This window comes from Trichosurus vulpecula, chromosome 6 (genome assembly GCF_011100635.1).
Source record: "Trichosurus vulpecula isolate mTriVul1 chromosome 6, mTriVul1.pri, whole genome shotgun sequence".
Taxonomy (NCBI): Eukaryota; Metazoa; Chordata; class Mammalia; order Diprotodontia; family Phalangeridae; genus Trichosurus; species Trichosurus vulpecula.
The window spans coordinates 266,774,125-266,846,213 of record NC_050578.1 but is presented as its reverse complement, the minus strand read 5'-3'; the positions used below and the strand labels follow the sequence as shown (position 1 = coordinate 266,846,213).

The window sequence follows — 72,089 nt, the reverse complement described above, 5'->3', positions numbered from 1 at the left end:
GCCAAACTCAGATGGGAAATGTTTCTTTTTAAACGGAACACAATGAGGAAATAAGCCAAGAGGATCCCACCCTAGATGGAGACTAGGAATGTCCTCCCAGCCTTTCCCCAGATGTACAAGGGAAACCAGGAGGATCCCATCCTAGATAGAGACTATGATTGTCCTCCCAGCCTTTCCCTAGATGTACAAGCTTTCATCCGTTAATCACACAAAGTCACCTTCCCTCTGAGTGGCTTGTGGCAATTACCAGCATCAGCCATACCTGTGGGGTCCATGAATCTAATATTATAGCCTTATTCATGGTAAAATATATGGTTCAGGGGTATGATTTGGTAATTATCTTCCCCTGAATAGACAACTGTTACAGTGTTGTTCTTCCCATGGGCTATGACTTCTGCAGCCTTTAGAATATCATCTGGCTTCCGTTTTACCCATACCTTAGCTCCCAACTTTATTCTATCAATGGAGCAAGCCACTTTTGCCCCTCTAGTAGTTATTTTTGGAGGAGGGTCAGTTTTCACAAAGGGTATTTTTTCACAGGGGATAATAATCATTTGAACTATCCTATCATTCCTACCAAATTGTACAGGTTTTTCACCCAAATTCTGGAGTGTCACAACAATTTCTTTTTGATAATTCGAATCTATCACTCCAGCCAATACATGTACTCCTTGAGCTGCTAATCCTGGTTTAGGTAATATCCATCCAAAATGATTCTTGGGGATTCTCATACATACTCCAGTAGGGGTATTTCTTATCTCTTTCCTATTCAACCTAAAATTCTCTATACAATGTAAATCATATCCTGCCGAACCAGGTGTTCCCGGACATGGTAGGGGGACATCTTCCCTCACAGTCCAAAATTCAATATTTTGGATTTCACGTGTTTGCTGTTCTCTAATCTGCAAATTTGGGGTCATCATTCTGGCTATAGGTGTACTCCCCCCCTAAGGGCCTATTATTCAAATTACGTAAGGCAATAGACAAATTATCCTTCCAATGTCGATATGAATTATTAGAGCTTAATTTTCTCAGCTGTTCTTTCAACAATCCATTCATTCTTTCAATCAGCCCAGATGCTTGTGGGTAATGTGGAATATGATATATCCATTCTATATTATTCAACACACAATATCTTTTCACTTCTTTGCCCTTGAAATGTGACCCATTGTCACTTTGAATATGCATTGGGGTTCCATAGTATAAACTTACAATATCTAGGGTTTTACAGGTGTTTTTCTGAGTTGTGTCCTTATGAGGACCAGCCACTAGTACACCTGAATAGGTGTCAACACACATACATACATATTTACATCCTTTTTCCTGGGGTAATGGGCCGATATAATCTATCTGCCAAATTTGGGCTGGAACTTTTCCCCTCGCTATTTCTCCAGTTACTATCCTAGGAAGAGTTCGTTCTTTTTCTGATTGACATATACAACACCCCTCTGTTATTTGTTTTAACAACGCATGAGAAATACTGATACCTCGATCCTGTGCCCATCGGTGGGTGGCCTGGACCCGTAAATGGCCGGTGATCTGGTGGACCCATCTTGCTAAGGCTGGGTCATCAGTTGGAGTTGGAGTAGGGACAATACATTCAGTGGCAATCTTTGCTAGTCGATCCGCGTGTGCATTGTACTCACATTCTGGTGTGGTCAGGGTCGCGTGAGCATCAACATGAAAAACTGACAAATCCGTAACCAAGACATGTCCCATATATTTTCCCATAACTCTTTCCCCCAAACTTGTTTGCCATGAATCTCCCAATTCTGATTCCTCCATATAGGCATCCAAGTAGCTAATCCATTAGCTACCACCCATGAGTCAGTAAATATATGACACTGTCCTCCCTTCTCCATTCTGATGGCCTGATGTACTGCCATCAGTTCAGCATATTGGCTACTTCCCCCTATCCCAGAACTTTCCAAAGTTCACCTAGTACAGGGGTTATAGGCTACTGCTTTCCAATGTCTCTTCTGTCCTAAATATTTTGCTGTCCCGTCAGTAAACCAAGCATGTTTCTTCTGTTCTACATTTACTCCATCATACCCATTATTCCATTTCACTAAGGATGGCACCATCTGTTGCTTAGATTCAAGGGGTTTTTCATTTCTCTCAGTGCCAATGTTCACCACCGATTCACATAAAGCAGAAACTCCACTTTTGCCTGCTCTGGACCTATTCTGAATATACCACTTCCATTTGATTATGCTTGCCTCTTGTGCATGTCCAATTCTGTGAGAAGCTGGGGTACTCATTACCCAAGTCATAATTGGAATTCCAGGCCTTAATATCACTTCATGACCCAGAGTTAGTTGCTCAGCTTCTACTAAAGCCCAATATGCAGGTAACAGCTGCTTCTCAAAAGGTGTATACTGTGCTCCAGATGAGGGCAGTTTCCTTGACCAAAAGCCTAAAGTTACATTTCGGCTCTGTTGTTTTTGCCACAGACTCCAATTTGCATAGTCATCTTGTACAGTCACTTGTAACTCCACTGGCCCATTTTGCATAGGCCATAAGTCCAGAGCTAATTGTATAGCAGCCTTTGCTTCCTCAAAAGCTCTACTTTGTTCAAGTCCCCAATCAAATTCATATTTCTTTCTGGTGACTTTATACAAGGGTTTTAAAATCTGTTCCAAATGTGGGATGTGGTGTCTCCAATAACCAAATAGCCCTATGAACATTTGGGCCTCTTTCTTATTAGTAGGGGTGCGAAAATCCTGAATTTTTTGTCAAGCTTGTGGGAGAATTTCTTGCAGTGCTCTATTCTACTGTATCCCCAAGAATTTTACAGTTTGATCTGGCCCTTGAACCTTTGCGGTGTTGATTTCCCATCCTTTGCTTTTCATATGGTCAATTAATAATGCTAAACTCTCCTCCACTTCTTTTATATTCTTTCCCTGTATCATGATTTCATCTATGTAATGTGTAAGCTGTACACCAGGTAGCTTTAATTCATCCAAATGCTCAGCTACAATCCTGTGGCAAATAGTTGGGCTATGAATATATCCTTGTGGCAGGCGTGTAAACGTATACTGTCGGCCTTGCCAAGTAAAAGCACACTGGTTCCATTGCTTGGGGTCTATTGGGATCGTAAAGAAGGCATTGTCCAAATCAATAACTGCATACCACATCCCTTCATATTTTTGTATTCTCTCTATTAAAGTAACCATGTCTGGAACAGCAGCGTACAAGGGAGGAGTCACTTTGTTCAGCTGTCTATAATCTACTGTCATCCTCCATGTCCCATCTGACTTTCGGACTGGCCAGACAGGGTTGTTCCATTGAGTAGTTGTAGGGACTGACACTCCTGCCTCAACACATTCTCTTATAGTGTTGGCAATTTCATCTTGCCCACCTGGCACACGATATTGCCTCAAAGTAATTACTTCAGAAGGTTTGGGCAAAGAGATTGGATCCATCTTGATTTTCCCCACTAAGACTGCATTAATGCCTATTTTCCTCACAGCAAATTGATATTTCCCTTCATATAAATTTAAGGTCATACCCTTCAAAATGTCTATTCTAATGATGTATTCAGGAATAGGCACAATAACCACACTATATTCTTTCTTGGGCAACTGTCCAATTTTCATCATCAATTTAACTTGTCTGGCTGATATTTCAGTCCCTCCTAGTCCTGTGATGGTAATAGGAGTTCCATGGCTGAATTTGTCTAGATTCCCATAGATAAGGGTGGCCTCGGCACCAGTGTCTATTAATGCCCTAGTTACTGTACTTGACCCATTTTTCCAATATATGGTCAAGTTAATGTGAGGTCTGCAATCCAGCTTGCGTATTTCCTTAATTTGGGCTGGGGCTCGGCCTGTTTCCTAGTATTCCCTAGCATGTGATTCACTTGGTTATGAAGGTTCAACGTCTGTAGCATTTGCAGGAGCAGTTCTTATTTCCCTATCTCTCCTGTTATCGAGTCCTTTATCTTGGTACATTCTGTACAATTCATTGGTTGGAATGCCATCTATCATTTCAAAACCTACCCCTGCTCTCAATAGAGCAGTGAACATTACTTTTCTTGTCACTCCATTTTGGCGCCAAGTTTGCTGGCTATTCACCCTTCTCTCTCGAGGAGATCTACCCCTTCCCCAGTCTCCTAAGTCATGTAACTGTAAAATCTTACTTCAAAGGATATGAACAGGCAGTTTTCAGAGGAAGAAATTAAAGCTATGTACAGGCATATGGAAAAATGCTCTGGATCACTGCTGATTAGAGAAATGCAAATCAAAACAACTCTTAGATACCACATCTCTCCTGTCAGATTGGCTAAAATAACAAATCAGGAGAATGATAAATGCTGGAAAGGATGTGGGGAAATTGGAACATTGTTGCATTGCTGGTGGAGTTGTGAGCTGATCCAGCCATTTTGGAGGGTGGTTTGGAACTATGCCCAAAGGGCTATAGAAATGTTCATACCCTTTGACCCAGCAATACCACTTCTAGGGTTGTATCCCAAAGAAATCATGCAAGCGGGAAAAGGACCCACATGTACAAGAATATTTATAGCGGCTCTCTTTGAGAATTGGAAATCAAAGGGATGCCCATCAATTGGGGAATGGCTGAACAAACTGTGGTACATGAAGGTAATGGAATACTATTGTGCCATAAGAAATGGGGATGATGCAGACTTCATAACAACCTGGAAAAACCTACACGACATAATGCTGAGTGAGCAGAGCAGAGCCAGGAGAACGTTGTGCACAGCCACAGATATATGGATTCCGTGAGAACCAACCCTGACAAACTGCGCTTTTCTCAGCAACCTAAGGGGCAAGGACAACTCCAGGGGACTCACGATGGAGAATGCTATCTTCATCCAGACAAAGAACTGCGAAGTTTGAATACAGACTGAGGCACACTACATGCTCGCCTTTTCTGCTTCTCTTTTGTTTTTGTTTTTGGGGTTTTTTTTTTTTGGTTCTGTTTCTTCTTTCTCATTATTCATTCCATTGGTCAAAATTCTTCTCCACGACTTGACTAGTGCATAAGTTAATTCAATGCGAAGTTATACATGACAGTTATATGAGACTTCATGCCGTCTTGGGGAGGGAGGGGGGAGGGAGGGGGGAAAAACTGGAACTCAAAACTATGTAGAACCGTGCGTGGTAAACTAAAAATAAATAAAGAAATTTATAAAAAAAAAATCTTACTTATCACCTCTGTAAGATAGCTCCCTACTTCCCCAAGTAACAGATTCAAAATTAGTTGTTAATAAGCAGGGGGAGCTGTCCTAATTATTAAATTCCAATGAGGGATTCCTATGGGATCACTGTAATATTTGTCTGCAGTTCCTGTCATGATAGCAGTCTTCATTACCTCCTCCTTTAGTCTCGTGATACAATATTTAAGTGAATACTAGGGTCTGTACTTAGTGGGCCACATAGAATTATTAGTATATCTCTTATTGTATCCCGCAGCAGCTAATGCCAACATAGTAGTCCTGCTAGCATCATCTCCTCGCTGATGATGTTCCCTAAAACCTTGCTGAACTAGAGGATCATGGCTGATACCTATGAATCTCATACAGTCCCTCTTATCTACTAATATTCCACCGGCCCCTTGATCACTGAGTCTTACCATCCAAGATATTAATGGTTCTCCTACTCTTTGGCTGAATCTACTCAAAATATCTGTGACCTCTTGTGGTGAGAAATCTTCCTGAATTTCCCTCGTAACTAAATTGCCACCTCGGGTTTCTGTCCTCCTCCTCTCTACGGGACGAACGCTTGTCTGAGTATTTAACTATCTCCCATTCTCTGTGCGAGGGATGTCCTGAACCCTAGTAGCGTTTTCTGTCTCAGCCCCTAACATTGTCTCATTTTCCCCCAACTCGCTTCCCCTGCCACCATGGCAAGGACAAAGCAGGCAGTCAGGCTTGGTCTGGGCTGAGTTGGGATGCACTCTTGGCTTATTTGGCCTCCTGTTGCTCCTAGCCACATTAATAGAAAAGTTCTCATCTGGGTCAGTGGGTTCTTGAGCAGCAATGTGTTCTCCAGCTATCTGAGATTCCCCTTCTTGCTGTGGGGTAGGAGTGACCCCATCTCTTTCACTTAATCTCAATCTTTCATATACTAGCCAGTAGGCTGATAACACTATGAAGCTTTGCCTAGATAGTGATGCCCCTGACTGAATCCCAACCTCTTGTAAACACCTTTCCAAATCCTTAGGATCTCCTCTCTGTAGCCTTGGTTCCCAGTTTTCACAGGGTTGGGCTTTTTTAGCCAATTCCTTTGCTAGGGAGGAATAAAATGGATCCTCCCACACTGGGATATTCATCTCTTCCTCTGAAGTTCTGCTTCTGAATAGAGATTTTGTACCCAGCGATCCCATCCACCTCGTCACCAAATATATTAGGAAGGCAGAATTTATGATTTCAAAGAGAATCTCATATGTGCCTGAAAGGTTCGGAACTGCAGGATATAAGGAATTCTCTAGGCAGAAGGCAGGAGAACTAAAGCATGTATTTACACTCCACAGTAACAGGCCCACAAACCAGCATCCCCATTTTGATATTTGGATCAAAAGCCTCCAGGCCCAATAAGTCTGCCTCACAAGGGTAACCAGGAGGCCACAGAGAAGCAAGATGGTATAAGGCAAAATCGTATACATGTTTCCCCTCTACAGTAAGAAGATTACCCACTGGCCTCCAGTCCTCGCTCAGCACTCCTCACTCCATGTGGGTCAGCTCTGCTACCAGCAGCTCAGCTTCGGCTGCAGGTGTCTCTGGCTCCAACCAGGAAAGGAAAAGGGATCTTCAAGCTGTCCTCTCCCCGCTAATAGAGTTTTTAACATCATCAAGCGCCGCCCGAGTGACCAGGGCCGATTGGTTCTTGACTTGGCCCCTCCCCCTAGCATAGACCAGGTTAACACACCTCCCCTCAGCCAGTCCCATGACTCATCACACAGGAAGTTCTCTGATTCCTGGCATGGTCGCTGGGCTTCCTGCCCCAGTGTCCAGGGAAGCTCAGTGAGGTAAGCTGAGTCATTCAAAGAAAACAAAGGCCATTCTGGTTACAACCACCTTTCTTTGCATTTTTTTTCATTAATTCCCTTGATATTCTTGACTTTTTATTCATCCAGGCGAATTTTGTTATTTTTTCTAGATCTATAAAATATTTTTGTTAGTTTGATTGGCATGGCACTAAGTAAATTAATTTAGGTACAATCTAACTCTTCTTGCATGGTTTTGTTAATGATAACTAAAAATGTTGATGGTTTATGTGGGTTTATTTTATATCCCACTACTTTACCAAAATTGCTAAATAGTTCAACTAACTTTTTAGTTCTATCTTCAGAATTTTCCAAATATATTATTATATTGACTGCAAAAAGAGATAGTTTCTTACCTCATTTACTACTCTGTTGCCTTTAATTTCTTTTGCTTTTCTTATTGCTATTGCCACCATTTTGAAAACAATATTGAATAATTTTGATGACACATAGTATAGTTTCTCTTTCTGAATTAAATTGATTTTAGCTTTAACTTTGTCTGAGAGCATGATTGCTTCCCCTGCTTTTTTTGCATCAGCTGAAGCATAATAAATTCTACTGCAGTCATTTATTTTAACTTTCTGTGTACCTCTCAATTTTTATTATATTTCTTGTAGACAACAGATTGTTGAATTCAGATTTTTCATCCATTCTGCTATCCATTTCCATTTTATGGATAAATTCATCCCATTCATATTCATTGTTATAACTTGTAGTGTATTTCCATTCAGCCTACTTTCCTCATTATTCTTCTTCTACTTACTCTATCCCTTTTCACAGGTCTAATTTATTTTTAGCTACTACCTTGCTCTCCTATTTGTTAACTACTCACCCATCTGAGTCCCTCCCTTATCCTCTACCTCACCCTTCTATTTCTTAAACTAAACACCCTCCTTTATCCTATTCTCTGGCACTCTTATTTTTTTATAGATTTAGAAGCCTTTAATACCTTTCTAGATGTACATATTGTTCCCTTTTTAACCCATTTCTGATGAGAGTAAGTATCTAGCCTTACCAGCACTCTACCCCCACTTATTTCTTCTGTATCAGGTCTTCCTTTTACACCTCATTTGTATGAGGTAATTGCTCCTTTTCACCTCTCCCTACCCAATTTCATCTTTTAGAATCACCTCATCACACTGAGCTCAGCCCCACCTTTCCTTCAAAATACTCAAGTAATGATGACAGTCTTAAGACTACTGATAACATTTTCACATCTAAGAAGTAAACAGTTTGACTTTCTACTAGACGTTTTAGAAAAACAATGAGAATGGTAATACAGTGATGATTACCATCCCCACTCAAGTCACTTAAAATAGCTTACCTAGATTCACATGAAAAGAAAATGGCAGACTCATAAAGGCTGATGTGTTAAACATCTCATAACTTTGTGGTAAAGGAATTTGATTAAAGTTCCTGTAAAAAGATTAACAGATTAAATCTTTAGAAATATCTTTAACTAAGATTTTAACTATAAAAACATCCAGTTTCTCCAAATTTCTAAAAATGATATATCATAGAGTCAGATACTAGAAGCTAGTGAGGGAAAATGTTTTTCAAATTTAAGATCAAAAGAGAAAAGTTATTAGTTACGATCCATGAATAATAAAGTCTATGTCAGCCTAGAAGAGGATATACTTTAAAGATCATAGTAGAGAAGAACAATACTTGAATACTTTTGTGTGAGGTAAATAAAATGTGAAGACGTCACAGGGAATATATGTATAAATATATATCTATATCTATACTAAGAAATGTTTAAAAATCAAAAAATAGGGAAGTAGGGAAGTGGAAAAATTCTGAGGCCATGAGAGTCTGACAGCTCACCCTCTGGGAAAGTTTACTCTGAAACTTTTTGTTCTTTATTCTGGTTCTGGTTTAAAGATTTGCTCAGTAAGAATAGGGTCACTGTGACCTGCTTTCCTTTACTGTAAAAGTACTGTAGAAGAATGGATATGGTCTCCCCCTCCCCTTATCCTATTCTCCTTCTTTAGATTTATAGATGTCACCTCATTTGTGATCATTAACTAAGGGAATGGTAATTGGAGTTTCTGTACCTCGATTCCCCAGTTCTTTGTCTAGATTTTGCACTCAGATTGTAAGCCCACCTCCCAGACAATGGTGAGAAGGGTCAGAGGTAGGGAGGGAATTCTCATGTTAGGTATAATTATTGGTGCTTTGCTCCTTATAAAGCACTTCCCTTGCTAGATCTGTTCTAGCAGAGGATGCCCTATTCTCGAGAACTGAATAAAATTTATTTCTGTTCCCACCCTGAGATGGCTCCTTATTATAAATTAACTTTTTAATTGATGAGGGTCTCCTTTGTTAAAAAGAGATGTCTAATGAAGACATTGTCTTCTCTATATCTTCCTAAATGCACTACTGACTTCCTTATTCCTCAGACTATAGACCAGAGGATTCAACATGGGAATGACCATGGTATAGAAAACTGAAGCCATTTTGTCTGTGTCCATGGAATGGCTGGAGCTGGGCTGTAAGTACATAAAGATTATTGTCCCATAGAATATGGACACAGCTGTGAGATGGGAAGCACAGGTAGAGAAGGCTTTCTGGCGGCCCTCAGCTGAGCACATCCTCAAAATGGCAATGAAAATTAAAAAATAGGATTTCAAGATGAAAAAAAGGGCAAAGAATACATTGAATCCTACAGCAAAGAAAACAACCACTTCATTGATGTATGAGACAGAGCAGGAGAGAACCAAAAGAGGTGGAACATCACAGAAAAAGTGATGGATCATGTTGGACTTACAAAGGGAAAGGCTGAAGATGTTTCCTGTGTGAATGGAGGCAAAAAGGAAACCACAGACATGGGAACTAATGGCCAGACATGCACACACACTGGACGTCATATTACTGGTATAATGTAGGGGCTTACACACAGCAGCCTGGCGATCATAAGCCATAGCAGCCAGGAGATAATTTTCAACTGTGACAAAGTATGCAAAGAAAAACATTTGTGCAGCACACCCATTATAGGAAATGGTTTTTTCCCCTGGAAGGAATCCAGCCATCACTTTAGGAGTAATGGCTGAAGAGTAGCCCAAATCTGCCAGAGAGAGGTTACTTAGGAAAAAGTACATAGGTGTGTGGAGGCGAGAGTCCCACAGTATTAGAACTACCAATCCCAGGTTCCCTACCAGGGTGATGAGGTAGATGATGGTGAATATTATGAAGAGAGGGACCTGAAGGTCAGGGGAATCTGTTAATCCCAAAAGGATGAAATCCTTCAACTCAGAACAATTCTCCATAAATGTCCTGTAGGGATTGGAATGATTCATCTTTGATGACTGAAACAAAATGAGAAAAATATATCAAGACATTTATCATTTTGTGGGTTATAGAATTGTATTTTATATAATTTTAAATTGCAAATTATTGTTAAGTAAAAATTGTGGGGTACTGGTGTATGATAAATTAGCATAATACTAACATTGCAATTATAATTTTCAGGACACATTGTAATAAGTCCCCTTATACTAATTAAGATTATTAATTAATAAGTCCTCAATCACCAAAACTCCCATGACTTCCATCTTTTCTGTGAATCAGCCACATATATTATGGCCACACTGATGTAGCCTAGAGGTACTGGCAACCCCAAAATGCAAGAGTGCAGGGCATGGGTCTGCTTTTTTTCCATTCAAGCAGTGAGTTTATTATGACAACAGTTGGTGTGGGCAAGATTCCTCATGAGTCTGCCCTCTTTGTGAGGCCAATACAATCTGGACAGATTTTTAAGAATCTGAACAATTGATGAGGGAAGATTGATATTTTATACAGAAAGCCTGTGGGAAGATCTTGATGGGATTAAGGAGTGGCAAGTAGCCTGGGGTGGGGCTAGATGCAGACAATGGAAGGAATAAAGTGATGAACCCCAGTGAAAGGGCAGTTAAAATGATCATTGACTGGGATGGGCCAGGTGCCTCAGGTGAATGCCAGAGATCTGGGTTCCGGGGCTTTGTGGTCCAGGGCCCAAAGACATCTTGTTAGGGGTCCATCATTAGTGCCCCATCAATACTATTGAATTGATCATCTCTCCAACCCCATGATGCACCACTCTGAAATTCCTTTTGAATACTACTACTACTATCTTTCCATTACACATCCTGCCTTAACTTTCATCTCTCTAGATGTACTCTTTACCATAAATACCAGTTTCTACATCCCCACCATGTTTCCAATTTTATTTCCCCTACTTTGCCCTCATTGTGTCCCCTTCAGAGGATTGAACATTGATGATTGACTGTTTCAGCGAGAGTCCCTCAGCTACCTTAGAATTCCTTGGTCCATTGCCTTTCATTAAACATTCCAATTTAGATTATGCTCATTATGTACCTTTAATCGTCCTCCAAACATGGAACAGGACAAGATCCATAAATATGATGAGTGAGTTCTCTATAGAAACATGTTATTCTCTTGTCGTTTGCAACCTCTCTTGTCCAAAGGAACCCAGTTAATCTTCATCCATGAACTCTCTGTCCTACTTTCCTGTACCACTTTCTTCCCTTTGCATAAGCAAAGAGAGATGTCATCACTCTTGGTTTCCCTCATTTCCTTACTCAACCCTCCAAATCCCTCTCCATTATTCCCTGTTCCCTCCTGCTTTGTCCCTGTATTTGAGGAAGAGGTGGATTGTCTCACTGCCAAGTTAATCTCTCTATGTGTGGTCTTCTTCTCATCCCATTCTATCACCTGCTTAAATATGAATGGATAGGATTTAGATAGCACTATTAGTTTAGGAAAGTGATTAATTAATATTTGATCTTCACAACAAACCAAGAATGTTGGTGATATGGCCATTTTACAAATGAAGAAATAGAAGCAGACATAGATAAGAGATCTGACAAGGGTCACATAGTACCTGTAGCCTAATTTGAACTCAAGTCTTGCTGACTCCAGGTTCCATACTATGTCCACCTGGAAGCCTTCGAGAATCCAACCCTCTGTCATTGTTTATTTTCTTCCTCTTATTCAATTTCTCAATCTCTATTATTTACAATAGCACCTAGATTCTGCCATATTTTAAAAAAAGAATTATAATTTTAAAAATGCATCTTTTGCACAATGCAATTTGATATTCCTAAAGCACAAATGTAATTTCTCTAATACTCAGTTGTATTCAGTGAAGCACTACCATGTCTATTACAAAATATGAATCTCTTGGTCTAACATTTAAAATCCTTCACAAACTCTCTCCATCCTATCTTGATAGATTGATTTCACATCATTCCCCATCCCATGTGTTCCACATACCAGGGAGATGGATCTACATTCATTTCTCCTTTGTACAACTTGTCCTTCATAGCTCTAAAGGTCCATCTCTTTCATACTTCCTCTTAGAATCCCAGGCTCCCCAAAACAAGAAGTGCAACTACCAGTTTCAATAGTCAGATCATTTCCTGTTCCTCTCATTGTTTGCATTCCCTTGCTATATATTTTCTATTCATTTCTCTATGTAAAAATTGTTTTCTACTTGTAGACTATAAGATCACTGACAGTGGGAAATATTTGTGCTTGATTGCCTGTATGTGTTTGTGGTGAGAGAAAAGTATAATACCTGCTACAGAGTCCACACTAAATACATGCCTGTTGAATTAATTTCAAGGATAAAATTGAACACATGAAAACTATTGGATAGGAAAACATGACAACCAATAATAAGGATCAAAAATTTCTACTTAATTCTTAATGAATCTTAATAGATTGACTCACTTAAAACTGCCAGTGATTGTATAGGTCATCTAGTCCAATTCCTTCATTTATAAGTGACTTGCCCAAAGCCTACATGGCTGTCCCTGGATTTGAACCATGGTACTATGGTTGCAAATTTTTCCTCATTAAGGAAGTCTGGCCTGGGGGAAAGACTAGAGACCTCTGAGTTTGCAGAGTTGGGTTCCAGTCCTGATACTTTGACTAACTTACTCTGGAAATTTAGACAAGTCACGTCCCCAACGTGGGCCTTAATTATATCACTTTCAGGCTGAGGGAACAAAGCCTCATGGCCTTTTTAAAAATAAAAAATATACAGTGGAATCTAGGCAGTTACAACTCTTTAAATTGTGAAAAATGTGAGAGGAGGATTTCTACCACTAAAACAAAAACATCACCTCTTTCAATACCTTGGGGAAAATTTTCTTTTTTATAATTGAGAGTTCACAGTTCTTTAGGAAGTGCTTTGAAATACTTGGTTGAACAAATAATAAGTATAAGAAAAAATAACAATTGGGGGCATGGAGAGACTATTCGATTTAGGGTGAGAAGACCTGGCTTTGAATTTCAGTTCTGCTCTTTATTGCGTGTGTCACATCAGCCTACTCTCCTTCTATTTCAGAGTGTCAGTTTCCTCATCTACACACCTGGATGATGCATTAGGTCTTTACTCATTCAATCTTAAGATGTAGGGAGGCAAAGAAGTGACAGAGAGGATACAGTGAAGGATGTGCAATCTCAATGAAGTCAGTTCAAACTCTAAGAAACTTGTGACACTGTCTACGAAACTATATGACACTGGACAAGTCACTTAACTTCTCTCAGCCTCAAGTTTCCTCACCTCTATACCTACATCACTGGGCTGTTGTGAGGATCAAATGAGACATTAAAAGTATAGTGCTCTTTGAACTTGGAATTTCTCAATAAATGCTAGCTACCATTAGCATCGATTCAAATATAAAAATATGAAACATTACGAAAATGGAAGTTTCAAATATGTGATTTTGAACCCTCTAGCTATTCATACCTTGAAGACAAGGATACTATTTTTCATTCATGCAACACTCATATTGTAGAATTGAGTAGAACCTGTCACTAGTATTCCAACAGCTGGGACCTACCTGAGTCCTTCAGGATCGTGATAAGTCTCCAAGAGGGAGGACTTATTGAGTACCTTCACCTAAGGTTATCTTCTATGAGATGCTTAATCCAAAGAGAAGAAAAGAGGATTCATAGAAACTGTTCCTGGCATCTGGTGCTAAAATCTTAGTGTTTTCTAAGTCATGGTCTATTGTCCTCAGCCCCTTTTGCTCCTTGGATCATGCTGAAAATAAGGTTACTAGATTAACTAAAGCAATGTTTCTGATCTTATTAATGAATGAAGGATGACAACTACCAAAGTCAGGCTTGTCCAATGGACATGGGTCCAAATTGAGACATCAAAGGTTTTCTGTGGCTTTTGGTCACAAACTCACAGTAGGGTTTTACAAGAATGTGCATGTTGGTGCTCTTAAGGGACAAAGGCTCCACTGAGGACACCCAGAGCTATTTAGCATGCCCCTCTGAAAAGCACATAATGGCATACCCAGATCTGTGGGGACCCAATCACAATTACTAAGGGAAGTCATGAGTATATTCAGATGTTGTTGTCAGGAATTTTCCATGGTGCACAGAGAACAAGGCTGCCCTCAGGAGGCACTAGAAATAAGGACCATGAGCTCATTAGGCATCAACCTGATGGAGCCACCACATGAACAACAAGAAAATAGGCAAGGGGTGAGACAAGCCCCTTAGAGGCCAGGCCCAGTGTCTTTAACAGTTCAACTTCCATTCATTTGCCTCTTTGAAGAAAAATGTCTGATGGAGAAGGATAATATCACTCCAGATTTAGGGGTTAAATAGGTAATGAAAATGATGTAAGAAATAAAAGAAAACCAGTGAATCCTTTTAAAAATACATAGAAAATAAGAGAAAGAATTTCAAAAGGCAGCATCAACAAACACTACAATTTTACTATTGACAAAGATAATAAACATTTTAAAACTGTACATAATGAAAATCAACAGCTTCATTGGTGATGTTCTTTTATTCCTGTGCATTAAAATGATCCTATCTATTATGGCTTATTCACTTCATAATAAAAAACATAATTTAAAAAGAGGAAGCATCTGCCTGCATATATTCCAAGTAGCCTTCAGCCTTCAGTGATTTTTCACTCATTAATGACTCTTCCTGACCCCATTTGGAGTTTTCTTTTTGCAAAAATACTGCAGTGATTTGCTATTTCCTTCTCCAGGCGATTTTACAAATGAAGAAATTGAGTCAAATGTTAAGTGACTTGCCTGGGATTTAAGAGCCAGTAAGGGTCTGAGGTCACATTTGAACTCAGTTCTTTACAACTCCACTCCTAGCACTCTAGCCTCTGCTCCATCTATTGTCATGTTCCAAGTAGCCAGTTCCCCAATATGCTAGTTATATGCCAGGTGGAAGCTGGTGACATAGCACACCTTCCTCTCTCCCAGCCACTGCATTCCTTTACTAGTTTCCCTAATCCAACCAACCAAGCCTCAGAGATGGCAACCGCCCCTGTGGGAAAGAAACAATCTGCACGTTCTCTAATCATGCCTTGAAATGATAGGTCAATCAGTTCTAAGGCCAATGAATCCTAATTCTTGCAACTCAGGATGGAATTTGATGAGATGAAGGGCCATCCAAATATTTTTCATTCAACCCTTTCTTCCAACCCCTCTGGTTTCTACAGATATTCCATAAAAGCAACATTAAAACATTCAGTTTCAGAATCAGATACTCTCAAACATAGAAGGGACCTCAAAGTGCATCGACTGTGGCCCATAGTACACCAAGAATTCTTTTTCCTATGTAGTGGAGATAATGGAGATAGAATCAGTCACCAGTCATGCGTCTAATGGTTGAGGAGAATATTAATAGTATTTCCTGCAGCATTAAACGATTATCATCCCCAAGTCACTTAATAGAACAAAGTTCTATTAAAGTCATATAAAGAGCAAGTGAAATGGGCACATGGACAATTGCTAGGACTTGACATCCTTCCCCGTTCTGCTCTGAAAGTTGACCTAAAGTGTCCTCAGGAGGATGAATTGAAAGTTTCTTAACTTCGGCGGGGAACGCCCTTAAAGGGGCCGAAGTCGCCACCGCGCCCTCAGCCACCGCCGCCGCCCGCCAGCGCCTCGGTTCCCCTATCTTCTCCCTCCCCAGGCTCCGGAGGGAGGGACTTCTCACGTCCAAGGCCTAACACTGAGGAGAAACCGAGGCACAAGGTGGTGAAGAGCCGGATGCTTCCCCGTGCATCCCCTGGGTGCTTGGCGACCGTCGGGAGGCGGCGCCTGGAGCCCGAAGTCCCGGCCACCCGGCCCGGGGCCCGCGGGGAGGGAGCCGGCGATAGCAGGGCCCCGTGGCCCGCGGGGACTGAAGGGTGACCTGCACTGGCGTGGGGCTCGGCAAACTCTGATTCGTGCTGTCCGTGGCCTTGGGAGCCTTTCTGCTGCTGCCCCTCCCCCGCCTCCAGACTCCCTGGTGGGTCCGGGCCCACCAGCCACCCCGGCCGCCCCCCACCCGCGAGCAGCCAGCCAGCGCCCCGCGGCCCCGGGAAGGGGCGTGGCCCAGCCCCTGCAAGATGTGCTCCAGCGGCTCCTGGGGGCGCCCGCCGCTCATCCCCGGACGCCCGAGAGGCTGGAGCTCAGGGATATCTTCATCGCCGTGAAGACCACCACCAAGTACCTAAAGTCCCGGCTGGAGCTGCTCTTCCGCACCTCGATCTCCCGGGCGCAGCAGCAGACCTTCATCTTCACGGATGGTGAAGACCCAGAGTCACGCCTTTGAGCAGGAGATTATGTCATCAGCACCGATTGTTCTGCCATGCACACGCGCCAGGCACTCTGCTGGAAGATGTCTGTGGAGTACGACAAGTTCATCGAGTCAGGAAGGAAATGGTTCTCCATGTAGATGATGACAATTATGTGAACTCCAAAAGGCTCCTACAGCTGCTCTCTGGTTTCTCCCCAAGTCAGGATGTCTATGTGGGGCGAACTAGTCTGGACCACCCTATTGAGGAGGCTGACAGAGCCCAGGTAAGTGGAACCTCATCTACAATCCAGTTCTGGTTTGCCACAGGAGGAGCTGGCTTCTGCAACAACAGAGGTCTTGACCTCAAAAGGAGTCCTTGGGCCAGCCTGGGCAACTTCATCAGCACTGCCGAGAAGGTCAGACTTCCTGATGACGGCACCATTGGCAATATCATCGAAGAGCTGCTGCAGGTGAAACTCTTGCATATCACCCTCTTCCACTCCCACCTGGAGAACTTGCAGAGGCTGTCGGCTGACACCCTGCTCAGACAGATGACCCTGACCTACGGGGACCCAGAGAATCTGACGAACGTGGTGAGTGTGGGTGGTGCCTTCAGCCTGCAGCTGGACCCCACGAGGTTTAAATCCATCCATTGCCTTCTCTACCCTGACACTACCTGGTGTCCCCTGAAGAAGTCACTGTAACACCTAACCCAGGAAGTTTTTGGTTTTGGAAGCAAACCTGTCCTCGGACATGACTGATCCCATCTATGGGGAGCAGAGAAAATGGACTTGCTGGCTGCTGCCAAGGAGAACCCCCCTGTGCCTTCATCCAACACTAGCAACTCTGTGGAACCTGTTGAAGCCTTTCTGTCCTGCTTCTCCCATGTTCACAGGCTTCCTCAGGGTCACTTATCTGATCTGGAGAAACAAGCGTTAGCTAGAGGTGTCTCTCCACATAGCCAAATTTTGGAGTGTGCTCAGTGCTCACCCAGGGGCTCTGTGGAGAGAGCCGGGGAAGGAAAATATGAGGTCCCTGCCCTGGGAGAGATCACAGCCCAGATTATCACACAGAGGAGGAAAGGCAGATGTGGTCTATCAGAGCCGAGGGGCCCACGCACCGGTAGCCCCCTTCTACAGCTTGGTAGAAATACAGGGCGGGGCCGCAGTTTACTGAATCTCCATACAGAGCTCTGAGCCGTTCCTCCTAGGGGCCTTGGAGCAGTCTTAACTGACCAGAGCCTTTGATCAGCCACCCTTTCAGGTGGACCTTTGAGCCACTGGCCCTTGAGGGGCCTGAAGACTGGATGAGCTACAGGCCAGGATTTCATTTTTTTTTTCAAGGGCAGCCTAGTACCATTCAGGGTTGGTCTATCCCTGAAGCAGGTGCAGGTTTGAGGAGAGTCTGGTGATGACAAGCGAGTAGCAGTTCCCCTTCTCAATAGCTACCTCTGAGTCCCTCTCTAAGGTTATTGGGGACACGGATGAGGACCAGATACTGTCCTTAATTTTCTGGCTACCTCAGATTTCTTCCCAGACCTAAGGGAAGGAAAGGGTGTGTCATCATCACCTCTTCCTGCCCCCCCAGCTAATTCAGCCAGTATTGAGGGTCCCTAGACACCCACAGCCAGAGAGCCCATCAACCTAACCAGTTCGCTTCTTCAGCCAAATAAATAATACTTAAAGTTTAAAAAAAAAGACGAATTGAAATTTTCTGAACTTCACAAAGTCTCATGCCCTTGAGGACTTGAGTTACACCAAAAGGTTCAAGTTCTTCAAATTTCTATTCACTGTAAATCAGCACTGGAAATGCAGATTCAGTCACAAGAAAGTTTCAAGGCTATAATGCTTCTGAGGTCAGGAAGGAAAGGAAGGATTCGGCTCCTGTGTTCTATGGAGGAGTCTATGGGCCTTAGAAAATTTGTGCACTAGGAAAGTGTAAATGCAGAGAAAGCAATTACCTTAGTTGTGTTCCTTAATTAAAAGGATAAGCCTATTGATGACTTTGCCCCCTGGAAATTATAATGAAAGCTATACTGACATCTTTATTCCTCAGGCTACAGATGAGATGGCTCAAAAACATGTCGATCATGTTGTGGAACCCTGACACCACTTTCTCTTTAGCCATGCAATGACTAGGCCAAGGGTATAAATACAGAAGGATTCCTGTCCCACAGAATATGAGCATTGCTGTGAGGTAGCAAACACAGATGAAGAAATACCGCTGGTAGCTTTCAGCAGGACAGATTCTCATGATGATTTGGAAAATGGATAAGAATAGTAAGATGACAAAATGAGGTGAGGGGAGATATCGCATTATACATGATGTAAAACCATTTAAGTGGGGTATGTGTCAGACTAGGAGAGACTTGCAAGTGGAGGAAAGTCACAGAAAAAGCGATTGATCACATTGGAACTACAGAAGTCAAAAGTGAAGAAATTGTCTCTGTAAATGGAGGAATTCAGAAGGCCACAAATACAGGAACGAATAGACTAGCATCTGTGGTAGATGCTATGGAAGTGCTATAATGGAAAGTCTTATATAAAGCTACATTTAGATCATAGGCCAAGAGAAAATTTTAGGTAGCAAAAATAATCCACAAAAAAACAACAACTTTGCTATGAATCTATTGTAGTAGATGAGCATGAAAAACCCAATCATTATTCGTGCACTAATGGCTGAAGAGTAGCTAAAATCTGCAAAAAATGTTAATGTGTAAAAAAATACATAGTCGTTTGGTGGCACAAGTCCCAGGACATAATGACTGGCACTGGAACTGAGGTGAATCAACAGACATTAGCTAATCAAGACAACCTTTGGTGTTTAAGCTCTTTCTGGACCTAATGATATTGGAAAAAGAGCAGGAGATGCTGACTTTCTCTGGTTGGGAATGGTCCTTGACTCTTCCTCTTCACACCCTGACCCTGCATCAAGCTAAGAAAGGGAAGCTCTGCTCTGTTCTTCTACCCATTTCTTGCTTCGTACTAGGGGACTTCAATGTACAAATTGATGCTCTTTCAACTACCCTAAATCTCACACTTATCAACTTACTCCTCTCCCGTGACCAATTCCTGTATTTTACTTCATTTTCACACAAAAAATAGAACTGCCCTTGATCTTGTCACCACCCACAAATGCTCCACTTCCACATTCAAGGCCACTGAAGTCATTCCACTTCTCTTTTTATATTGCAATTTCAAACTTTGTTCTTTATCCACACCATGGGAATCCCTTAATACCTTAGCTGGCTTCTAGGGCATCAGCTCTCCACCACAGATAATCTCATCTTTTCCCCATAATGACCCCTTGGTAAACCAGTTCAACTCTAAACTATCCACCTCTCTGGAGTCCTTTGATCATTTGTATCTAAGATCTTGTTCTGCTAGTCTCCATTTTGGATCACCATTTCCTACAATAAGTGGATTTGTCATTGTTGTTGAGTTAGTTTTCAGTTGTGTCTGACTTTTCATTGACCCTTTTGGGGGCTTTCTTGACAAAGGCACTGGAGAAGTTTGCTATGTCCTCTGTCAGCTCATTTTACAGATGTGTTAGCTGAGGCAAACAAGGTTAAATACCAAGGTCACCCAGCTACTATGTGCCTAAATTCATATTTGAACTCAAGTCTTCCTCACTCAAGGACCAGAGCTCTACCAACTGTGCCACCTAGAAGCCTATAAATGGATATATGAACTTAATATTAAAAAATCAGCCATTAAAAAATTTAGAAGACAAGCAGATCATATAGTCCCAAAGCTATGTGTAGGAGGTGTATTCTTAAACAAATATTAGAAAGGAAGTGATTAGAGAGGATAACACAGATATCTTTTATTACATGACGCTGAAAAACTTTTCCACATACAAAATTAATGCACCTATGATAAGAAGGCAACCAGTTGAATAGGGCGGGGGGATCTTTGTATCAAATTACTCTGATAAGAGATGGATATCCAAGATTAATTATTTATATGTCTGTGTGTGTAATAACATATATGTATATATAGGTATATGTATATGTATATATGAATGTGTGTGTGTGCATGTGTAAAATGGCCATTTCCCAAAATAAGAAAAATATAAATCAAAACAACCCTGAAGCTTCACTTCACACCAAATTGGGAAAGGTAATCAACAAAATGTCAATAGTCAATGTTGGAGGGGCTGTGAGTTGATAGGCACATTAATAAACTGTTGATAAGTGAAATAATTTTGGAAAAGGATTTGGACTTAGGCAAATAATATGATTAAAAGTCTCATACAATTTCACACAGAGGAAGCCATTGATTAGGAGAAAATAATCATGCACACCAAAATATTTACAACAGTCTTTAGAACATAACAAAGAATTGGAAGCAAAACAGATGTCCATCAACTGGGAATGGCTAAAAGAATTGTGGTATGTGAATGCAATTGAATATTGCTATGGTAATAAAAATGGTTTATCTGATAAATACAGAGGTTAAAATACAGGGGGAGAAATTATGAAGAGGTAAATTTAGGCTGAATGTTAGGAAGGGGAATATTTCTAAGCCGTTAGCACTGGACAGAGTGAAATGAGTATCCTCAAGAGGCAGTGGCTTTCCCTCCTTTAAACGTAGGTTGGATACCTTGTTGAGAATGTTAAGAGTAGAGGTATCTTTTGGGTTATGAGTTAGATTATAAGGCCAAGTTCTTTTGTACCTTGATTCTAATTCTAAATTATATGAATTTATTTATTTTAAAAAAACTTAGAAGAAAAAATAACGAAAAGAAATAAAACAAATGCTAGGAGTTTTTTTAATCAGGCCAATCAAAGTGAATAAAACGTGGGATTCCATTATTAAAAATTGTTTAGATTTTATTACATAATGGCAGAGTCCTGGACTGCATTTAAGGCAGTTAATCAGTGAATAAAAATTTATTAAGTTTTTATTATGTGTCGGTAACTATGAAAGAAGCTTTCTGTAACTGTCTGTGGTACTATGTGTAATTAAATTCTCAGTTCTCCCACATAACTCTCTAAGAATGTACGTTAAGCAGAGTTTATCAGTTGGCATCAGTAGAGGGAGTTGCCACAGGAGGTCTAACCACCACCTCTTTCCATTTCACACTGTCCTTCAAATGCAAAAATTTAGGGAGAATAGTAGGTGATATTTGTTCTGTTTTTAATATTTTATTCATTTTGAACTTAAATACAAAAAGAGGAAAAAACTAGTATTTCCACATACACAGCAGAACATGAAGGAAAGATTCAATATAAAACTATGGATCTTCATTTCAGATTGATTAATTAAATAAAAACTATGTAAAAAATAGTACACATTGTTTTCAATGCTACCCTGCTTTCCTGTGCTTCCTTCAAAGTTTTCTTTTGTTCTCTGCCATACAGTTTTTATTTGTAAGTATTCATTTATACTACATTCTATTTATATTTTTCCCTCTCCCCCATCCTAGAGAAGGTTATAATTAAGAACATACATAATGTATGTATATGCACATATATGTATATGTATATACACCAATATATGTATGTACATATGTGTGTATGTACATGTATATACAGAGACATACTTGCATATACATATATATGTGTAAAACCATACTATACATCTATTTATCAGTTCTTTCTCTGGAGGTGGATAGCATCTTCCTTCATAAATTCTTTGTAGTTGGTTTGAGTATTTATATAATTCAACATGAATTAAGTTGTTCTTCAGAATGAAGTTTTCTTCAGATAATATTTCTGTTACTATGTGCAATATTCTCTTGGTACTGCTCGTTTCACTTTTCATTATTTCATGTAAGTCTTTCCATGTTTTTTTAAAAAATCAACCAGCTCATCATTTATTGTAGAACAGTAGTATTCCATCACAATTGTAAACCACAACTTGTTTAGCCATTCCCAAATTGAAGGGCATCTATCATTTTAGCCAGTCTGATAGGTGTAAGATAACATCTGTTATTTTAATTTGCATTTCTGTAATCAATAATACTTTATAGCATTCTTTCATATGACTACACACATAATTTTATTTCTTTATTGAAAGAATATTTCAAATTGAAAGTTTTTTTGTTGAAAAACAGCCTGTTCATAACCTGTGACCATTTATTAATTGTAGAATGACTCATATGATTATAAATTTGACAAAATTTTTATATATTAAAGAAATGAGGCCTTTGTCTGAAAGACATTCTATGAAGAATTTCCATAATTTTTTGCTTTCCTTCTAATCTTGGCTACATTATTTTAACTACACAAAACCTGATTAATATAATCAAAATTATCCATTTTAAACCTCAAAATGCTATCTCTTGTTTATTCATAATTTGTTCTCCTATACATAAGTCTGATAGGTAATATGTTCCATTTCCTTCTAATTTTTTATGATATCTCCCTATATACATAGGTCATATATCCGTTTTAAACTCATCTTGGTAAATGGCTTAAGATATTGGTCTATGCCCAGTTTCTGTCACACTGCTTTTCAGCTTTCTCAAAATTTTTTTACTAAATAATGAATTCTTATGTCCAAAACTTAAATCTTTACATTCGTCAAACATGAGGTTAATATAATCTTTCATTTCGGTGCATTTTTTGTCTATGCTCTTCTGCCTTTCTGTTTCTTAACTAGGACAAGATAGTTTTGATATTTACTACCATATAATATATTTTAAGACCTGGTACTGCTAAACCACCTTCCTTTGCATTTTTTTCATTAGTGACTTTGAAATATTGACTATGTGTTATATTTTATAACATTTAATAATTCACATGGGATGGCATCGAATAAATAGGTAGATAAGGTAAAATTGTCATTTTAATTATATCAGTTTTGTCTACATGTAAAAAGTGATATTCTTCCAATGACTTAAATCTGCATTTATTTGTATAAAAAGTAACTTTTATGATCTGTTCATGTAGTTCCAGCATCTGTTTTGGCATATACACTCTCAGGTGTGATACACTGTCTAAAGTTATTTTAAATGGGGTATCTATGTTCTCTTGCAAGATTTTTGTGGTCATTTCTAAAAATATTGATGATTTATTTGGGTTTATTTTATATTCTACTATTTTGATAAAATTGTTAATTTGTTCAAATACCTCTTAATTGCATCTTCAGAATTTTCCAACTATATCATCATATTGTCTGCATACCTCATTTCACACTCTGATTACTTTAATTTCTTTTTTCTCTTATTACTATTGCTAGCATTTCTAAAACAATATTGAACAATATTAGTGACACATAGTCTAGTTTCTTTGTTTACCTTTTGATATTAAATCTATTTTATCTTTGCCTATGTCTGAGATGATGTTTGCTACCCCTGCTTTTTTATTTTTTTTACATCAGCTGAAGCATAATAAATTCTTCTCCAGGCCTTTATTTTAACTCTTTGTGTATCTCTCATTTTTATTGTGTTTCTTTTAAGCAATATATTGAGGAATTCAAACTTTTAATCAATTCTGCTATGTTTCCATTTTATGGGAAAATTTATCCCATTTACATTCACAGTTATTACTTACTTGGGTATTTCCTTAATCCTACATTTCCTCCCTCTCCTTCTAGCCCTACTTAACCTATCCCTCCTCACAGGTCTAACTTGTTTTTAACCACTACCTTGCTCTCCAATTTGTTAATCTACTCACCCATCTAAGAGTCCCTCTCTTATCCTCTCTCCCCCACTCACTACTTTAATTGCCCTTCCCCCCAAATGTCTGTAACTTATCCTCTCCCCTACCCTTCTAATTCTTAATCTATGCACTCTTCTAGAAGTCTCTCCCTTATTCTATTCCCTCACTCTCATTTCCTTAGAGATTTAGAAGACTTTTATACCCTTCTAAATCTAAATGTTGTTGCCCCTTTAACCCATTTCTGATGAGAGTAAGCTAGCACTACCAGCACTCCAACCCACTTGCTTCCTCTGTATCAATTCTTCCTTTCACACCTCATTTGTATGAGATGATTGCTTCTTTTGTCCTCTTCCTACCCAATTTTTTAAAATCACCCCACTGTACTTAGCTCAGCCCCAATCTTTCTTTCAAAATACCCAAGTAAATAATGACAATCTTAAGACTACTGATAACATTTTCAATTCTAAGAAGTAAACAGTTTGACTTTCTACTAGACTTTTCAGCGAAACATGGCAAGTGGTAATAAAGTGATGATAACCATTCCCTGCCCCCACCCAAGTCACTTAACAATAGCTTGCCCAGATTCACAGGAAAAGAAAGTGGCTGATGTGTTCAACACATCATAACTTTCGGTGGTAAGGGAAGTTGATTAAAATTCTTGTGAAAAGACGAACAGATATTAAATCTTCAAACTATATTCAATTGTTTTTAAATATAAAAATATCCAGTTTCTCCAAATTTCTAAAAATTATGGATCACAGAGTCAGATACTGGAAGCAGTGAGGGAAGATATTTTCCAAATTCGAGATCAAAAGAGAAAAGTTATTACCTATGATCCATGGATAATAAAGGCTGTGTCAGCCCAGGAGTGCATGTACTTTGAATATCATAGTGTAGAAGAAAACTGCTTGAATACTTTTCTTTCTAGTTAAAAAAGTTTCCTAATGAAGACTTTGCCTTGCTCACAACTTTCCTAAATGAACTACTGACTTCCTTATTCCTCAGACTGTAGACCAGAGGATTCAACATGGGGATGACCATGGTGTAGAACACCGAAGCCATTTTGTCTGTGTCCATGGAATGGCTGGAGCTGGGTTGTAAGTACATGAAAATTATTGTCCCATAGAAGATGGACACAGCTGTGAGATGGGAAGCACAAGTAGAGAAGGCTTTCTGGCGGCCCTCAGCTGAGTGCATTCTCCAAATGGCAATGAAAATTAAAAAATAAGATTTCAAGATGAAAAAAAGGGCAAAGAATACATTGAATCCTACAGCAAAGAAAACAACCACTTCATTGACATATGAGACAGAGTAGGAGAGAACCAAAAGAGGTGGAACATCACAGAAAAAGTGATGGATCATGTTGGACTTGCAAAGGGAAAGGCTAAAGATGTTTCCTGTGTGAATGGAGGCAAAAAGGAAACCACAGATATGGGAACTAATAGCTAGCTGAGCACACACACTGGATGTCATGGTGGTGGTATAATGGAGGGGCTTGCACACAGCAGCCTGGCGATCATAGGCCATAGCAGCCAGAAGATAACTTTCAGCAGTGGCAAAGTAGACAAAGAAAAACATTTGTGCAGCACATCCATTGTAGGAGATGGTTTTGTCCCCTGGGAGGAATCCAGCCATTGCTTTAGGAGTAATGGCTGAAGAGTAACCCAAATCCACTAGAGAGAGATTACTGAGGAAAAAATACATAGGTGTATGGAGACAAGAGTCCCACAATATCAGAAATACCAGGCCCAGGTTCCCTACCAGAGCAATGAGGTAAATGATAGTGAATATTATGAAGAGAGGCACCTGAAGTTCAGGGGAATCTGTTAATCCCACAAGGATGAACTCCTTCACCACTGAACAATTCTCCATAAATATCTTGTAGGGATTTGGATGATTCACCTGGAACAAGGGAAATACAAAAACAGAATAAATCATGGCATTTATCATTCTCTTTTATAAGTTTTAGAATCATATTTTGTATAAAATGAAAATATAAAATTTTGTTACATAAAAAACAGAATAAATCATGGTATTTATCATTCTTTTGTGAAGGTTATAGAATCATATTTTATATAAACTGAAAATATGAAATATTGTTAAATAAAAAATTGTAGGGTTTTCATGTATGATAAATCAACATCATACTACTGTTGCAATTATGATTTCTGAGCACATATCATAAGTCCTCTTGTACTCATTTAGATCATTACTGAACAGGTTCTCAACTTCCACAATTCCCTTGACCTTCATCTTTACTCTGCATCAGTTGCATATATTGTGGCCATACTATTAAACTGATCATCCCTCCAACTCCATGACCCAGAACTCTGAAATCCTCTTGAGCATATCTTACTATCTTTCCATTACATATTCTGCCTTACCTTTCATGTCTCTAGATTTACTCCTTACCATAAACACCTGGTTCTACATCCCTACCATGTTTCCAATTTTATTTCTCCAATTGTGGCCTTACTCTTCTGCCTTCATAGGATCGAACTGATGATTGACTGCTTTGGTGATAGTCCCTCAACTACCCTAGAATTCCTTGCTCTGTTACCTTTCACCAGATTTTCCAATTTAGAATTGTGCTCACTATGTACCTTTAATAGTGACACAAAGAGAGGACAGAACATATATATGCTGATTGGGTTCTCTATATGTTATTCTCTTGTCACTTGAATCATCCCTGGTCCAAAGGAACCCAGTTATTCCCCCATTAACTAGCCCACTTTCTTATACCACTTTCTTCCCTTTGCATCAGCAAAGACAGATGACATCACTCTTGGTTTCTCTCATTTACATACTCAACCCTCCAAATCTCTCTTCATTTTTCCCTTTTACCTTCTGTTTTGTCACATATCTCAGAGAACAAGGTGGATCTTCTCACTGCCAATGTCAATCTCTCTATGTATGATCTTCTCCTCTCATCCTTTCTCCTCCAAAAATACTAACAGATAGGATTTAGATACCACTATTACTTTACAAAAGTGAGTTATTAATATTATGTCATTTGATCTTCACAACAAACCAGCAACGTAGGTGATGTACCCATTTTATAAAGAAGGAAGCAGAAGCAGACAGAGATACGAGACTTGGCAAGGGTCACCTTCTAAGTTCCTGAGGTTCAATTTAAACCTAAGTTTATCTAATTCCAGGTTCTATACTATATTCACCTGGAAGCTTCCAGGAATCCAACTCCTCCATCATTGTTTTAGTTTTTATTTATTTATTTGTTTGTTTGTTTGTTTATTCTTATGTAATTTCTTACTCCCTGTTATTTACAATAACGCCTAGATTTTGCCATCTTAAAAATCTTTATTTTAGAAATACATCTTCCAAACAGTTGCAATTTGCTAATCCTAAAGCAGAGATGTACTTTATCTCTCCAATGCTTAGTAGTATTCAGTGGGTCACTACTATTTCTAGTATAAAATATGAATGCCTCTTTTTCACATTTAAAATATTTCACAATCGCTCTCCATCCTATCTTCCTACATTGATTTCTCATCATTCCCCATCTCATGTGTCTCACATGCCAGGCAGATGGATAAACTTTCATTTCTTCATCCTTCCTCTCCCATCCCCCAGCAATGGGCCTTTGTACAGCCTGTCCTCTATGATTCTGAAGCTCTATTACTTCGACACTTTCTCTTAGAATCTCTAGCTCACTGAAATGTGCAGCTTGACTGCCACCTCCAATACTCAGAAGCTTCCCTGTTTCTCCCATTGACTGTGCCCCCCCCATTTAAACAGTATATGTTTCCTTGGTGCATATTTTCAATTGATTTTTCTATGTAAAAAATGTTTTCTACATGTAGACTACAAGATCACTGAAGATGTAAAATATTTGTATTTGATTGCCTGTATGTGTGTGTGGTGGGGAATGGGTGAATTTGAACTACTCTTTCTGACTCCAGGTTCCATACTATATTAACCTGGAAGCCTCCAAGAAACCAAGCCTCCATCATTGTTTTAGTTTATTTTCTTCCTCTTATACAATTTCTCGTTCCCTAATATTTACACTAATGCCTAGATTCTGACATCTTTTCTCAGAGAAAAGGCAATATCTAGTACAGACTCCACATTAAATATATGATTGCTGAACTGAATTAATTTCATGAGTAAAATTGAACATGTGAAATCTATTAGTTAGGAAAACACAACAAACAATAATAAAGATTAAAAATTTCTACATAAAGTCTTAATGGATTCATTCATCTAGTCCAGTGCCTTCATTTATAAGTGACTTGCCCAAAGCCTACAAGACTGACCAAGGATTTGAACCATAGTAGTCTAGTTCAGAATTCTTCCCTCATTAAATAATCCTGGTGTGGGGGACAGACTAGAGAACTCTGAGTTTATGGAGTTGGGTTCTGGTCCTGCTCCTTCCACTAATTACTCTGTAGCTTTAGGCAAATCACCTCCCCAACCTGGGGTTCAATTACATGACCTGCAGTCTAAGGGAATAAGGTCATGTAATTTTTTTGTATCCAAACTGTACAATGCAATCTAGGCAATTACAACTCTTTAAATCATGGAGAAACAAGAGAGGAGGATATTTACTACTAAAACAAAAATACCATCTCTTGCAATAACTGGAAGGAATTTTTAGAAATTCAGAGTTCACAGTTCTTTATGAAGTGCTTTGAAACACTTGGGTGAACAAATAATAAGTATGCAAAAGAATGACAATTGGTGGCATGACAAGTTTATTTGATTTGGGGTGAGAAGACCTGGAATTGAATTCCATTTCTGCTATTTATTACGTGCATCAACTCATGCATGACCCCTACCATTTCAGAGTCTGTTTCCTCAGCTATAAAACTGGATGATCTTAACATCTAGGAGGCAGAGAAGTGGCCAAGATGATAGAAGGATAATGGAAACTGGATGAAGTGCATTCAAACTCAGTCTAAGAAACTTGTCACCTTTATGACCCTAGACAAGTCACTTAACACCTCTCAGCCACAAGTTTCCTCATCTCTATACCTACAAAACAGGGATGTTGTGAGGATCAAATGAGATATTAAAACTATAGTGCTCTGTGAACCTTGACATTGCCATTAAATGCAAGTGACCATTAACATCACCTTAAATATAAAAACATGGAACATTATGAAAATGGCAGTTTCAAACATGTGATTTTGAATTCTCTACCTCCTCATACCTTGAAGACAAGGATACTATTTTTCATTCATGTATGACTCATATTGTAGAACTGAGTAGATCCTATCAGTAGTATTCTAATAGCTGAGACTTACCTGGGTCCTTTAGGGTGGTGACAAGACTCCAAGAGGGACGAACTAAAGCAATGTTTCCAATCTTATGAATAAATGAAGGATGACAACAACCAAAGTCAGGCTTGTCTAAGGGACATTGGCCCAAACTGAGACATAAAAGATTTCCTGTGGCTTTTGGTCACAAACTTGCAGTAGGGTTTTACAAGAACGTGCATGTTGGTGCTCTTAAGGGACCAAAGTTCCACTGAGGACATTCAGAGCTACTTAGTGTGCACCTCTGAAAAGCACATAATGGCATACTCAGGTCTGTGGGGACCCAATCACAATTATTAAGGGAAGTCATGGGTGTATTCAGATGTTGTTGTCAGTACTTCTCCATGATGCGCAGAGAACATAGCTGCTCTCAGAAGACAAGAAATCAGGACCATGAGCTCACTAGGCATAGACCTGAAGGAGCCCCCACATGGACAACAGGAAAATAGGCGGGGGATGAGAGAAGTCCTTTAGGCCCCAGAAACAATGCCTTCAAATAGTACAGCTTCCATTCATTTGCCTCTTTGAAGAAAAAATATCTAATTGGGGAAGATTGATGTATCCAGAAATTTACGGATTAGGTAAGAAAAAAAGAAAAGAAATAAAAAGAACAAGTTAATCATTTTAAAAATTCACAGAAAACAACAGAAGGAATTTCAAAAGGGGACACAGACAAGCAGTACAATTTTACTATTGATTAAATATAATAATGTCTTAAAATTGTACATGATGAAAATTAACAGCTTCATTGGGATTTTCTTCTATTATTTGTGTATCAAAATGACCATTTCTGTTAATGTTTACCGGGTTCATAACAAAAAAAAGTAAATTAAAAGAATGAGGAAAAATCTGTCCATGTATATTCCAAATAGCCAGTCCCCAAATAAGCTAGTTAGGTGCCAGGTGGAAGATGAGGACACAACACAGCTTCCTTTCTTCACTCTACTCCACTTTTTAGTATTTTCCCTAATCCAATCACCCAGGCCTCAGAGAGAGTCACTGCCCTTGTTGGAAACAGTCTCCAAGTTCTCTCATTATGCCCTAAAGTGATAGGTCAGTCAATTCTAAGGCCAATGACTCTGAATTCTAGTAGCACTTCTTGGATTTTGATCAGATGAAGGCCATTCAAGTTTTCTTGATTCTACCCTCTGCCTTCAACCTGCCTGGCTTCTATAGATCTTTCATAAGAACTAAGTTCAAACATTCACATTTGTGATAAGGAGCAGAACCAGAATTTGGACCCACATTATCTCACCCCCAATTAAATGTTCCAAAGCACAATACAGTCTGAATTTTTAAACTCGTTTAAACTCTTTCCCCTAATTGTTTAAGGTTTGCTATCTTGTTTTATTTGCTAGAAATCCTATCAAATTGTTTTATGATATAATTAGTTTAAAATGCATAGGTCATATAACATTAAATATAGAAAATTATATTCAATTCTACTTCATAATTTTATAAGTGAGTCACTGATGTCGAGAGGGAACGGAATCTCAAACATCAATGTGTAGAACCAGGACAATAACCGTGGTTTCCTAACTCTCAGATCAATGATACTTTCACCATGCCAAAATAGACTTAAACAGTATTGGAATCAGAGTACCTTGTTATTTGATTATAATCCTAATTTTACAAATGAGGAAACTAATTCTGAGATATATTGACTAACTTCTAGTTAAATAGCAAGTGAATGGCTGGGGCAAAGTTTGAACTCATTTTTCTTGACTTTACCTCTTTTGCTCTATTCACTCCACTGGTAGAGAATAGATTGTATGGTTGAATTGGGAAGAAGCCCTTGACCTTGGGTTTCCAAGAATCAGTTTCCCCTGGCTTATGTTAAATTTTCAATGTGAGCACTTACACCTTGAAATCTATCAAGTACTACAAATCAGGGCTTGATTATTGTATTATTGAGGTCAGTCTAGGCAAGGGGAAAACATACCTTTTCTTCTGAAATAAGGGCAAAGGAGGATAAAACAGGGAATAAAGGTTTGGGGAAAAGGAAGCCCAAAAGGCATAATATCCAGATATGCTCAAATGGAGGGCAAGAAATGGCATAACAGATCTTAGGAGACAGAAACATTTTTAAATGGTCTCTCTTGAAATGTGTGGTAGAGTTAATTATGGAAGAAAAAAAGATTGCTTTGGCACAGTGAGGGGTCAAATGAGACAACAATCTAAGATAGATTTCTAGTGAGTTCTGTCGGTGTGGTTATTTGAGTTGCTTAATAGCACATTAATAGAGCCAGAAAAGGTTGAATATAGATGTAACCCGGGGTTCAAGTGACTTGAGAAAGGACAAAGGGGGTATGTGATTCTAGGGTAGCTCAAGGATAAAGCTGGATCAGCCAACTGTAGGGTCAGATCTATGAAGGGAAAGGAGATAGGCTACAGTAGGAGAAAACAGGAAGGATTGTAGAAATCAGTGTTCATAATAAGGAATATATCTAGACTGAGAAACAATGAGGTAGAATGTGTGATGGAAAGATTGAAGGCTGTGGCCATAAAGGAATTTTAAGAGTTTTGGCAGATGGAATAAGAACACTTTAGAGTGATAGTCTAATGAAGGATGTGTCTATCACCATATGTAGCTAGAGGCATCTAAGGGATGCAGTGGATAGGGTGCCAGGCTTGGAGTCACTCGTCTTCCTGAGTTCAAATCTGGCCTCAGACACTCTCTAGCTAGGTTAGCCTGGGCAAGTCACTTAATCCTGTTTGCCTCAGTTCCTCATCCATCAAATGACCTGGAGAAGGAAATGGCAAACTACTCCAATATCTTTGCCAAGAAAACCCCAAATGGGGTCACAAAGAGTTGGACACAACTGAAATGACTGAAAAATAACATATGTGGCTAAGGTGCTGTTGAAAATGTTCTCCATGCTGCTGTGGCCTATGAGTGCCCCCTATAAACCCCTCCATTATAACACCACCATCACATTCAATGTTGTTCCCATATCTATGGTTTTCTTAGTTCCTCCATTCACACAAGAAACACCTGCAGCCTTCCCTTCTGAAGTTCCAATGTGATCCATCACTTCTTTCTTTGGTGTTTTACCACCCCCACACACACTCTCCTGTTCTTATACATACAACAATGAATTGTTTATTATCTTCCTTTGAAGAATTTGGTGTCTTTTGAGCCACAAGATGTGCAAAAAGAACAGTCAGGGGATAGGACAACCATTTAGAGCCCAGACAATGTGGTTTCCCACAATGCAACTTGATTTCTTAGACCTGTATGAAAAGAAAAGTGTGTCTGCATACTTTCCATGTAATAATCAACCAAAAACTGCTAGGCATATGCAAGGCGGAGCATGACAGAGCAGCACAGCTTCCTTCTATAAGCCCATTATATGTCTCAAGGTAGTTTCCCTACTGCTGAGCCACTCAGACTTCAGAGAGACCATCTTCCTCTGTTGTTAGCACTCTTGAGAAGGGCTGGGATGATGTGCAGGGATTATTATCCATTCCCACCTGCATTTCTCAAACTGATTGGCTTCTCTAAATTTCTCAGTCCACATTGAATTTCATAACTAGAGTTTCCCAATGTTTGAAATGGCCTCAGAGGCTATTTGTTCTAGCCCATACTTGAACAAGAATTCCATCTTCAATGTTCACAGCAATTCAGCATATGCATGACGTTCTTCAATGAGGGGAAAACCAGTTCCTCCTGAAGTAGCCTGGTCCACACTGGGACTGATCTATCTAATGTTTCCTTGCCAAGTAGCTTAAATCACTCTCCAGAATGGGGTATCCATGGATGACCCTAGTTAGAGGTGTCACCTGATGCCTCACTTTGGGAAAAGATATTTTTGTGGCTCCTTTCCCATGTTGCTTCTAATACCCTATTCATGCAAACTTTGTGTATTTTGAGTTAGAATATAAGGGCTTTCACTTAAATATATCAAATTAAAGGAACAACAGCCTTCAACATCAGAAGGCACATCTTATTCTTTTGCAAAGCCACAGTTAGTCTCAATAATGAATCTGAAAAGGCATCTAGAACAGCTGTTCTCAAAGTATAACCTGGAAATTCATGGGGCTACCTGACACCCTTTCGAGGGGTTTTTAATAGTAGAATCATTTTCACTAGAATACTATGAAATTCAAATTTATAGTATGGAAAATGTCAGTAGGTATGTCACATAAACAAAAGCTATTGGAGGGTACTCAATAATTTTGAGGAGTGTAAAGGAGCCTTGAGACCAAAAGGTTTGAGAATCACTGATCTAGATTATCCCTTCTATCACTAACAGCCCAAAATTAAAGGACCTGTAAAGATTATGTACCTGCGGATATGACTTAATATGTAATTTCTGTCAAATCCCATCTACTGGCGGTTTAATCTGGGAGTCACATGGAGCAAGTGCACAGAACAATAGACAACATCTACAAAATGTGGCAGTTCCCACAGAGACATGTTGTTGTTTCTCCTTCATTCTCAAAGAGGACCATGACATCAGGGACGTGATGCCATGACATAAAAATAAATTGAATTTAAGTGAGGGAGAGCTGTGCAAGGTCACCAGCCTCTCTTTCTTCTGTGGAGCCATCTGGGTCCAGTGGCAAGATAATGGATCAGGACAGCTGGAGATGGCCCTGCATGCAGCGGGAGACCTTGGCCTTTTTAAGCTAAGGTCTTTATTTTAGTATTTTTTTTATTTTTTTTTATTTTATTTTTTTTATTTAATATATTTAGTTTTCAGCATTGATTTTCACAAGATTTGAATTACGAATTTTCTCCCCATTTCTACCCTCTCACCCACTCCCAGAAGGCGTATATTCTGGTTGCCCCGTTCCCCAGTCAGCCTTCCCTTCTGTCATTCCACTCCCCACCCATCCCCCTTTCCTTTCTTCTCTTGTAGGGCCAGATAAATTTCTATGCCCCATTGCCTGAGTATCTTATTTCCCAGTTGCATGCAAAAATATTTTTTTTGTTTTTGAATGTCTGTTTTTAAAACTTTGAGTTCCAAATTCTCTCCCCTCTTCCCTCCCGGCCCGCTCTCCCTAAGAAGGCAAGCAATTCAACATAGGCCACATGCGTATCATTATGTAAAACCCTTCCACAATACTCATGTTGTGAAAGATTGACTGTTTTGCTCCTTCCTGACTTATCCCCCTTTATTGAAATTGCTCCCTTCACCCTGTCTGCCCTCCCTTCTATCATGCCCCCCTTTTTTATCTTCTTCCTCCTTCTTTCCTGTGGGGTAAGATACCCAATTGAGTGTGTATGGTATTCCCTTCTCAGGTCAAATCCGATGAGAACAAGATTTACTCTTTCCCCCTCACCTGCCCCCTCTTCCCTTCCTACAGAACCACTTTTTCTTGCCACTTTTATGTGAAATAATATACCCCATTCTGTCTCTCCCTTCCTCCCTCTCTCAATATATTCCTCTCTTATCCCTTAATTTGATTTTGTTATTTTAGATATTATCCCTTCATATTCAACTCACCCTGTGCCCTCTCCCTCTCTCTCTCTCTCTCTCTCTCTCTCTCTCTCTGTATGTATATATATATATATACATATATATATATACACATATACATATATACAAATACATATATACATATACATATGTATACATACACCCACACATATGCATACATAGACACACACATATGTATATATATACACCCATATATATATGCATATTCCTTTCAGCTACTATGATACTGAGGTCTCATGAATCATACACATCCTCCTTCTGTGTAGGAATGTAAACAAAACAGTTCAACTTTAGTAAGTCCCTTATGATTTCTCTTTCTTGTTTACCTTTTCATGCTTCTCTTGATTCTTGCGTTTGAAAGACAAATTTTCTATTCAGCTCTGGTCTTTTCACTGAGAAAGCTTGAAAGTCCTCTATTTTGTTGAAAATTCATATTTTGCCTTGCTGGGTAGGTGATTCTTGGTTTTAATCCTAGCTCCATTGACCTCTGGAGTATCGTATTCCAAGTTCTTTGGTCCCTTAATGTGGAAGCTGCTAGATCCTGTGTAATCCTGATTGTTATTCCACAATACTCAAATAGTTTCTTTCTGGTTGCTTGCAGTATTTTCTCCTTGATCTGGGAGCTCTGGAATTTGGTGACAATATTCCTAGGAGTTTTCTTTTTCAGATCTTTTTGAGGAGGCAATCTGTGGATTCTTACAATATCTATTTTACCCTCTGGCTCTACAACCCTACATCGAAAGCCTCCAAGAAAAATAAGAACTGGTCTCAGGCCATGGAAGGGCTCAAAAAGGATTTGGAAAAGCAAGTTAGAGAAGTAGAGGAAAAAGTGGGATGAGAAATGAGAATTATATGAGAAAACCATGAAAAACAAGTCAATGACTTGCTAAAGGAGACCCAAAAAATACTGAAAAAATATTGAAGAAAACAACACCTTAAAAAATAAACTAACTGTAATGGCAAAAAAGCACCAAAAAGGCAACGAGGAGAAGAATGACTTGAAAGGCAGAATTAGCCAAATGGAAAAGGAGGTCCAAAAGACCACTGAAGAAAATACTACCTTAAAAATTGGATTGGAGTAAGTGGAGGCTAGTGACTTCATGAGAAATCAAGATATTATAAAACAGAACCAAAGGAATGAAAAAGTGGAAGACAATGTGAAATATCTCATTGGGAAAACCACTGACCTGGAAAATAGATCCAGGAGAGATAATTTAAAAATTATAAGCCAAGGTCTTTAACCGGTCCCAGTTTGACTGAGGCAACACCAAATCAGTGATTAAGGCTAGGTAAGAAATGGGGCACAAAATGGCTTCTTTTACCTGGTCAAAAAAATCTATCTGGGAGGGGAAGAGCCTTAAGGTTTGTGGTCAAAACTGAAATAATTGCTATTTACATTGACTTTGAGCCAATAAGCGCCCAAAAAAACGTCCACATAGGGCTGGACCTGGGACCTGGTTTTGGCCAATCAATGAGAACCAGAGTGATTTGGGTTTAAGGCATGGTCCTTAAAACCTGAAGATACCTTGTGAGTGATAGTCTCTGACAGCTTTTCTTTCTTTCTCATCATTCCTGTATGTATATCTATATACACATATATACCTATACACACATACACAGATGTATACATATATGCATATACATGCATGTACATATATATGTGCACATGCATATGTACATACAAACATACATATATGTACATATATTCCCTTTGACCTACATTATACAGTAGATAGAGGGCAGATTTTGGAGTCAAGAAGACTTGAATTCAAATCTTACCTCAGACATTTACTAACTGTGTGACATTGGGTAAGTCATTTAATATCTCTTTGCTTCAGTTTCCTCATCAGCAAAATGGAGATATAATAACATATACCCAACAGAGTTGTTGTAAAATAATAGTTAACATTTGTAAAATGTATTGTGTATTTTAAAGTGATATATAACTGCTAATGACTACTACTACCACCACGACTCCCATTACTACTATTTAAGAGAAATCACATTTCAGAGGAATGAATGTTCACCTGGAGTTAGGAGAATCATACTAGTGGCATACTGTGATTGTGAGCAAGTTTTTTTTTTCACCTATCCAACCCTCAGTGAGCTTAGCTGTAAAATGGAATTCATAATATCTCTAGTATTTGACTAATAGGGGTGTTGTGAGACTAAATGGAGAATATTTGTAAAACACAATGTTAATTGCTGTTGATTTGAGCTTTCCAATTTGAATTTATCTCCCACTTTTGATAGTGCCACAAATCTGCCCTTTTTATTGTTTTAACCTCCCAATTCTTAAAGATCAATTTTTCAATCAAAAACTTTATCTCACCTCCCCTTATCTGATCAAGCTTCCCTTTCCCATGTTGAAGGAACTCTTGTACTTAACTTACACCTGGTCCATGTCTCTCATTGTTGGCTCCTACAACTCTTCGAAGTCCTTGAATTCTGAGCTCTCTCAAATCCTGATAGTCTTAGATCTGGACATAATTTCACTTATAATAAAAGTACATCTTAAAAATTAATGATCATTAAATTGACACAACACTTTGAGGGGAAAAAAGAAAAAAATGCGACCAAGTAGGTGGGGTAATTGGGCAGAAAAATAGAATGAATCCTCCTAGCTAAAAGGGACCCAGGGTAGAAAGGTAACAAATGACACTAGTGGGGAGATTGTGGTATTAAGAAGCTTTCCCTATCCATGGTTCTGATTGCTCATAGAGGATGGCTGTTGTTAAAACATATTGTGTTCCATTTATAATAAATAAGTAAATTTAATGAGTTCACATGGTATTTAGGATTTAGTGATAATCTACATAATTTTCTGCCATGCTACATTGATGCTTCTGTTAAAGCAAATAAAGTTCTCCTGAAAAGATGAAGCTCATTATTTAAAAGAATCAAAATCACAAAACATCAAACCAATCAATAAAACAAACAAAAACCATTTATTAATCACACACTAGTTGTCAAGAATTGTGCAAAGTAATGAATGTACTAACAGAAACACAAATCTAACTCTATATGAGCTTTTATATAAAAATCTACAGATTCTTGTAGAGAAGAGGAGGAACTCAATTTAGGCATAAATTGTTGATCTGATATCTGCAAGCTTAAAGAGGCTGCTTTATCCTCCAGTTATATTAACTTTTAAAAGATAAGAAAGGCATGGAGAAAGAAAAACTCCACATAGGACAGCATTGTATTCAGTTCTTGGTGCAACAGGACATTGATAAGCTGAAGAGCATCTAATGGAAAGCAACTAGATATTGAAATAGGAGTAACGGATAGAAGCCATAATGAGACAAATCAAGGTTTTATATCAAGAAGAGCTTACTAGTCACTGGAGCCAAATCAAAGCAGAACGGGTCTTGAGAGTTAGGAACTTCCCTTTTCTTAGATGACTCCCTGTTGGAAATGCTACAAAATGTATTCCATTTGGGTATGGGTTAGACTATGTTGTCTGAGGAAATTTCCAACTTCCAAATTCATTGATTCTCCCATTCTATTTCTTAGTGATAGTGAATTTCTTAATTAATGAAACTATAGAAGATAACCCTACACAAAAAAATGAGATGTATTTGTATAGAAGCCTGTCCAGTTAATTTAGGATCTTTATTTTCATTTTACAAAGGCTTGAGACTGTACAAAATAATAAACAAGAATAAGATTACAAATTACTCAGGAAGTTTCCACTGTGCATCAATAGAGGAAGTTGCCCCACTGGGAATTCTATGTGCCTACTCCCCCACCAAGTCAAAACCCCACCACAATCCCCAAATGCAAAAGCTCAGAGAACAAAAATATTTTTATTTTCTACCATAATTTTCAGCAGTCCTTTAAGCTGATTATTACAGGGATGATGATCCCTAAGTAACTCAATAATAACTTGCCCAGAGTTACACAGATTGTATATGGTAGACTCAAAATGGCTGTTTACATTAAACAATATCATGTCTCTTGCTGTTATCAGAACTTTTAATTCTAATTTATTTATTATTTATTAATATTTATTATTATACTTATTAATTACTCATCAATATTATTGTATTTATTATTATTACTATTTATTGTTTTATCAAAATTTCCTTTGAAAATATCAACAGACCCTTTTTAAATTTCAAAAAGTATCATCAACAGAGAACTGTAGTTGTGATGAAACATTCAGATTCCCCGAATTTCTAAAAGATGGCAGAGTGAGAGAATCAAATTTTGGAAGCCAACTAGAGCAGATTTTCAGGATGGAGAGGGAGAATTCAGGTCCCTTGATTCATGAGAGATTATTAGCATGTGAGAATTAGAGATGTTGTACTTTAAAGATCAAAGTGAGGGAGAAAAATCCACATGGGGTTCTTTAATTAAAATTAAAGTCCTAATGAAGACTTTGTACCCTCAACAACTTTCTTAAAAGCACTCTTAACTTCCTTGTTCTTCAAGCTATAGATGAGAGGGTTTAGCATGGGGATGACCATGGTGTAAAACACTGATGCCATTTTGTCTGTGTCCATGGAATGACTAGAACTGGGTTGTAAATACATGAAGATGATTGTCCCATAGAATATGGACACTGCTGTGAGATGGGAAGCACAGGTGGAGAAGGCTTTCTGGCGGCCCTCTGCTGAGTGCATTCTCAAGATGGCAATGAAAATGAATAGATAGGATAACAATATGATGAAAATGGCAAAAAAGACATTGAATCCCACAACAAAGAAAACCACTAATTCATTAATGTGTGTGTCAGAGCAGGAAAGACCCAAGAGGGGTGGAATATCACAGCAAAAGTGAGGAACCACATTGGAACTGCAGAAGTGGAGGCTGAAGGTATCTCCTGTGTGAATGGAAGAGTTCAGAAAACCACAGAAATAGGAGCCAGTGACTAGACCAACACATATACTAGGTGTCATGCTGGTGGTGTAATGGAGGGGCTTACACACAGCTATGTGGCGATCATAAGCCATTGCAGCCAGAAGATAACTTTCAACAGTGGCAAATGCCACAAAGAAGAACATTTGTGCAGCACAACCATTGTAAGAGATGATTTTGTTGCCTGTGAGGAGTCCAGCCATCACTTTAGGAGTAATGGCTGTCGAGTAGCCAAAATCTACCAGAGAGAGGTTACTGAGGAAAAAGTACATGGGTGTGTGGAGACGAGAGTCCCAAGAGATAATTACCACCATTCCCAGGTTTCCCACCAAAGTGATTAGGTAAATGACAGTGAACGTTATGAAGAGGGGCATTTGAAGCTCTGAGGCATCTGTTAATCCCACAAGGATGAACTCTTTCACCTCTGAGGCATTCTCCATATATATCCTTAGAGATTTTGTGAATCACCTGGGTCAAGAGAAAAACATATAATAAATCATGGACAATGATCGATATTTTATGAGATGCATATAATCTTTTAAAATTAGGAAATGGAACTTCTATTACATAAAAACTGTTTTTATGTGGGTTAAGCTTAATACAATAATACCAACAGTACAATTATGATTTTTAACACATAAAATAAGAGGCAAATTCCCATTATATTTCGAGCTTATTGATGAGCTTACATTTCTGAACAGTTTCTTAACCTTCTTTAGCCCATCTAACTACATCTTCATTACACCTCAGCCCCACATGGACACAGCCCACCTTTTATTTGACCATCATTAATAATTGTTCTAACTCTGTGAGCCAAAAATGTGAAATTTCCTGGATCACCTCCTGGCTGTCCATTGCACATTCTGCTTCACCCACTTTCAACCTAGATTTGCTCCTTATGAATACTCCTTACCAGTTCCTAGGTCCTTCTCTGTTTTCCAAGTTCATTGCCTCTACTCTAGTCTATCTTATTTTCCTTAAAAGCATTGACCTATGGTTAACTGGTTCAACCAAACTCCCTAACCTATCCTAGGATCCCCACCCACTTGTCCATTCACCAGTCATGCAAATTCTAGGTTATACTTATCATCTACATTTTTTTATCCCACTAATGTGATACTCAATAAGTCCCATGATCGTGCTAACTGGGTTGACTACTAATTTGTGTTATCTTATCCCACTCGAATTTTCACTGGGATAAAGCAATCAATTGTTACCTAATTCACCCCCATCCTACTCTCCAAAGTAAACTATTCCAAAAAAAATTTATCTTCTATGATTTCCTATGCCACTTCATCTCCCCTTCACCTTATCAGAAATAGATGCCATCCCCCTTGAGCAGTCAACAACTCTTTCCCCTTTCTCTCCTTTGCTCCTATTTCAGATAAAGAGGTGGGTCTTCTCCTTGACAAAATTAGCTTTTCCAATTGTGCTCTTCATCTTACATAATAGTCATGATCATCATCATCATTCACATAGTGCTTTAAGGTTTTCAAAGTGCATTACAATTTTTATCTCATTTTATCCTCACAATATCCTGAGTGTTATTATTATCCTCATTTTCTACAGGAAAAAATAACTGAGGCAGGAAGGGTTAATTGAAATGTTCACTGTCACACACCAAGTTAAGTGTCTGAGGCCAGATTTTAACTAAAGTCTTCCTAATTTGAACCTAGATCTTTATCCACTGGGACACCTTGATGCCTCTAAGAATTTACCCCATCTTTCAGTCTCTTTATTTTATTTTCATTCTCTCTTTATTTGCTTTCTCCTTCCCTGCTATTTACAATAGTGCCCACTAATCTAACCTTAAAAAAACCAACTTCACTTGACTCTGCCATCTATTGAAACCATTGTCCTATTAATTTCCTCTTTTTCACTGAGAAATTCCTAGAAACAAGTGGATGATTGTGGTCAATCATCATTCTGCTTGATCTTTCTTCAGCATTTGATACCAAGACCATACTTTAGATACTCTTTTCTCACTGAGTTTTTTTCCTGACACTATTCTCTCCTAGTTCTCCTAGCTATAGTATATTCCCACTTCTCACTCTCTTTAGCTGGATAATTCTCCATCACCCCTCCACTATGCATGGGCTCTGTCTTGAACAATTTTCTCCTCTCTCTTTATGAGCTCTGTTTTGGTAATTGTATCAGTTTTCATGAGTTCAATTTTCATTTATTTGCACCTAATTCCTATATCAATATATGCAGTCTTAGGAAACAGCAGGGGGGACATCATAGAGATTTTGAGTGAAATCAAGGGAGGGAGAATTAGAGTTGATTTACTTGTTGGAATGGGAAAATAGATCACAAGCCTGACACAGAGCTATGATATAATGATGTTAGGGGCTTCAATTATCCAGACATCTAATGCAGCCCTCTCCCAAAGGCAGATCATCTCATAATAGCTTAATTAATCTTAATAGTTCATTCTTCAAAACATGTAGGGACAAATAAGGAGAAATTTTATTCTGGATATGATTCTCACTTACTAATAGGAATTTGTTGCTGGGATGGAAATCATGAGAACCTAGGGGAAAATGATCAATACGTACTAGATGATTTCACTGAAGAAAAGAAAAAAAATGAGCATAGTCTGATATGTACTCTAGATTTTTGGAAAGCTGATTTCAGTGAGTTGAAAGAAAATACAGATGGGATCCCATCAGCTAAAATGCTTTAGAAGAAGTCGTCCCAGGAGGGATAAGAGCTGTCTGAAGGACAGGAAAATAATAAAGAAGGGCAAATGTAGTTTGTAAGAAAAGTTCAATATTAATACACAGGGCATTCACTAACCTAGAATTTTAAGCAGAAATACATACATACATATATGTATATGTACATATATGTGTGTATGTGTATAATATGGAAGCAAGGCTATTTAATAAAACAGAAGATGCAAATAGTATAGTGTGGTTCTATAATAATCATATCAAGAATGCTAAAACTCAAAATGAGTTGAAACTGGCAAATGAAGTCAAAAGCAACAAAAATACTTTTAAAATTATATTTTAAAAAGATATTATCACAAAACATTTGTTTAGTGTATCTGGGAAGATAATAAATGAAAACAGAAGGCAAAGCTTCTCAATTTCTATTTTCTTTGTTTTCCCTGCAAAGAATTTATATTGGAAATGATAAAAACAAAAATTTCTATCAAGACAGCTGAGACCCAAGATAAAAAAGCAAATTTTAACAGAACATTTGGCTGCCCTTGATGAATCCAAGTCAGCTAACCCCAATGATCTAACCTTGTGTTCTGAAAGAACTGGTGGATGTAATTTCTAAGCCACTGCCAGTGATGTTTGAAACATCATGGAAATTGGGAAATGTACCATAAAGTTGGGAAAGGGTAATTGTTGTCATGATTCTCCAAAAACAAAAGAAAACAGAGTCTAAAGACTATAGACCAGTAAGCATGAGACATGTGAGAGATGTTCTTGAAAAGATCACTTAAGAGATGAGTAACAAATATCAGGAAAGAACAACAGTGATTAAAAAAAATTAGCAAGACTTGTGCCAGACTTACATTATTTCCTTTTTGTAGTAGTGAAAAAAATAGAGCAGAGAATACTTTGAATATACCTGATATAGAATTTAGAAAATTTCTTGCTAAAATATCTCATATTCCCATTATTGAGAAGATGAAGAGATATGTAACAGACAATAATAAAATAAGATGGAATGAGAAATGATGGCCAGATTAAAGAGTAATTACTCATTGGTCAATATCAATGTAGCAGGAGGTTTCCAATGGTGGACTCCAGGGATCTGTGGTACGATTGGTGCTATTTAACATTTTTAGCAATGACTTGAATAAGAGCATAAATAATATGCTCACTATATTTCAAATGACACAAACTAGGAGGGCTAGTTAAGACACCAGATGACAGAGTCAGAATCTAGAAGGCTCTCAAAAGGTCTTGGCAATAGGCTGAATCTAATGAGATGGAATTCAATAGGAATTGCACAAGGGTACAAAAAACAATTCCTGGAATATAAGATAGAGAAGTGATAGATAAATAGCAGTGGTTCTCTAGAGAAGTAGTGACTTCTGCCCCCTAAGAGGCAAAATTTAAACAGAGGCTGGATAACCACTTGTGGGCTATATGATTCTCAAGTTCTGTGATTCCATGCTCTCTTTTCTGAGCTCCAGTCTCACATCATGAACTGTCTTCTGGGTATCTTCACATGGGCATCCTATAGTCATATTAAGTCTAACATGTCTAAAATAAAATCCATTATCTTTCCTCTGAAACCTATCTGTCTTCCTGACTTCCTGCCTTGGAAGGTACCATTTTCCAGGCAACCAAGTCACACCCTTAAAGGCATCATCAAATCTTGAATTTATGTCAACTGCTACATTTAATCAGTTGCTAAGTGTCATCAGTTCTATTTCCATAATATCTCTCACACCCATCCTTCTCTAGAATCATAAAACTGCAACTCTACATCAGACTCATATTACCTCTTTAACAAAATACTGAAACAGAGTTCTAATTAGTCTCCTTACTGCAATGTTCTCTCCTCACCATTGTATCTTTCATACAATTGCTAAATCAATATGCCAAAACCACAGATATTCCTTGGCACTCTGATACTCAAAGATCTTCAGTGGATCTCCATGGCTTCTAAGATTAAAAATACTTCACTATTTGGTGCTTAAAGACTGTTTGTCTGCAACCTCTCTTTTCAAATTAATTTCACATTATGCCTATATATCGTCCACATCTAGGCAGACCATTCTACTTTCTTTTCTCTATCCATGATCTCTCATCTCCCACCTATGTGCCTTTGCACATGTGTCAAATGCTCTATCTCCTCAACACTTCTTCTGAGCATTCCTACTTCTCTTAACGATGCTCCTCAAGTGCCAACTCCTAATCATTCCTATTTCTCCCAGAATCATAGCGACCTTCACTTGAATGTTTTTTATTGACCTTGTATTTTTTTCTGTTGATTTATCTGTGTGCATCATTTCTTACTGAGTGGGATATAAGTGTCTTGAGGGCAGGAACAGCCATTGTTTATTTGACTGTGTACCCTCCAAGCTTAGCACAATGCCCCAGACATAGTGGATGCTTAATAAATGCTTCTTGACTTTAATTACTTCAATAAATTAAATTGAACACAGAAAAGTATGGAACCAGGAAATCTAGAAAGTCGTAATAAAAATAAAGAATCTCCACCAAGAATTTTCATAGATTTGTGGATTTGGGATTTGGCAGTGGCATGATACGTCATCAAGGACAATCCCCTCTTTTTACTGATAAAAGAACAGAAGCCTAGAAAAGGTAAGGAACTTTTCCAAGGTCTGCATGTCAAAGGCAGAATTTGAAGCAAGGTCCTGCTTCCAAATAATGCCCTCTTTAAGGTTTGGAGGGAAGACTTGTGAGGCCTGAGATAACAGAACAGGCTTCTACTCTAGCCTCTGCTATTAAGTGACTCTTTGATATTAAGCAAGTCACCCCTCCTCCCACGGCCTCAGTTATCTCAACTGTAAAATAAGGGAGGAGAAAACATCTTTGCTACATGAAAAACTGTACCCTTTGATCCATGTTTTTACAACTATTTCACTCATAAAATGACCTGTCAAGAGGATTTCTAACCACAAAGCTGAAATATCATCTTTTGCAGTACCTGGAAAGGTTTCTTGAAAACTTTGAAATCTGTGGTATACAGTTCTTGATAAAGTACTTTGAAATACTGAATGACGGAGGCCTCATTTCTCAAATATGTAAAGAACTGAGTCAAATTTATAGGAATACAAGTCATTCCCCAATTGATAAATGCTCAAAGGATATGGACAGGCAGTTTTCACACTAAGAAACCAAAGCTATCCATAGTCATATAAAAAAGTTCTAAATCACTATTGATTAGAAAAATTAAAACAACTCTGATATACTACCTCACACCTATCAGATTGACTACTGTGATAGAAAGGGAAAATGAAAAATGTTGGAAGGGGTGTGGGAAAACTGGGGCACTAATGCACTATTGGTGGAGTTGTGAAGTGATTCAACCATTCTGAAGAGCAGTTTGGAGCAATGCCCAAGAGGCTATAAAACTCTGCACACTCTTTAAGCCAGCAATATCACCATGAGGTCTGTATCCCAAAGAGATGTGAGAGAGAGAGAGAAGAAGGAGAAGAAGAAGAAAATGAAGAAGAAGAAGAAGAAGAAGAAGAAGAAGAAGAAGAAGAAGAAGAAGAAGAAGAAGAAGAAGAAGAAGAAGAGGAAGAAGAAGAAGAAGTGGAAGAAGAAGAAGAAGTGGAAGAAGAGGAAGAAGAAGAAGAGGAAGAAGAAGAAGTAGAAGAAGAAGAAGAAGAAGAAGAAGAAGAAGAAGAAGAAGAAGAAGAAGAAGAAGAAGAAGAAGAAGGAGGAGGAGGAGGAGGAGGAGGAGGAGGAGGAGGAGGAGGAGGAGGAGGAGGAGGAGGAGGAGAAGGAGAAGGAGAAGGAGAAGGAGAAGGAGAAGGAGAAGGAGAAGGAGAAGGAGAAGGAGAAGGAGAAGGAGAAGGAGAAGGAGGAGAAGGAGAAGGAGAAGGAGAAGGAGAAGAAGGAGAAGGAGAAGAATGAGAAGGAGGAGGAAGAGGAGGAGGAGGAGAAGGAGAAGCACCTATTTGTACAAAAATATTTATTGCGACTCTTTTTGTGGTGGCTAAAAATTGGAAATTGAAGGGATGCCAATCATTTGAGGACTGGCTGAACAAGTTGTGGTGTGTGATTTCAATAGAATATTACTATGGTATAAGAAATGATAAATTGGAAGTTCTCAGAAAAACCTGGAAAGACTTACATGAACTATTGAAAAGTGAAACGAGCAGAACCAAGAGAACACTGTACACAATAATAGTATTGTATGATGAAGAACTGTGAATGACAGTCATTCTCAGCAATACAGTGATCCAAGGCAATCCCAACAGGGAAAAAAATGCTATCCACATCAAGGGAAAGGAATGAAAGCATCTGAATACAGACTGAAACATACCACTTCTTTTGCATTCTATTTTCCTTTTTTGGTTTGTTTGAGCATTTTCGCATAAAATGACTAAAAATGTTTTACATGATTGAGCATGTATAACCTATATCAAATTCTTTACAAATTTAGAGCCCTATAGATCACCTTTCCTTGAAGATGTGGATACTCTTACTTTTTCACATGATATGCCTATTGTAGATGTCAGTAGAACCTGTCTCTAGTGTTCTAATGTATGAGATCTTGCTGTTGTTGATTTTTTCAGTCACATCCAACTTTTCATTGCCCAACTGTGGTTTTCTTGGCAAAGATACTGGAGTGGTTTGCTATTTTCAGCTCATTTTGCTGATGAGAAACTGAGGCAAACAGGGTTAAGTGACTTGCCCAGGGTCACACAGCTAGTAAGTGTCTGAGGCCAAATTTGAACTCAGGAAGTCTTCTTGACTCCTGACCAGTACTCTATCCAATGTGCCACCTAGCTGCCCCATATGAGACTTACCTCAGTTCTTTAGTTTGGTGACCAGAGTCTAAGGGGGAAATATTGACCAAGTATCTTCACTTACAGGTCTTCACTTAGAAGCCTAAGCCAGAGAAGAGTAGGAAGGGGTTTCATTGGAGAAAGCTTTCCCAGTGTCTGGTGCCAAACACACAGAGATCTTCAGGTTTTGGACTGTTGTCCTCAGTCACTATTGTTGCCTGGATCTTGGTGTCAGTGAGGTAATTAGATGAACTAAAGCATAGGAGAATTGTTTCTGAATAAATTCATAAATGATTAATGGCTGATCACTTCACCTCAGTCTTGTCCCATGTATAATATTAGAGAAAATGTTGTCTGTTGCTTGTGGCCAAGACCTGGGAGTAGAGTTTTATAAGCATAAGAACATCAATGCCCTTAGGGGACAAAGGCTCCTCTGAGGACCCCCAGAGCTCCTCCTTCTGCTCCTCTGCAAAACATGTAAAAACACACCATGGTCTATGGGAATCATACCACATTGATAATGTGAGTCATGGGTGTTCTCAGCTGTTGTTACCAGGAATTTTCCATGGAACTTAGGAGATATGATTGCTCTCAGAAGAGTCAAGACATCAAGGCCATGAGCTCACTAGGCAGAGAGCTGATGGGGGCACCAGACGGACAGCAGGAAAACAGGCAGGAGATAAGACAGGTCCCTTAGGCAGAGTGGCTTCTCATAATACAGCTTGATTTCATTTGCCACTTTGAAAAGTAATGTTTGATTTCAAGGCGTGGGGGCTGATGATAAAGAGGATTTGATGAATTCTTAGGTGATGAAATCTTAGTGATAAAAAGAAAAGAAATAAAAGAAAACCAATGAATCATTAAAAATACACAGAAAAAAATTAGAAAGAATTTTAGAAAGGGACACAGATAAGCAGGGCAGTTTTACTATTGGTTAAAAGTTATAAACACTTGAAAGCTGTACATAATATTAACATCTTCCTATGCATTTTTCTATTCTCTGTATATTGAAACATCCATCGTTATTAATGCTTGTTAAATCCATCATATAAAATATATTTTAAAATAATAGAAGGTGAAAATATTGAACACACAAGTTCAATATGAGGAAGGAAGAGAAAAGTATTTATTAAGTGCCTACTATGTGCCAGACACTGTCCTAAATGCTTACAAATGTTATGTAATTTGATCCTCACAACAACCCTGGGAGGTAGATATTGTCATTTTCCAATTTTAACAAATTTAGGGAAACAGGGGTTAAGTGATACCCAGAGTCATGTAGTTAGTATCTGAGGCCAGATACTCAAGGCTTCCTGTGACTCCCAGCACAGTGTTCTATTCACTTCGCCCCATCGATGACCTTTAGCCATTCTCCAAATAAACTAATTATGTGCCAGGTGGAAGATGAGAAAGTAGCATACCCTCCTTAATCCAGCCCTTTTCCGGGGCCTTCCCTAATTCAACCTTCCAAGCCCAAAGGAGAGCCTCTGGCCTTGTTAAAAACATTCTCCAGTTTCTCTCTTCACATCTTGGAGCAGCAGGGGAGTCAATTCTAAAACCAAAGACTTTTCATGCCAGCAGCTTAGGCTAGATTCTGCTGAGATGATGAGCCATCCAAGTTTGCTGTCTGCCAGTCTAAGCCATTCAGACTGTTTGACTTTTGTAGTTTTTTAATAAAGAGATAAGTTCAAACATTCAACCACAGGATCAGGCACTCAGAAGTAGAAAGTACCCAAGATGCCCACACATGAAGAAGAGTCTCCTTTGCGATGTGGAGGAGATAATGGAAATGGAATCAGTAATAATGTGTTGGTCCAATCATAGTGTGTTGAGAAGGGGCTGTTGTCTCTTCTTCAGCTAGACTGAAAGGGTAAATATGACCAAGAAAAAGATAGGCAGCTAAGACACAAGGAAAGAATCTCAATACAAATGAGATCATTTTAATTCTTGTTCACAAAAACAGAATAGAAACCCCACAGAAAAGACCTGTGGCCTTATTTCTTTTTTTATTTTTTTCTTCAATTACTTGTAAACAAAAATAATTCTAATTTTTTTTAAATTTGAGTTCCAAATTATCTATTTCCTTCCCTCCGCTGCCCCTTTCTTTAGAAAGCAAGCAATTTGATATAGATTATACATGTGCAGTCATGCAAACTATTAACCATGTTGCAAAAGAAAACACAGATTAAAAAAAGAATAAAAATATTTTTAAAAGTATACTTCAACCTGCATTCAGACTCTGTTAGTTCTTTCTCTGTAGGTGGGTAGCACTTTTTCACCACAAACCAGAATAGCTAAGTCATTCACAATTCATCATCATACAATATTGCTGTTACTGTGTACAATCTTCTCCGGATTCTGTTTATTTCACTTTGCATCAGTTCATGTAAGTGTTCCCAGGATTTTTCTGAAAGTAACCTGCTCATCATTTCTTATAGCACAAGAGTATTCCATCTTTTCTCCTCACATCTTGATAGTACACACATTCTTCAAGGTCAACTTGTTCAAACATTACTCAGTTGATGGGCATCCCTCCAATTTCCAGTTCTTTTCCATGGCCTCATTTCTACAGGATTATCCAGCTAAATTAGTACATTTATTTCAACATTTATTTAATATAAAATGTGTTGATAACAGCATGGTGCAATGCAGAAGAGTGGCCTTGGAATGAAAAAGACCTGAGATGATTCTTGATTCTGGCTAGCTAACTTGATTTCTGGCTATCATGAAAAATTCACTTGACCTGTCAGTGGACCAGGCCGCTGTCTATAAAGGTTATAAACAAGTGACAAATCTGTCTAGGTAAATGAAGATAACACACTGGAAGCACCTCATGCCAAAGAAAGAGGGTTGTAGACAAAAAATCAGCTTGAAGAGAATAGTAACTAACTTTTTGGTAACTGAGATAGGTCATTCACCAATTATAATCCCCAATTCATTTAATAATTACTTGGGCCAAGTAATCCAATGAGCAAATGAAATGTGCACAAAGGTTATTTTCAGTCTTGACATCACGCCCTGTTCCACAGAAAGGCTGTGCTAAAGTTCCTTCCAAATCTAAGGTGAAATTTTCTGAATTTCAGAAAATGTCATGGAGTGAGGACTGAATTGAGATAGATAGTTCATATTCCCCCAAATCCTCTAAACTGTGGGTCAGGGATTCAGTAGTTGAAAACCTTCAGAGGGAGAAGCTTCCCAGATTTGGGAAGAAAAGGAGAATCCATTCTGTTCATTTGATGGAGGATAAAGAATGTGTAGGCCTTAAAGAGTATGTGTACTATGAAGATATAAAAAGATGTATTATATTTTCAACTTAATTAAAAGGATAAGCCTAATGATGACTTTGCACCCTGAGAAATTTTAATGAAAGCACTCTTGACATCTTTGTTCCTGAGGCTATAGACCACAGGGTTCAACATGGGGATAACTATAGTGTAGAAGACAGACACTACTTTGTCTGTGTCCATGGAATGACTAGAACTGGGTTGTAAGTACATGAAGATTATTGTCCCATAGAATATGGACACTGCTGTGAGGTGGGAAGCACATGTAGAGAAGGCTTTCCATCGACCCTCAGCTGAGCACATCCTCAATATGGCAATAAAAATAAATAAGTAAGATATCAAGATGATGAAAAAGGCAAAAAAGACATTGAATCCCACGACAAAGAAGACAACCAGTTCACTGGTATGTGTTTCAGAACAGGACAGAGCCACAAGTGCTGGAAAATCACAAAAAAAGTGATGGACCACATTGGAAATACAAAAGTCAAAGCTGAAAGTATTTCTTGTGTGAATGGAAGAATTCAGAAAACCACACACATAGGAACCAATAGCCAGACCAGCACACACACTAGAAGTCATGGTGGTGGTATAATGGAGGGGCTTACACACAGCTGCATGGCGATCATAGGCCATAGCAGCCAGTAGAAAACTTTCAACAGTGGAAAAGGCCACAAAGAAGAAAAACTGTGCAGCACACCCATTGTAGGAGATTATCTTGTCTTCCATGAGAAAGATAGCCATTACCTTGGGAGTAATAGCTGAAGAATAGCCAAAATCCACCAGAGAGAGGTTACTGAGGAAAAAGTACATGGGCGTATGGAGACGGGAGTCCCAGGAGATCAGGGCTATCATCCCCAGGTTCCCCACCAGGGTGATGAGGTAGATGACAGTGAATATTATGAAGAGGGGGACCTGGAGCTCTGGAGCATCTGTTAATCCTACAAGGAGAAATTTACTCCCTTCTGATCTGTTCTCCATAATTGCCTTTTGGAAGTTGGATTTTCACCTGTGACAAGAAAGAAACCACCAAAAATATTTCATGCAATGAATAACTTCAAGGCATAATCCATTGCCAGAGACATATCTTGTGTCAGGGGCAGAAATATTGACCTGAGAAATAAGGAGAATCTAGGTGATTATCACGGCAACTATTTCAGGTCTCTCCAATTCACTTTTCCCAGATTCATATTTGTAGAAATATTTTTGCATATTCCTTCCCAACTTGTTTTTTATCAACTAACTTTAACAATTCAAAATGTGCTACATCATAGCTAAAATCTGAGGTATGTCTCATTTGCTAAGAAAAATTAGCATGAGAAAATGTGCTAGCAAACAGAGTGGGAAGGCTATGTCTTTCTTATGAATATACTTCACTCTGTTAAAGAATTTTATAATAGGATATTGGCCAATGAGCCTCATCTTTATGAGACTGTGCTAAGGGTTCATCAGATGAAATTCTTTATGGATGTTGGAGCATTGACAGATAACCTTGTAATTAGTTTTGATGTGTAGCCAAGTGGTATAAAAGAGCCTTTTTGCTTACTATAGAGCTGGAACTGTGATGAATTTAAAAGGCACTAGCAATCCAGGGTGAGCCTCAGAGTATGGGCTATTTCTAGACTTTTTGACAATGAAGGAGAATGAACTGCTGAGGGTCTTTGACTGAAGGAGATTCCTTGGGCCTCCTCTCACACAGAGTCTGCATAAAGCTAAGAATTCATAGCCCTACAAATGCTTCTCTCCTCTCCAGCTCCAACATTCATACTTCAACATAATTATTATTTCTTCCTCAAGAACTCTAACCTCATGATCTGTTCCTCCATCACTTCTCTCTTGAACCTCAAAGCCATCTTGTTATCTCATTGATCTTGCCTTGCCAAGCTCATCCTTAGGTCATCACCATTACCTACAGCCTTCTCTCCTATAATCATGCTGCTCAGCAAAGCTGGAGATAATTATGAAACCATGTTGACTATTTCCACTAAAAATTTAAGCTATATAACCTTGACTGGGTTCTCACTGTTACTAAGTAATCCTTTAACAAGTTACTGTTGCTCTCACCACAGTGGCTCTTCAAAACCTTTTCATGCCCAAGATGTCTTCTGATACTATCTCCTCCTTCACTGTTTCACATGAAGTTGTGGCCCTTCTCTTTGTCAAGGCGTTCTCCCCCATATTCACAACTAGTCTAATATTGTCCCATCTTTTCCATCAGTTTGCGCCCTCTATCATTCCCATTCTCTCGGTTATCTTCAGTGCCTCACTATCTACTAGCTGCTTCCTTACACATTAAAATCATACCCATATCTCCCCCAGCCTAAAAAAAATTTCTCTCATTCTCCATCCATTCCCATTAACTGTCATTTTTGTTCCATTCTTGACTCTTTGATCTCTTACCTCATATACCCAATATGCCCCTTTCTCTCCTCTGACACTGCAACCACCTCAATGTGAGTCCTCATTACCTCACATCTGGACTATTGAAATTACATGTGGGCTGTTCTTCCAACTGCAAGTTTCTCTTCTTTCTCTTCACTCCAGTTCATCCTCCTTTCCGTTGACAAAGTGATTTTTTAAAGCTTAGGTCTGACCACATCATCTCTCAACTCAATAACCTTCAGTGTCTCCCTGTCACATCCAGAATAAAATAGAAAATTGTCCATTTTATAATGTGGACCTCACACTTTACATTTCAATTGTTCTTGTACCTTATCTGCCTCTTATTTACACTGTATTCAAGTGATATTGGCCTCTTTACTATTCCTCAAACAAGACATTCCAGCTCCCAACTCTGGGAATTTTCAATGGCTGCTCCCCATGCCTGGAATGTTCTCCCTCTTCATCTCCAGATTCTAGCTTTCCTGGATTCCTTCAAGTTCCAGCTAAAACCTATCTTATATAAGAAGCCTTTCTCAATTCCCCTTAATTTCATTTTTAAATCAGCAAAAGTTCATCTTCTAATCCTTTCATCCCAAGCCCATGCCCACCAGAGAACTAGAGGGGGAAAAATCCTCTTACAAACATATATAGTCGATCAAAATAAATTTCCACCTTGGTCATAATAAAAAAATTGTCTCATTCTGTACTCTGAGTTCTTCACTTCTCTCTCAGGAGGTGAGTAGTATGTTTCATCATGAGTCTTCTGGAATCATGTTGCTGCTGCTGCTACTGGGCTGTTTCCAGTCATGTCCACATCCATAACCCCATTTGGGGTTTTCCTGGCAAAGATACTGGAGTGGTTTGCAATTCACTTCTCCATCTCATTTGACAGATGAAGAATAGAGTCAAACAGGGAGAAGGAACTTACCCAGGGTCACTCAGCTAGTAAGTGTCTGAGGCCAGATTTGTACTCAGGAATATGAGTCTTCCTGACTTCAGGCTCAACACTCTATCCACCAGACCACCTGGCTTCTCTGTTATGCTGCTAATAGTACCTAATTGTTTTAAAGTCATTTGCCTTCACTATATTGTTGTATAAATTCTTCTCACTCTATTCACTTCATTCAGCATCAGATCATGCAGATCTTCTCAGGTCACTCTAAAATCATCTCCTTTATCATTATACACTATAAGATTTTCATCATTCCTCAATTCTCAGACTCCTATTCTTTGCTCTCCGACTCCAATGTCAGCAGACTGCTCTTTCTTCCTCTTCCTGCCTGGACAAGGGACTCACTATGACTTTTTCTGCATTTCCTCATAGGATTCAGTCCTGAGTTCCCATCAATATGTGTTTATGCCAGACCATGTGAAAGATCAATGAATCTTAAAAATAGAAAGATATTAAAATAGGGCTGAAGTTTTTGGTCAAGGCCTGAGGTGTCATCAGAGTAGGGAGTTCTTCATGTGGAAATCCCCTCCATAGCTACAGAACAACAAGTCTATAAACTGTTGTCACCTGGGACACTGAGAGGTTAAGCAGTGTCACATAGCTAGCATGCTTCAGATAGAAGACTTGTGAATACAGGTCCTCTTTAGCCCAAGGACAAATAGGAAAGTAAACTGAATCTTCATGTTACAAAGTGTCACCTTGCTCAAGTCACTTGGGCCTCCAGTCCCAAGTTCTCCCTTTGTAAAATAAATGGTTTGCACTTTACTGGCTCCTGAGTTCCTTTTGCAGCTCTAAATTTAATATCTTAGCCTGTGCCCCTGTGCACGATATCACTGCCAACCTACGGAAGAGTGATTCTCAAACTCTTAGATAACAGAGTTGAAACTGGCATCAATACTGGTAATAGTTGAGGTCCTGTGCCTGAGGGCCTTGGAACTTGCTTTCTAGTCTCAGGGGCAGACCAAAAAGAACTGTTATGCTGGTGCAGGTTGACTTCTGAATTTTTGGCTCTCAAATAATCTAACCATGCCTCCTGGTTGCCTTCTGTCTTCCTTGTCACTGTGTTGGCTTCTCCAGGATACTCTATGTGCTTGCTTCCTTTTCCCCCATATCCCCCCTTCTACTGTTTCCTCCCCAAAACTGTTACCTTCCATAAGTCCTGTCTGTACCTTCTGTCTCATTTTCAGTTCACGCTGGCCTGAAGCAGCAGCTCCCCCTGACTCAGAACTGAGGAGAGCTAACCAAAAAACATTGAATTAAGGGTGGAGGCAATATCTGTCTTCTGTCCTACAATACTATAGGGAATGGTCCCAGAGTAGTCCTTAAGAGTCATGAGATCCTATCGTATGCAAAGATATATACAGCTTTCCTTTGGAGACTTCTATTTGGATGTTAAAAACAGAAGGTAAATCTACTTGGGAACCATGTTTTTTTTTTCATTTTCAACTTATTTTGAAAAATGTCTTTTCTAAAAAGAAAAAGGAAATGGCCCCTTTAAAAATTAGATACAAGCTTCAAAGGGGACAGAAAGCTACGAGAACCAATAATCACATGGGGGTAAATGGCATGTAAATTTTTGTAGGACTTTTTTTCAAGGCAACAAAGGTGAATTAAGATTATGCAAGCCATCTACCAGAGAAACTAAAGGTTTGTTTCTGACAAAAAAAAGGCTAGACCTTGAACAGTATTTTTTTCAGCAAACTTTATTGTGAGCAAATAAAGTTACATTAGATTTTCCTTAATAGGTTCATTAAGTATGTTATTAAGCCCAAATTGTTGTTTGTTAGTCCCTCATTCTGGAAGAGGAATGTGATATCAGGGAGATGATAACATGACTTGCAGTTAACTTTGATTTGAGTAAGGGAGGGCTGTGCAAGGTTCATCATCCTCACTTTCTCTTCCAGAGCCCTCTGGGACCAGTGGCTGGCTATTCATCAGGATGACTGGAAATGGCCCTGTATACAGTGGGACATCCTGGCCCTTTTAGGCTAGGGCCTTGCCATGTTCTCACTTTGTGTGAGGTAATGCCCGTTCAGTGAATAGGCCAGCCCATATAACTGACTCAAATAGCACCGAGTCAAAAAAAAATCTTAAAACTTTGCTCTTTTCTTTGCCAAAGACTATTTTCTAAATACTGTCAGACTTTAATGATGTATTGGTTAGTTTTGCTGAACTGATTTTTTCCTTTTTTTCAGTCCTGATTTCAGTCCTTACAGGGAATGGCTATGGAGATGAGGAGGAGTACTAAGAAATGAATTAAATACAAGAGATATCAATAAAATGTCTAGACAAAAAAAGAAAAAAAGACCTTGAAAACAACTAGTGAGCTCAGAGGTAGGAGGGTTGCAGTCTAGTCTTTGCCTCTACTACCAAGTTACTCTGTGAACATTAGGAAAGTCTCCCCCACAACCTAGTCCTTAGTTATCTCACTTGTAAAACGAGAAGGAATGATTAGATACCCTTCTCTATACTCAAACCAGTGGAGTATGATTGATGTGTTTATGACTATTAAAGTCAAAGAGTAATCTGAAAGGAGGACTTCTCCCAATAAAGTTAAAATATCATTTCTTGCCATAGCTGGAAAAGATTCTTAAATTCATGGTACAAACATTGACATAAAGTGCTCTGACATACGCAGGAGGAAAAAAATAGTAAGTTCATGAACAAGTAGCAACCTTTATAGTGGCAAGGCCATTTGATTTACAAATGAGAAGACTTAGATTCAAATTCTGATTTCAATATTTCTCATACATGTCAATGAAGGAAAGTCACTTACCATCCCAGAGTCTCAATTTCCTCATGTGTCAAATGGGATGAACTACAAGGTCTCTCCCAAATTAGTCTTATGATTTGCTGACAAGTAGTTAGGATAGTGTGGCAGCTGGGTTTGTCAATGGACAGAGCTCTGGGCCCAGAGTCAGGATGAACTGAGTTCAAATCTCCCCTCAGACACTGAATACCTCTGGAACACTGGGCAAACCAATTAACCTCTGTTTGCCTTAATCCACTGGAAAATGAAATGGCAAATTGATTCAGTGTCTGCCAAGAAAACCCCAGGGACAGTATTGGCATGCTGTGGTCCACAGGGTGACAAAGAGTCAGACGTGACTAAATAACCATAGTCAGTTAGCAGAGTGCACAGAACAAAGGATGTGCAGCCTTACTGAGTTCACATTGTGTCCCTGATACTTTCTTTCTGATAAGACTTTGGGCAAGTCATGTAACTTCTCTCAGTCTTATTCACCTCACCTGCAAAATGGGTTTAATAATAGAGTACCAAGATACTTGAATTCTGAATTCTCCATCCTACAAGCATGTCTGGCATGATGAAAATATTCATGATCTCAGAGTGAGGAAAGCTCAGTTCTTGTCTTGTCCCTGGTTCTAACTTGCTTCTATCTTCATTACTTTCTTCTCTTACTTCACCTCTTTTCACCTCAGTACCTCATCTGGAAAATTATGGATGAGAGCTAGATGGTCTTTTCCAGATTTAACATGATGTGATCTATACGTTTAAAATAATTTAATCATGGAGTAATGTGATAAGTTGTCTAGCAATAAAATAGAACATCCTTTAAAATAATCAGAGTTTAAAATTCAGACCATCCATAAATTTTATAATGTGCCTTGAAGAACACAGAAATAGAATTCATAGAACTATTAAGGAGTGTCCAAACACTTGATTTAGAGGGGATGTTATGTGTTCAAATTTTCGCTCTGCTCCGTATTGTGTGACCCTGGGCCAGTCCCCTGATGCTCTCTAGGAGTCACTTTCCTCATCAGTAAAATTACGTGACATTTTCAGTCTTATGATCCATTGGACTATAACTGCATGCATGTGGGGTTCAAAACCAGTGATTTTGAATTCTTCACATTCATTTTTTTTTGCTTTTGTATGTCACTAGTGTTTTAAATCTATGGGACATCCAGCCCTAGTATTAAGATCTCTCTTAATCCTTCAGGATGAGTATTAAAATTCCAGAGGCTAGGAGTGGCAGAGCATCTTCACTCACCCATCTTTCTTAAGAAGTCTAGGTCATGAAGAGAAAAGAGGCCCCATTGGAGAAACTTCTTCTGTTCATGGTGTTGAATAGTCAGAGCCTTTCAGCATAATGACTATTATCCCCAATCACTGCTATTGCATGGATTTCTGTGCAGATAAAGTCATTTGATTCACTAAGGTGTAGAAGAACTATTTTGAGTTAAAAAAAAGTTTTTTGCATGCAACTAGAAAATAAGATACACAGGCAATGGGGTGTAGAAATTTATCTTGCCCTACAAGAAAGGAAGGGAAAAGGGGATGGGAGGGGAGTGGGGTGACAGAAGGGAGGGCTGACTGGGGAACAGGGCAACCAGAATATACACCATCTTGGAGTGGGGGGGGGAGGGTAGAAATGGAGAGAAAATTTGTAATTCAAACTCTTGTGAAAATCAATGCTGAAAACTAAATATGTTAAATAAATAAATTTAAAAAATAATAACAATAAACATAAAAGAACAATGGGCAACCACTTGACCATGTTTGTTCCAATTAAATGAGTCAAGATGACTGAATTTCCAGGCTATTGTTTCTGAAGAAAGGGTTGGGCTTGGAGCTAAAAAAGAATGAGACTTCAGGTGCTCTTAGGGGAAAATACTCCAGTGGGAAAAAACAACAGCTCCTCAGTCTTCTGACTGCATAACACGTGATTGGACCCCTATTCTTTAGGGACACAATTCTGATTTCTTAGGGAAGTCATAAGTGTATTCAGCTGTTGCTATCAGAGCAACATGGTGCATTATAAGACATTTAATCTCTAAAGAGAGTTAAGAAACAAAAACCACAAACCTTACATTGCAGCAACATGTAGAAAACGGACAGGAAAGAGAAACACAGTGAAAGAGGCAAGTCCCTTAGGCTCCAAGCATTAATGCTTCCCACAAGGCCACATAATTACATTGACCTCTGCAGACTTTCCACATAATCATCAACCAAAGAAGCTAGTCATGTGGCAGATGGAGGATGAGAGAGTAGCAGAGCTTCCTTCTGTCAGCCCACAATGTTTAAAAGTAATTTCTACAATGCAACCACTCAAACCTCAGAATCTCTGTTGGTAGCAGAATCGTGAGAATGGTTGGGGTGATATGCAGGTCCCTCTTCTAGAAAGTGCTTCTTACCTCTAGCAGTTCCGGATTCTCAGGAGAATAAAGGGCTCATTCCAGCATGCATCTCTCAAACTGAGTGGCTTCCCTAATGTTCTTTTAAGACAGAAACCAACAAATTCACCTTTAGAATCAGAGCTTCCCAGAGAAGAAAATTACTCCAGAGGTCATTTATTCTAGCCCATCCTTGAACAGGAATTTCCTCTTTCAAATTCCAAGCCGTTCAACTTTTACCTGAAGTGTCCCAAAATCTATGAAAGTGGTTACTGAGGGGAAAGACATGGGTGTATGGAGGCAGGAGTCCCACAAGATCGGGACTGCCATCTCTACCAGTGTCATGAGGTAGAGGATGATGGAGATTATGAAGAAGAGTAGCTGAAGCTCTCAGGCATGTTAATTCCACAGCCATGATCTTCTTCACTTCTGACCCACTTTTCATAAATGTCTTTTGGGATCTGGATGATTTGCCTGAAACAAGAGAAAAACAATCAGCAGAATAAGTCAGAGTATTGATAAATCTTTCATGACAGTTATAGAATCATGTTTTATGTGACATTATGAATTCTTATTACATTCAAATTTTGAATGTGTATTAAATATAACACAATACCCATTCTATACCTATGATTTTACAGCAACAGAGAGCAATAAGCAATTATATTTCATTAAGCTCATCATAAGGATTTTATATTACTGAATAGTTCCTCAATATCCCCAGTTTCCATGACATCTACCTTGTCTTTTTTACCTACACTTAGTAATGCCTTATCCTTGATCTAATGGTCAAATCTACCTCCAGGAATGATAATTATTAAATTACTCTCTTGGACCACAGCCTCCTATATTTCCATCACACATTCCACCTCACCCATAACCTACATTTACTCATTGACATCATCACCAGTTCCTATTTTCCTACCTGTTTATCAAATTGATATTTGGCAATTGGAGGTGGGGAGAGAAATAGAACCAAGATGGCAGAATGAAGTGAGAATTTTTGCTGAGTGCTCCCAGTGCAACCCTCAAAACAACTTTAAAAAGCATTCAAACTGAATTCTGAGTGGGGTAACCACAGTGAGTCATTTTCTCCAGCTTGCAGCAGCTTAAGAAAACAGGAAGAAAGATCTGCATATACCTGAGTGTGTGCTGGTCAGGAAGAGAGTATGGTGGAAGTGGTACAGGTTAAGGGCCTTGGAGGCAGCCATTGCCACAGCAGCAGTAGCTTATCCAGGAAAGTTCACATGGATGGTAAGGGGACTGAACACCTGGTCAGAAAAAGATTCCAAGACATCCCTACAGGCTAGCATTAGGTACAGAACTGGGTACCATTTGGCATCTCTTTTGCTGTTACCCAGTTCTAAGTCACAGTTTCAGGGTAGGCAAAAGAGCTTATGTTACAACCAAGAATAACCTAACTAGCAAACCCGAGTATACTCCTACAGGGGAAATGGATATTTAATGAAATTGAAGACTTTAAAACATTCCTGATTAAAAAAAAAACAATAATAGCACCAGAGCTGAATAGAAACTTTGACATTCAAACACAAGACTCAAGAGAACCATGGAAAGGTAAACATGAGTAAGAAATTATAAGGGATTTAATAAGGTTAAACTATGGGCATTCCTGTATGGAAACATGCTGCACATTACCCCTAAGAATGTTACCATCATTAGGACACTCAGAAGGATCTTATCTGGACAGGTGGAATGGTTTTGAGGCTATTATGTTGGGATAATCTTAAAAGAACAGAAGAGTGAAAAATGGAATTCACTGGGAGGAGGAAATTGTCTCATGTGAAAAAGGAGTACAAGGAAAAGTTTTTACAATGGAGGGGAAAATAAGAGCGGGGGTGGGCAATGCTAGAACCTCACTTTCATTGGAATTGGTTCAAAGAGGGAAGAATATATATGTAGACATAGTTTGGTATGGAAACTCATCTTATTCAACAGCAAAGTAGTAGGGGGACACATAAGAAAGAGGTGGGTGAAAACAGAGAGGATAGATTAAAGGAGAAAGGAGGCAGTGGTCAGAAGGAAAAGAGCCTTTTGAAAAGAAAACAGTGTAAAAAAAGAGAAGGAAAAACAGAAGAGAATAGGAAGGAAGGAAATGCAGTTAGTAATCACAACTGTGAATTGCAATGAAATAAAAACACCATAAAACAGAATGAATTCGAAAACAGAATCCAACAATATGTTGTTTACAGGATACACACTTGAAACAGAAAGACACATACAGAGTTAAAATAAGGGGTTAGAACAGAATCTACAATGTTTTAGCTGAAATAAAATAAGGCAAGGGTAGCAATCTCAGACAAACTAAAATGGGCCTAATTAAAGGAGATAGCTAAGAAAAATTCATTTTGTTTAAAAAATTATAAATTAATAAAAATACTGAACATACATGCACCAAATGGTATAGTATCCAAATTCTTGGAGCAAAAGTTAAATGAGCTAGAGAACAAAATAATAATACCATACCAGTGGGAGATCTCAATTTACCTCTCTAAGGCTGAGATAAATCTAACCATAAAATGAACAAAAAACAAAGAAGTTAAAGGGATAAATGGAATTTTAGAAAAGTTGAATGTGCTAAACCTCTGAAAAATATTTAATGTGAATAGAAAATAATGTACCTATTTCTCAGTTGTATGTGGCACCTTTTAAAAAATGGCCATGTATTACAGAATAAAAATCTCACAAACAAATGCAGAAAGGCAAAAATATTAAATTAATTATCTTTGGACTATAATGCAATGAAACTATTTAATAAAAGGCCTCAGAAGCATAAAGTAAAAGTTAGTTGGAAGCTTAATCTAATCTTAAAGAATGAGTAGGTCAAAGAATAAATCATAGGAACTTTAATAATTTCATTAAAGATAATGATAATAATAACAAAATTGGTGAAAGCAGTACTTAGGGTAAAAATTTATATCTTTAAATGCTAACATCAATGAAAGATAAAGGGCATATCAATTAATTAGGCATTCAACTAAAAAATAAAAAGAACAAATTAAAAATCCCCAGTTAAAATGGCAATTTTGAAAATCAAAGGAGAGGTTAATAAAATTTGAAAGAAAAAATGAGCTAATAAAAAAAATTAAGAGCTGGTTTTATGGAAAAACAATAATAGATAAAGCATTGGATAATTTAATTTCTTTCAAAAGAAGAAAAACAAGTTACCAGTGTCAGAGATAAAAGGGTGAATGTACAACCAATGAAGATAAAATTTCAGCAACTATTAGCTGACTTCATGGCCATTGGAGTAAATTGTTCTCATCCACCCATTCCACCAAGGGAAGTCTTCACATGCTTTGGATAGACATCCCCTTCACTCACAGGTTTGAAGCTGGTCAGTTACCTTCAAACTGGTTTAGCCTGTCTGCGAAGACAGTTTTACCAGGGTGTGCCCACTGCACATGCTACAGCTTCTTGGAGCCACAGGTGGACATCAAAGGTGGATGAACAGTCTTGAAAAGGCTCAGCAAATCCTCACATCAGAAATACTAATCCTCCCTGAGCACCCCAAGCACCCCTTTTTGTGGCAGGAAAGAATTGAAAACTGATGGGATATCTGTCACTTGGGACATGTCTGAATAAGCTATGGTATATGAATGTGATAGAATAATATCATGCTGTAAGGAATGATGGAGGGAATGGTTTTAGAAAAAACCCATATAAACTAATGCAATGAAAAGAACAACCTATGTAGTAATAGTAATATGTTGATGATAAGCAACTATGAAAAACTTAGTAACCAATCAATATAATCATCCACCATAACTCCAAAGGGATAATGATGTAAAATTCTATGGTCCTCCAGATAAACTGGTCATCTCAGAGTGCAGATTGAAGCATGTGTTTTTTTTCTTTTTTTCCTTGTTGTTGTTTTCAGAAGATGGCTATTGCAGAAATGTTTTGCATGACTTCATATGTATAATGGGTATAATGACCCTGGGTTATGCCTATCATCCACTTTTTCTGGTCCTACAAATATGCGGCTAAAATAAATTCCAAAACCATGTTGACTTGTTTCACTACATCTTCGTATTGTAATTTCTCACTTTAACCCTCTTTGGCCCAAAGCAATCCAGTTCTTCTTCACTTAACTCTATTATAACCTTCAAAATAAAGTACTCCAAATATTATCTCCCCCAAGATCACCTATGACCCTTACTCCTCCAATTCAGCAGAGAAAGGGATCGTGCCTCTTAAGTTCATTATTTCTTCCAATCTACACCCCAAACCCCTTCTAATTATCCCCTGTTCTCTCCTCTTTTGCCCTATTTCAGAGAAAGAAGTTCATCCTACCCTTTCCAAGGTTAATCTCTCCATTTGTTTTCTTCATCTCATCCCTCTTCAATCCTTCAGTACTAATAGTTAGCATTCATATAGCATTATAGGATGTGGAAGGTGTTTCACAAATTTTATCCTATTTTATCCTTACAACTATAGGAGTAGGTGCTATTATTATCCTCATTTTACAGAGGAGGAAACTGAGGAAGACAAAAGTTAAATGATCTGCCCATGGTAACCAATCCAGTAATTATCTGAGATCTGATTTGAATTCAAGTCTTTCTTACTATAGGTTGAACACTCTATCCACAGCAACAACTAGCTGCTTCAAAGAATTTAACCCCTAAATCATTCCTTATCTTTATTTTATTTGAATTCCCATCTTGTCCACTTTCTTCTTCTCTACCATCTACAAAAATATCCATCTTTTAAGAACAGATCTTCCTTTAACAACATGATTTTTTCACACACAATTACCAAATTGATATTCCCAAAGCACAGACCTACCTTGTCACTCTAATAGTGACTGACCTTTAGTGTCTCCAGATAAAAGACAAACCCCTCCATTTGGTTTTTAAAACCCTTCTCCATCTGTCTCTAACCTTTCTTTCCAGATGGATTTCACATTAGGTTCACTTATATATGCCACATTCCAGGAAGACTGACCTACTTTTATTTCCCCATCCATACTCTCCCATATCCTACCTATGTATCTTCACATGAGGTGCCCCTGTGCCTCAAATGCTCTGTCTACTATACTCTTCCTTTTAGAATCTCTAGCTCCCTAAAAGGTGCACCTCAAATACCAACTTCTATTCTCAAAAGCATTCCTCTGGTAGCCAATGCTCCCATCTGAATACTTTATAATGACTGAATATGTTTTCAATTGACTTATCTGAACTATCTGTGATATTTCCTATATCACAGAATGTACATTGCTTGAGGGCAGGAACTGTTTCTGTTCTTTTTTCCCTGTAAACACTTAGAGTCCAGCACAGTGCCTAGCTCAGAATGGGCACTTTCTAAATGATTGTTGAATTAAATGAATCAATTCAAACATACAAAAATGTGGTTTAAAAAGACCTAGAAAACAATCATAAAATCAAGAATTTCTATCACAATCGTTCATAGGCTTGGCACTAGAAATGACATTAGGGGTGATCTAGTCCAATCCCCTCATGTTACTGATAAAGGAGCTGAAGCTGAGAGAAATTAAATGATTTGCCCAAGGTGTACCATGGCAGAGGAAGGATTAGAACCAAAGTTTCTGGTTTTAAAAATCTACTTTTATAAAGGAAATCTGAGGTGGTGGAAAAACTGATGAACTTAGAGGTAGGAGAAATAGGGCTGGTCCTGCCTCTACCACTAACTTAAGCTGTTACATTTGGCAAGTCACTCCCCCTTAGTTACCTCACTAGCAAAATATAACAGGAAGACTAGATGGCTGTTTCCATGCCCCAAACTGTACAATATGATCTTTGTATTTACAAGTATTTAAACCATGGCGTAATCTGATAGAAGAATTTTGACCATTAAAACCAAAATAACATGTATGGCAAAGGCAGGAATTTTTTTTTAATTTGGGGTTCAAAGTTTTTCTCTTTCTATTTTTGTAAATACCTTGAAATACACAGAGAAATAAATAACAAATGTATGAACTGATGGCCCCAGGTGGAATACAAAGACCATGTGATTTGGGATGAGAATACATAAGTTCAAAATCTTGTTCTGTTACTTACTATGTTTGTTACCTCAGACAAGACTTTTTTTTTTGTTCAATAAAGCGGGATGGGTTTGGAAGGAGCCAAATGTAGTTAGCCTTTCACAACATGAGTATTGTGGAAGGGTTATACATAATGATACATACGTGGCCTAGGTTGAATTGCTCGGCTTCTTAGGGAAGGTGGGTGAGAAGGGAAGAGGGGAGAGAATTTGGAACTCAAAGTTTTAAAATCAGATGTTCAAAAACAAAAAAACTTTTTGTATGCAACTAAAAAATAAGATACACAGGCAATGGGGCGTAGAAATTTATCTTGCCCTACAAGAAAGGAAGGGAAAAGGGCATGAGAGGGGAGGGGGGTGATAGAGGGGAGGGCTGACTGGGGAACAGGGCAACCAGAATATAAGCCATCTTGGAGGGTAGAAATGGGGAGAAAATTTGTAATTCAAACTGTTGTGAAAATCAATGCTGAAAACCAAATATGTTAAATAAATAAATTTAAATTTAAAAAAAAAAGTTTGGACATTTGTAAAAATGGCACAACCAACAACAGCAGAAGAAGCTGTAAGTACTGTTAGCTTTTTCAATGACCTGCCTTTGTAGACTGATGGACTGGTATGCCCACTGATGAACTAACATATGAAAACAATAGACTTATCTTAGTTGAACAGGAAATGTGAGGTGTCTGTTGTCTGTTAGCCTTTGAATAGAACTTTGATGTAGAAACAATCAGCCCATTTTTCTTTGTAGTGGGTAGCTGGACTGGAGTGATTTCCATGGAGTTGAGCCATGAATGCTTTGTCTTCCATGGGGCATGACGCATATCAGTTGAGCCCTTGTTAAAGAACAAGCATACTAGAGGCTCTTGTGGAAATGGTATAAAACCTAAGATTTTGAACGTAGACTTCCATCCAAAATCAAGGATACTCATTTGCCTTCATGTGACATTCATATTGTAGAACTGAGTGTAAGCTGTTACCAATATTCTCATTTCTAAGACCTAGATAGGTCCTTTAGACTGGTGGCAAGACTCCAATTTCCTCACCGATTTCTTTACAATAGGGTTATTTAAGTAATCTACTTCCTCTTCTGTTAATATGAGCAAGATAAATAGATAGATAAGTAGGTATAGTGATAGATGTATTTGTAAATGTTTATCCATTTCATTTAGATTGTCAATGTTCTTGTCATATAGTTGGGGTAAATATTTCCTAATTTCTTTTTTATTTTTTTCAATGATTCCTCTTTTTCATTTTTTAATATGTGCAATTCAGTTTTCTTGATTAGGTTAGCTAATGACATTTCTTTTATCTGTTTTTCAGAAATTATTTGCTAGTTTGCTTAATTCAACCTTTGCTTTCAGTTTTGTTAATCTCTTCTTTAATTTTCAGAATTTTTATATTTTGCGGGATTTGTTAATTTATTGGTTTTCTAGGGTGTTTTAGTTGTATGAACAATTCTTTTATCTGATATTTCTCTATCATTGATGAAAATGTTTAGAAACATAAATTTTCTGCTAAGTATTGTTTTGGCTATGTCTCAAAAATGTCTGTATGCCATTTCATTATTGCCATTACCATTATTAAAATAATTGATTGTTTTTGTGGTTTGTTCTTTATCATACACATCCTTTAAGATTAAATTAGGTAGTTTCCAATTAATTTTTACTCTTTGTTTCAAAGGGCCTGTATTGAACATAATACATTCAAACACAGTCTGGGGTTCATACTCCAGAATAGTTACCACTCCTCTCCTTTTCTGGACCGCTTCCATTTAAAAGTTCCTTCTTGTTATCAATATCTTAACTTTTCCTTTCAAAAGAAAAGAAACTGTCCTTGGGTTTGTCCTGGCATCAATCAGTCCAGATCAGTGGGAAGGTAATGATACCATCTGTGACTGTTGTCTCATTTCAGCTGTGTCTGACTCTTCATGACCTCATTTGGGATTTTCTTGGCAAAGATACTGGAGTGGTTTGCCATTTCCTCCTCTAGCTCATTTAACCAATGAGGAAAACTAGCCCTTCCTTTAAAGACAAGGATTCTAGTTTGCTTTCATGTGGCACTCTTATTGTACATCTGAATGTGACCTACCACTAATATTCTCATATTTAAGACCTACTTTGGTCCTTCAGGCTGGTGCCAAGACACTCAAGGACTGAGTACCTTCATTAATGTATCTCAAATTGAAGCCAGATCCTGAGAAGAAGGAAGAGGTCTTGTTGCATAAACTCTTACAATTGCCTACTGCTAAGTACTCGAAATTCTCCAGGGCATGGATTGTCATGCTCAGCCTCTATTGTTGCCTGGATCTTTGAGTCAGTAAGCTCACTAGATAAATTGAAGTATGGGAGAACCATTTCTGAACTAATTAATAAATGAGTGATAAGTGACCAACTAACGATACACTTCTCCCTTGGACATTTGTCTGAATGGGATGAAAAAAGGCTTATGGCTAAGACTTAGGATGAAGCTGTTAAATGTAGGAGCATTGTCTATTTGGAGGACAGAGGTTCCTCTGAGCATCCACAGTGTTCCTCTTTCTGCTGTCCTGTAAAACGTATTATAGCATACTTGGGTCTGTGAAAATGCATTATTAATTGCTAAAGGTAACTTGTGGGTGTATTCAGTTATTGTCAGAGCTTTTCAATGGTACACAGAGGATTTGGCTGCTTGTCATCAAGGCCATGAGCTCATTAGGTAGGAACCCCATAGAGCCATAACAAAAGGAACACTGACAGAGGATGACAATTCCCTTAGGTTCTAGACAAAGTGACTTCCCATAATACAGCTTGAAATCATTGGTCTGTTTTGAAAAAAATATGTCTCCCCCAGAGGGGAGGGATTATTAAATGTGAACTAAGGGACTGTGGGTAAAAAGTGATGGAAGAAAGTAAAGAAATAAGACAGAATTTGCTGTTGTGTTATTTTCAGTCATGTCTGACTCTTTGTAACCCCATTTGGGGTTTTCTTGGCAAAGATGTTGGAGCAGTTTGCCATTTCCTTCTCCAGCTCATTTTAGAGATGAGGAAACTGAGGCAAATGAGGTTAAGTGAATTTCCCAGAGTCACACAGTTATAAGTGTCTGAGGCTGGATTTGAACTCATGAAGATGAGTCTTCCTGATTCCAAGCCTAGTGTTCTATGCACTGTACCACTTTGCTGCCCTAAGACAGAACTGTGAAGTATTACAAATACACAGAAAAAGAGCATAAAAAATTTCCAAAGACAAAACAGGATAATGCCTCTACTTGTTAAATAAACACCTTAAAACTGTACATAATGGTTCTTCACATATTTATGTGCACTCTTGTTTTTATATTCTTTATAATTTGAAATGTTCATATTTGTTAATATGTTCATAACAAAACCAAAATGTTTCCACCCATGCTCTGTTTAGCCATCCCCAAATAAATGAGTTCTATGCCTATTTGAAGTGGGAAAGTAGCACAACTTCCTTTATCCACTGAGCTTCTCTAGTAGCTAATAGCTTCCCTAATCCAACCAGCCTCAGAGAGAGCCTCTGCTCCTATTGGAAACAGAATTTCCAAGTTCTCTCATCATGTCCTGAAAGGTGAAGGGTAAGTCAGTTCTGAGACAAATGACTTCTGATCAGACTAGATGAAGAGCCATCCAGTTTACTTCCTTTAAACCCATGCCAACTAAAATGACTGTGACTCTTTAGAAAGAACAAAGTTCAAACACTCCACTTTAGAATCAGAAATTCTCAGAGGTAGAAGGGACCTCAAGAGGCCAAAGATTCTAACCAATACATGAACAAGAATCTCCTTCCCAATGTGCAGGAGATAATAAAGATGGAATCAGTTATAAAGTGTTGCTCCAATGATAGTGTGGTGAGAAGAAGCTACTGTCCCTCTTTCAGTTAGACTGAATGAAAAAATACACCAAAGAAAGAGGTAGGCATCAAAGACATGAGGAAAAAAATATCTGTGATTTTGAATCTCATTACTGTGAACAAAAAGAAAAGAATTTTGTCTTTATTTCTACAGTGAAACCCAGTGAAATTAAATTTTTATTGTGTTGATAACATCATGACTTGATGGCAGAAGACTGACTTTGTAGGGAGGAAGATTTAGATCAACATTTGCTCCTGCGTGATCATGAGGAATTCATTGTACTTATCAGTGCCCCAAGGTAGTCCTCTAAAAATACAAGTGATAAGCAAGTTCCAGATATCTTTGAGTGAAAGGAGATGCCACACTGGAAGCAACCCATGCCAAAGAAATTAGTATTGTAGACAAAAACAAATATATTTGGGAAGAATAGAAATTTACTGTTTTGTGGCACTTTTCTGACAACTCTTACCTGAGATACGTGGTTGAGGTATTTTGATCCTCAAGTTATTTAATATACAAGCTAGTAACTTAAACAAGATCTGATAATGAGCAAGTGAAGTAAACACAAAGGCAATTTCCAGTACTCAAAATTGTATCTCACTCTACAGTAAGAGTTACATCCCATTGGGAAATGAATTGAATTTTCTTTGAACTTCAGAAAATATCCTGGTTGGAGGGCTGGAGTTGTGAGAAATTTTTTACATATTCCAAAGTCTTAAAAACTGAAAATCGGAGACTTCATAGTTGGAAACCTCCAGGGAAAGATGCTTCCTAGGAATCCAGCCCTTCTGATCCATGGAGGCTAATGAGGGTGTGGACTGTGAAGATATGTACATTGTGATGGCATAAATGGGAAGAAAAACACTAGGTTTGCTGCTGAATTAAAAGGATGCACCTAATGATGATTTTATCCCCTCAGAAATTTTTATGAAAGCTTTTTTGACTTCCTTATTCCTCAGGCTATAGACCAGAGGGTTCAACATGGGAATGATCATGGTATAGAAGACAGATGCTATTTTGTCTGTATCCATGGAATGACTAGAACTGGGTTGTAAGTACATGAAGATCCCTGTCCCATAGAACATGGACACTGCTGTAACGTGGGAAGTACAAGTGGAGAAAGCTTTCTGTCGACCCTCAGCTGAACGCATTCGCAGGATGGCAATGAAGATGAATAAATAAGAAATCAAGATGACTATAATGGCAAAGAAGTCATTGAATCCCACAACAAAGAAGACAATCAGTTCACTGATATGTGTTTCAGAACAGGACAGAGCCACAAGTGCTGGAAAATCACAGAAAAAGTGATGAATCACATTGGAACTACAGAAGTCAAAGCTGAAAGTATCTCTTGTGTGAATGGAGGAATTCAGAAAACCACAGACATAGGAACCAATGGCCAGAGCAGCACACACATTGGATGTCATGGTGGTGGTATAATGGAGGGGCTTACACACAGCTGCATGGCGATCATAGGCCATTGCAGCCAGAAGAAAACTTTCAACAGTGGAAAAGGCCACAAAGATGAAAAACTGTGTAGCACACGCATTATAAGAGATAACCTTGTCCCCCATGAGGAACCCAGCCATCACCTTAGGAGTAATAGCTGTGGAATAGCCAAAATCCACCAGAGAGAGGTTACTGAGAAAAAAGTACATGGGGGTGTGGAGATTGGAGTCACAGAAAATCAGACCAACCATCCCCAGGTTCCCCACCAAGGTGATGAGGTAGATAATAGTGAACATTATGAAGAGAGGGACCTGAAGCTCTGGGGCATCTGTTAATCCTACAAGGATGAATTCATTCACTTCTGATCTGTTCCCCATAATTGTCATTTGGGAGCTGGATCATTGACCTGTGAAAGGAAAGAAAGTATCAGAAGAATTGATTCAATGCAATGAAATCACATCTGGACATAAACCATTGCCAGATACATACTTTGAATGAGGGGTAGATGTGGGGGCTTGAAGGATAAGGAGGATTGAGGTGCTTGTCAAGGTGACTATTCTAGGTTCTCCTAGTTCATGATTACCAGATTCCTTTTCTGAAGAAAGACTCTTGCATACTTTTCCCCATTTTTTTTTGATCTACTAGATTTAACCCTTCCCAAAGTGCCAAATCACAGCTTAAGGTAGAGGTATGCCTTGTTTCTGGAGAAAGTTAACATGGGGAGAATTGTGCTGGTGGACAGGGTGTGAGGGCCCCATCTTTTTCATCGTGCTGATGAAGAATCTTGTGACAAGAATCTTGTGACAAATGAAACAAATCCTTATGAGCCTTATGAGAAATCTCTACATGGATTTTGGAGCATTCACAAATATTTTGTAACTTGTATCTGGTCTATAACCATGTAACGGAGTTTGATCTTTTGTTTTCGGGTGTGTGTGTGTGTGTGTGTGTGTGTGTGTGTGTGTGTGTGTGTGTGTTTAGCTGTGGAACTGGAAGTGAAGTGAATTCTAAAGGCATTAGCCTTCCAGGATAAGCTTGAGAGTATGGGTTTGGAAATGTCAGTAGAGCAACCCTACAGAAATCTGGGAACTGGAGCTCATGCTAGAATTATTGGGAAGCCAGATAGTGAAAAGTCCTGAATTATTTATGTGTCCTGGGCTAGGACAATGTCAGCAGAGACATAGACTTTTCAATTCTTCATCCATGTCGCATTAGGAAATAAACTTGATGGAGTGAATACTATTTATAAACTACAGTAAATTGAAGCCCAGTCTCCCCAGAAACAGAGATGGTAAAAGGTAAAGTGTGTCCATATGCGCTGCAGAGAGGGAAATCTTTGTACTTCTCTTCTTACTATATCTTCAAAGTTAATATACTTTCAAAAAAGCCAGTTGATGTTAATTGGTTAAATGGAACTTGGAAACTAATACCTGATAGATAACATTGGGAGGAAAACACAGAGATACAGGCTTGAGTTGACAGAATTAGAGAATCACCTCATTGTTCCTCAGGGGTACCTCTGGAATTCTGAGGAGATGTAGAGTGAATGCAGACTACCACTACAAGCCAATTGTTTAACTGAATTAAAGATAAAGATAAAAAGGGAAGAATGACAGAGACAAGAAAGTGAAAAAGAGCAGAGGATCAAGGAAAGCTTCCAGTGGAGATTCTACACACCAGAACCAATGTTATTGTTTGCAATGAACTGAAATTCAGCTTAGATCAGGTTTTTATTTAACATCTATGGTATGTAAATCACTGTGCTAGGCACTGGTGATAGAAAGGCAAAATCAAAACTCTTCCT

At 38.5% G+C, this 72,089-nt stretch overlaps 5 protein-coding genes and 1 pseudogene across 5 annotated transcripts; 1 reads left to right on the top strand and 5 right to left on the bottom strand.

The window, feature by feature from the left end:
- Positions 1-9,368: 9,368 nt before the first annotated feature.
- On the bottom strand, positions 9,369-10,277 carry LOC118853702 (olfactory receptor 5B2-like). Its single transcript, XM_036763889.1, has one exon. The coding sequence runs from the start codon at positions 10,275-10,277 to the stop codon at positions 9,369-9,371; it is 909 nt and encodes a 302-aa protein (XP_036619784.1).
- A 4,174-nt stretch (positions 10,278-14,451) lies between these two features.
- On the top strand, positions 14,452-17,267 carry LOC118855126 (annotated as a pseudogene).
- Positions 17,268-25,096: 7,829 nt separating this feature from the next.
- On the bottom strand, positions 25,097-26,044 carry LOC118855125 (olfactory receptor 5B12-like). The gene has a single exon (XM_036765234.1). It carries the CDS (start codon positions 26,042-26,044, stop codon positions 25,097-25,099), a length of 948 nt encoding a protein of 315 aa, XP_036621129.1.
- A 13,215-nt stretch (positions 26,045-39,259) lies between these two features.
- On the bottom strand, positions 39,260-40,198 carry LOC118853560 (olfactory receptor 5B12-like). Its single transcript, XM_036763693.1, has one exon. It carries the CDS (start codon positions 40,196-40,198, stop codon positions 39,260-39,262), a length of 939 nt encoding a protein of 312 aa, XP_036619588.1.
- Positions 40,199-50,531: 10,333 nt separating this feature from the next.
- Positions 50,532-51,476, bottom strand: LOC118853658 (olfactory receptor 5B12-like). The gene has a single exon (XM_036763842.1). It carries the CDS (start codon positions 51,474-51,476, stop codon positions 50,532-50,534), a length of 945 nt encoding a protein of 314 aa, XP_036619737.1.
- Positions 51,477-69,717: 18,241 nt separating this feature from the next.
- Positions 69,718-70,671, bottom strand: LOC118853625 (olfactory receptor 5B12-like). The gene has a single exon (XM_036763794.1). It carries the CDS (start codon positions 70,669-70,671, stop codon positions 69,718-69,720), a length of 954 nt encoding a protein of 317 aa, XP_036619689.1.
- Between the last annotated feature and the right edge of the window lie 1,418 nt (positions 70,672-72,089).

Coding starts and splice junctions, on each gene's coding strand:
- LOC118853702 (XM_036763889.1), bottom strand. CDS start 10,277: ATGGAGAATTGTTCTGAGTTGAAGGATTTCATCCTTTTGGGATTAACA.
- LOC118855125 (XM_036765234.1), bottom strand. CDS start 26,044: ATGGAGAATTGTTCAGTGGTGAAGGAGTTCATCCTTGTGGGATTAACA.
- LOC118853560 (XM_036763693.1), bottom strand. CDS start 40,198: ATGGAGAATGCCTCAGAGGTGAAAGAGTTCATCCTTGTGGGATTAACA.
- LOC118853658 (XM_036763842.1), bottom strand. CDS start 51,476: ATGGAGAACAGATCAGAAGGGAGTAAATTTCTCCTTGTAGGATTAACA.
- LOC118853625 (XM_036763794.1), bottom strand. CDS start 70,671: ATGACAATTATGGGGAACAGATCAGAAGTGAATGAATTCATCCTTGTA.